This window comes from Malaclemys terrapin, chromosome 2 (genome assembly GCF_027887155.1).
Source record: "Malaclemys terrapin pileata isolate rMalTer1 chromosome 2, rMalTer1.hap1, whole genome shotgun sequence".
Taxonomy (NCBI): Eukaryota; Metazoa; Chordata; order Testudines; family Emydidae; genus Malaclemys; species Malaclemys terrapin.
The window spans coordinates 91,367,089-91,439,177 of NC_071506.1; the positions used below are offsets into that span (position 1 = coordinate 91,367,089).

Below are 72,089 nucleotides of genomic sequence, written 5' to 3' on the forward strand. Positions count from 1 at the left end.
CAATGCAGGACATGTTTTATTTGGAGTACTCAGGAGTTCTCGTTCTATTAGAGAATGACTGGGAGATTAGGGGGAGGTAAATGCAGCTTGTTTCGCTGTTCTGATTAATTTCATTAGTAGTATTAACTATCATTGTACAACAAATACCTCACATGCATTTAAGGAATCTAAGGGACAAGCCTCTGCCCTGTGTGGATTTGCTAGTGGGAGCAGCACTTAGCCTTAGAGCGGGGGAGTCAGCTGTCTTGCATGCGCTACAGGTAGATCTACAGGTCACTATTTTAATGTTGGATAGGGGTGTGATTTTTTAAATAACATTTTTATACACTAGTAAAAGTCCTAGAGTAGGCATGGTTATACCAGCAAATTAAAAAAAAAAAAAAGCTTTTGCTGGTATAGTTTAGTTTGGTCAGGGAACTGGTGAACTCTACTGATAGAATCACTCTTTTGCCAGTAGTTGCATCCCACTAGAGGGGTTGGCCAGTACAGCTGTCCCTGGATGACTATGACGGCAAACCTTGTTTAGCACAGGCTAGACATTTTCCAGCGGAACGTTTTTTGTCTTCACAAATACTGGTTTGTTGAAATCAAAATGTCCTGGGTGACCATGCCAATTCTGACAAAATTCAGGCAGAAGCCAGGCAGGTTTCCAGTGTATCCTTGCCTGCCAAGGAGATTTCAAAACCTGCCTTGTTTCCTTTTAGCACACCTGCCTGGCTTCTCAGCAGCCTGACTGGAATGGGGAGCCTGGAAGTCTGCGAGCCCTGGTTTGTGGCTCTTTGGCAGAACAGGCTCCCAGGTCTTTCAAGGTTCCCAGCTCCAGAGGAGCCTGGCAGGTTGGCTCCCAAGGCTCCCAGCTCCTCAGCAGCCCAGAAGCCCTGGGAGCTCCCGCTCCCAGACTCCTCAGGCTATGGGCTGCCAGGGCTCTGGGCAGCTTGGGAAACCATAGAAATGTTTTAGAAAGGTTGAAATGAAATGTGTTGACTTCTGGGAACTGCTAAATTTAGACCTGCAGCCCGAGCCCTGTGAGCCCAAGTCAACTGACCCAGGCTCTGAGACTTGGTTTTTCTATGCAGTGTCGACATACTGCATAGTCACAAACCTGACCCACCAGTCTGCGTTCCACTCACAGGACAAAGTGCTTGCCCAGTCTGGGTCATCCTGTACTGCCCTTATGGGCTAGTCTCTACACCTAGTGCCCATCTGGCACCCCTCCATTTGATCCCCCAACTCGGAGGGGATCCTACTAGTAAAGGTAGGCTTCGCATGTTCTTCTTTTATGTCTTTTTGCAGTTCTGTTTAATGACAGTGTGGCTCTTTGTTGAAGAGTGCATATAAGGCAAATGCTAGGTGTTAATAAAAATAAATAAAAGCTACCACAAAATTCTGTTCCTGTGCTCTCACTGATTTTGGATCGATGATTTCAGTGGAGACTTGTTTTCAATCAATACTAAAAATAATAGGGAAAGAAAAATAGAACAAGTGCATAAGTGTAAGAAAACAAGCCAAGCAAATATGCCAGTTATTTATCATTACACACACACACACACACACACACAAATAAAACAGTTTGGGAGCAGGACCAGCTCTGGCTTTTTTGCCGCCCCAGGCAAAAAAGCCTCCGGCTGCCCCCCCCCCGGCGTGGCAGGGGAGGGCGCCGAGCCCAGCCGCGGGCCGCTCTCCCCGACTGGCCGGAGCGCAGGGGAGCGGGGAGGGCAGCGAGCCCGCCGCGGCTCCGCTGGTGACCGGAGCCCCGGGAGGAGGGCGGAGGGCCCGGCCAGAGCTCCGCTGTCCCTGGCAGCCAGAGCGCCGGGGGAGGGCGGCGAGCCCACTGCGGCTCTGCTCTCCCCGGCGGCCGGAGCCAGAGCACTGGGCCGGGCCGCCCCCCTCCAGGTGCTGCCCCAAGCACAAGCTGTTTGGGAGTGAATTCTGGATTGCAAATAGCTGCCAATAAAAAAATAGAAGTTGAAGTGCTCTACAAGTGTGAGCCACTGGGTGGTGGTAAAAACCCAAGCCTTCAGTAATGAAATGTGTGGGAAGAGAAGTTGGAGGTAAAGAAGGGGGTAGAGGAGGAGTCACAGATTGAGCACTGAAGTCATTAACTCTCTGAGACTATATAAGGCAGTTGCACAGTAAATAGTTTATACCTGGGCAGCCTTGGCTCTATGAATTTGAACATTCTTTTTTCATTTAGCTCTTGAGGATGGACAGGCAGCTAGAGGGAAAGAATACAGGATATGAAGAGAAATAGGATCTGAAGGAACAGTCCTGGTAAATAAGTACAACTGCTTCTTAATTGTATAGGAAATGTTACCTTTTAAAATGGGAGAGTAATTTATCTTAAAAGTCTTTGAATTTTATTTGCACTGACTGACAACAAGCTAAATATGTTCTGCTTATTAAGAATTTTATTGCTTATGACATTCCTCTCAAAATATTATCATTAGTGGGGAAAAAAAGCCTTAATTAATATACCCATAATTTGAATAGAATACCCATGGTTTTCCTGACAGAAATTCCCTTGTGATTTTAGTGGGCAAGTTAAAATATTCAAATCTTAATTACAAGAGAATAAAACAACGTGAAACCTGAAATATATAGATTTGTCTTGTTTAATGGTTTAAAACAGTATTGTTAAGCTGAGCATATTAGTCTGGAGCAGATAAGCTGTTTATATCACAAGTTATGCAAACTTAAGAAGTACAAAGGTCAGGAAAAATATTTAAATCTTTTGCTTAAAAGGCTAAGTCATTAATTCTTGCAGGAATTCAAATTTTATATAAGTATGATCAGATGAGAGGATACAGTCTGATTTCAGTTATGAATAGTGTATTCTTATGGATTTCAAGGCTGCCAGGATTGAGACACCTGTCAGATACTATTTGTTGTTCTGTAGTAATTTAGCTGAAAATATTCTGTGTTCACTAGAATTTCCAGATAAAATGTGCTAGCTTCAGGGAAAGACAATCAACATTGGAGAATGAGCAAAAGTCTGAGGAGAAAGAAAAAAGAAGGGGAATAAATCTCTCTATTCGTTTGTGATTTTAATTTCCCTATGAGCAAGGATAGCTGGAAAAAATCGATGACAGGTTAACTTAGAATAAATATAGAATGTGGAGCAGTTGTGAGCTGTATATACTGAATTAAATACAAATATTTGATTCCATTTGATATTTGCTTTATCAACTCCTATCTGTTTTTGTCATGTTGTCATATTTTTTTGGCAGGCTTCTTGCCTTTCTGGAAAATGTATTTACCACCCTGCTTTACAAGTCCTTTGGAAAGAAGAGAGCATATTTGCCTCCAGAGATGAACTCCTCCTACCAGCTACACATTCCAGAACTTAACTTGAGTACTTTTGGCATCAACTTTACGGTGCCTACTGTCAAGAACAAGTCATCACCATGTGAGCAAGTGGTCATAGCAGTGGAGGTGTTTCTAATCCTGGGCATTATAAGCCTCCTTGAAAATATCTTGGTCATCTGTGCAATAGTTAAGAACAAGAACTTGCACTCACCTATGTATTTCTTTGTGTGCAGTTTAGCAGTAGCTGATATGCTGGTCAGTGTTTCTAATGCTTGGGAGACAATAACGATATATTTAATAAACAATAGGCATCTAATTATGGAAGATGCTTTTGTACAACATATAGACAATGTTTTTGATTCAATGATCTGCATATCTGTGGTGGCTTCCATGTGCAGTTTGCTGGCTATAGCAGTAGACAGGTATGTCACAATTTTCTACGCCCTGCGTTATCACAACATCATGACAGTGAAAAGATCAGGGCTAATCATTGCATGCATATGGACATTTTGCACTGGCTGTGGCATTATCTTCATTCTTTATTATGAATCAACTTACGTTATCATTTGTCTCATCACAATGTTTTTCACCATGTTATTCCTCATGGTCTCTCTGTACATACATATGTTCCTCCTGGCTCGTACTCATGTCAAGAGAATAGCTGCTTTGCCTGGGTACAATTCTGTTCATCAAAGGACCAGCATGAAGGGGGCTATCACTCTGACCATGCTACTAGGCATCTTCATTGTTTGTTGGGCTCCGTTTTTTCTCCACCTCATCCTGATGATTTCTTGCCCTCAGAACCTCTACTGTGTTTGCTTTATGTCTCACTTCAACATGTACCTCATCCTCATCATGTGTAACTCAGTGATTGATCCCTTGATCTATGCCTTTCGTAGCCAGGAAATGCGGAAGACCTTCAAGGAGATTATTTGTTGCTATAGCCTGAGAACGGCCTGTGGGTTGCCGAGCAAGTATTAGGAAAATGCATTTTTGAATGAGGAAACCAAGATGCAACATTATTATTTATCAGGAAAATCATGCATCAAAATTGTTAGCATCTTCTTGCCCTATTTCTGCTGAAGGAACTATAAAATGTCTTTCCACCTTATAGTTGTAATGAGGATCATATTTTTATGGAAAGCTGTTTTTCTAGTTTGATGTTATTTGGTTTATTTCCTCTTCCATACACACCTATAACTCTAACTGGCATTAATAGGAGTTAGCATATGCATGTGTATCAAGAGAAGAATAGAACACTTGGGGCCAGATTCAAGCCAAATATCTTATAAAAGTAGCAGAAATTTCATCCTTTCCCCTCTTTGATTTTTACGGACAGGGTACACCAATATGTAGATGTGGGTAGGATATCCCTATTTGCCTCACTGCCAAATGCAGTGAGCATTAACTAACACACAACCAATACATGGGTTTCTAGTTACATTTTCTTTGGGTACAACATGGCTCATTTTGGCTGTCCAGTGTGAGAATGGACAGGTTTCCTGTCAATTTCTTTATTGACATAAAACCAGAAGAATAACTGATCAGCATTAAGTGAAAAATATAATCTGTAAATGTCAGTGTCCATATGCCTCAACCAACACAATTATGAACAAGAACTTATATATGTATATATACACAAATTTTTGTATCCCAATCATGATTGTTGCACTCACAAAATACATACTACACAAGAGGTCAATGTAATTGCAACATTTCCCAGTATTAAGCGTAGTATTTTGTGACCCCTGTCTGTAGTTGTTGCAGTGTACCTATTACTGTATATCTAGGAAAAGGTGTACCACATGCTGGTTTTAATGCTGCAGTGGTTCATCCTAAAGGCAGCACTGGATATGGGTTTTTCTGGGCCCTGAAATGAGTACAGCATATATGGCTTCAAGGTAGACAAAGGTAACCCATGTAACATTTTGTGGGGAGAGGTTAGGCCAATGAGCATGTCAGAGGCAGCAGGAAGATTGTCAGATGCGGGTGGATTTGGGGCACTTATTATTGGAGAAATTTGGGTCCCCGAGTACATCTTTCACGATGGCCGTTACACAAAGTATGGGTGGTTTTCAAGGCATGCTGGGGGTGGGTGTCAGCAAAAGAGGGCTCCCAGGAACATGGGAGAATGCCATGCCATAAATGCCATGTTTATATAGGCCTAAGCCAGCATCTGATATGCTTTTCTCTTTACCAAGAGGCTGCCATTTTCATAAAATACAGCAACCCTCTTACATTTTGTATAAGCAATTTGCTTCCTGTTGTGTTCTCTCCAATATTATCTTCTGTAACAGTTATGTAATGTGAAGAATATTGGATTTGGTCACAGATGAAGAAAGTACAATCAAGGAGCCACAAAATATTCTAATTTCTCTTCCAAGGAATGATACAAATCTACAGAATGTCCTCCCAAAAGCTGGATTATTGCATTTAGATATAAAATATATAAAAACTCAGAGGAAACAGTTTCATAGTGATTACACATCTGAAATGTAAGTAGCTCACAAGAGTAAATTATTCCTTTCCAAAGTCAAGAGGTTACTCTCGCTAAATTGTCTCCAGTGAACCTGTTTCAAGGCCTCAACCAAAGCCCATTGAAGCCAGTAGAAAGACTCCCATTATCCCAATTGGTTTTGGTTTAGGTCTGTAGATCGTAGCATATTTCAGAAAAAAAAAACTTGGACGTTTTATTATAAATGTCAATTTTTTGCTCCAAACTCAGCACCTTATGCACAGCTAACTTCAAAAACACAGAAATCCAGAGATCCACACTCTTAGGACAGCTGAATATCTTCGTGTCTACATTTTCAATGTGGAGGTTTGTGGTATTATGATAGGCTATTATCAGCCTCCCTAACTTATACTTTTTTCTTGCTCTGCTGTGGAGATTGGATGATAAAGCTTTGGACATGTGTTTGGAAAGTAGTCAAGTTTACAAAATGAGGGCCATATACTGCCCTTGATCTGCATCCTCAGCTCCCATTTACATGAATGGGCATTTTACTCACAGTTGACAGACCTGAATACAGAATTTTAGTGCACCGATTGTATCAGGAACCCACCAATACTTTAGGGGCCAGATTCTTCCCTCAGTTACACCTGAGAATGGGATTTTACATTGGCAGAATTTTGCTTTAAGGTGAAGTTCACTCCAGTGCAGAGTTCACCACTTAAATCTCACTTTAAATAGCATGGATAGCAACTCTACACTGGGGTGAATTTCACTCTAGCTAGGGTGAAAATGAGACAGTACAATTAATTTCCAGCAACATAATTAAAGGCATAACAAGTCTTCAAATCACTATGTAAATAAACCATAAAATCCTCATTAGGTAATTCAGTTTGAAGATTTTATATATATATATTTATATATATAAGGTCGTATTGTAAATAATTGTAAATCAATAAATAAGAAATCAAAACTGTAAAAGCTTTGGATATTTTCTTGAATTGTACATTACCTGATATTTTGTTTTTGCTCTGGAATTTTATTTTATGTAAAAAGATAAGTATCTGAGGTAATTATTAAAGTGGAGGGTTGGAAAACCCATTTGTTGTTGATTATTCATTGTAATGTAGTCTCTAGAGTTTATTTGGAAAATTGTCTGTATTTTTGGGGTGTTACTTCAAGTGGTAAATTGCAAACAGAATTCCCGGGGAAGGGAATATTACACACCAGGATTTCATATTTCGTGATGAAAGCCTTATAAAAGAAGTTACGGGCTAACCAAGAGATATTTAAATTTATTTATTTGCTCCTGCAGCTGTTGACATCTTCTTTACCCATCATTGTCAGCTTTACAGGGGGAAGGGGCAGCTCTGGCATGACACTGATTGCACAGAAAAGAAACTGCTAGCATCTGTAATAAGAGACAGGAAAAATATGCCACAATAGTGGCCCTGATTCTCTGTTCTGTCATACCAGTTTCAGTGGAATCATGCCAGTATAACTAGTATAGCAGAGTGGTGAATTAGGCCAGGCCCAGTGTTTATTGGTCATTGTGACTAACACTATTAAAACTAATGCTAAATAAATGAATACATAGATACCACCATATATACACCTCATATTCAACAACTGAATGAAAACAAATGTACTATTTTTGTTTCTACTAGAATATGAGGAGGGAAAAAAAGTGAGTATTCTGATGGTTTCTGGCAGTCATCATTATTGAGTTTTAATTAAAAGTATGAACCTTCATGCCAGTAACCTAAAGAGAAAACCACAAGAAAATTAGCTACTGGCTTTTGCTCTCAGCAGCCCACCAATCCATGATATCACCCTTGCTCATGCTGTCATTCAGTTATGTTTCAACAGAAGGTCTGTCCACCTGGAAGACACATGCATAGTAACAACTCTGTAATAGAGCAGAGTGTTAACCAAGAAAAACAGCCTTACCTTTGAAGGGTAGACTTGATCACTACTTCTTCACTGATCCACTAAAAGGCCACTTCATGTTTGACCTGGTGGCAGTAAGATCTCAAAGAGTTATCCTCTGATGTTTAATTTATTTTTTCCTTTAACCTTAAACGCAACAGATATGACCACTATTATTTGCTGTATTGGATGTTTCCCCTTTCCCCATGTCAAAAACCAAGAGAGAAAAAGAATGGAAAACTTGTTTTGTTCTGTGTGGACACCAGTAGTGTTCTATTATGAGTCATTACTATACATCTCATTTATTCTGCATTCATACCTACTAAAGGAGATGCAACTTCCCCATAGAAGTCACAAGGGCAACTGATGTAAAGGGATAGTGTCAGTTACACATCCAGTCAAAGGAGATCAGAAGGAACTAGGAGAGTATTAGAAAATTGAGTCACAGAGCTGCACCATAACTCTGCCCAGCAAAGCTGAACTTTGGAATCCTCGATCCAAACTGGAGGACTGTTTTTCCCCCAGTATAACTTAAAGCAGCCCCACGGCTGCTGTAAGTTCTATTGGCTGCAGTGGACTCCAAGAGGCATGTTGTTGGAGTGTATGGGCATTCCAGCCATGACCCCCATCATGCTCCTGTGCTGGCTCTATGGCACTTGAAGATTTCCCTATGCCCTACACACCATAGTTGGTCTCATTGACTTGACAGAGGTACCAACATGAGTAAAGGCATGCAGGGTTAGGCCCCAAGTCAGACATTCATAGATTCATAGATTCATAGATTCTAGGACTGGAAGGGACCTCGAGAGGTCATCGAGTCCAGTCCCCTGCCCGCATGGCAGGACCAAATACTGCCTAGACCATCCCTAATAGACATTTATCTAACCTACTCTTAAATATCTCCAGAGACGGAGATTCCACAACCTCCCTAGGCAATTTGTTCCAGTGTTTAACCACCCTGACAGTTAGGAACTTTTTCCTAATGTCCAATCTAGACCTCCCTTGCTGCAGTTTAAACCCATTGTTTCTGGTTCTATCCTTAGAGGCTAAGGTGAACAAGTTCTCTCCCTCCTCCTTATGACACCCTTTTATATACCTGAAAACTGCTATCATGTCCCCTCTCAGTCTTCTCTTTTCCAAACTAAACAAACCCAATTCTTTCAGCCTTCCTTCATAGGTCATGTTCTCAAGACCTTTAATCATTCTTGTTGCTCTTCTTTGGACCCTTTCCAGTTTCTCCACATCTTTTTTAAAATGCGGCGCCCAGAACTGGACACAATACTCCAGCTGAGGCCTAACCAGAGCAGAGTAGAGCGGAAGAATGACTTCTCGTGTCTTGCTCACAACACACCTGTTAATGCATCCCAGAATCATGTTTGCTTTTTTTGCAACAGCATCACACTGTTGACTCATATTTAGCTTGTGGTCCACTATAACCCCTAGATCCCTTTCTGCCGTACTCCTTCCTAGACAGTCTTTTCCCATTCTGTATGTGTGAAATTGATTTTTCCTTCCTAAGTGGAGCACTTTGCATTTGTCTTTGTTAAACTTCATCCTGTTTAACTCAGACCATTTCTCCAATTTGTCCAGATCATTTTGAATTATGACCCTGTCCTCCAAAGTAGTTGCAATCCCTCCCAGTTTGGTATCATCCGCAAACTTAATAAGCGTACTTTCTATGCCAATATCTAAGTCGTTGATGAAGATATTGAACAGAGCCGGTCCCAAAACAGACCCCTGCGGTACCCCACTCGTTACGCCTTTCCAGCAGGATTGGGAACCATTAATAACAACTCTCTGAGTACGATTATCCAGCCAGTTATGCACCCACCTTATAGTAGCCCCATCTAATTTGTATTTGCCTAGTTTATCGATAAGAATATCATGCGAGACCGTATCAAATGCCTTACTAAAGTCTAGGTATACCACATCCACCGCTTCACCCTTATCCACAAGGCTCGTTATCCTATCAAAGAAAGCTATCAGATTGGTTTGACATGATTTGTTCTTCACAAATCCATGCTGGCTATTCCCTATCACCTTACCACCTTCCAAGTGTTGGCAGACGATTTCCTTAATTACTTGCTCCATTATCTTCCCTGGCACAGAAGTTAAACTAACTGGTCTGTAGTTACCTGGGTTGTTTTTATTTCCCTTTTTATAGATGGGCACTATATTTGCCCTTTTCCAGTCTTCTGGAATCTCTCCCGTCTCCCATGACTTTCCAAAGATAATAGCTAGAGGCTCAGATACCTCCTCTATTAGCTCCTTGAGTATTCTAGGATGCATTTCATCAGGCCCGGGTGACTTGCAGGCATCTAACTTTTCTAAGTGATGTTTAACTTGTTCTTTTTTTATTTTATCCGCTAAACCTACCCCCTTCCCATTAGCATTCACTATGTTAGGCATTCCTTCAGACTTCTCGGTGAAGACCGAAACAAAGAAGTCATTAAGCATCTCTGCCATTTCCAAGTTTCCTGTTACTGTTTCTCCCTCTTCACTAAGCAGTGGGCCTACCCTGTCTTTGGTCTTCCTCTTGCTTCTAATGTATTGATAAAAAGTCTTCTTGTTTCCTTTTATTCCCGTAGCTAGTTTGAGCTCATTTTGTGCCTTTGCCTTTCTAATCTTGCCCCTGCATTCCTGTGTTGTTTGCCTATATTCATCCTTTGTAATCTGTCCTAGTTTCCATTTTTTATATGACTCCTTTTTATTTTTTAGATCGTGCAAGATCTCGTGGTTAAGCCAAGGTGGTCTTTTGCCACATTTTCTATCTTTCCTAACCAGCGGAATAGCTTGCTTTTGGGCCCTTAATAGTGTCCCTTTGAAAAACTGCCAACTCTCCTCAGTTGTTTTTCCCCTCAGTCTTGATTCCCATGGGACCTTACCTATCAGCTCTCTGAGCTTCCCAAAATCTGCCTTCCTGAAATCCATTGTCTCTATTTTGCTGTTCTCCCTTCTACCCTTCCTTAGAATTGCAAAGTCTATGATTTCATGATCACTTTCACCCAGGCTGCCTTCTACTTTCACATTCTCAACGAGTTCCTCCCTATTTGTTAAAATCAAGTCTAGAACAGCTTCCCCCCTAGTAGCTTTTTCAACCTTCTGAAATAAAAAGTTGTCTCCAATGCAGTCCAAGAATTTGTTGGATAGTCTGTTCCCCGCTGTGTTATTTTCCCAACATATATCCGGACAGTTGAAGTCCCCCATCACCACCAAATCTTGGGCTTTGGATGATTTTGTTAGTTGCTTGAAAAAAGCCTCATCCACCTCTTCCACCTGGTTAGGTGGCCTGTAGTAGACGCCTAGCATGACATCTCCCTTGTTTTTTGCCCCTTTAAGCCTAACCCAGAGACTCTCAACACTTCCGTCTCCTATGTCCATCTCTACCTCAGTCCAAGTGTGTACATTTTTAATATATAAGGCAACACCTCCTCCCTTTTTCCCCTGTCTATCCTTCCTGAGCAAGCTGTACCCATCCACACCAACATTCCAATCATGTGTATTATCCCACCAAGTTTCAGTGATGCCAACAATGTCATAGTTGTATTTATTTATTAGCACTTCCAGTTCTTCCTGCTTATTCCCCATACTTCTCGCATTTGTATATAGGCATCTAAGATACTGGTTTGATCTTTCCTCCCAGTTTTTTCCTGACTCTCCTTTCTCTCTGCCAATATAGCCCACACTCCCTCTTGTTTCCGACTCATTTCCCCGGTCTCCATGTTCCCCACTTACCTGTGGGCTTTGCTCACCTGTCCCCGTCGAACCTAGTTTAAAGCCCTCCTCACTAGGTTAGCCAGTCTGTGTCCGAATAGGGTCTTCCCTCTCCTCGAAAGGTGAACGCCATCTCTGCCTAGCAGTCCTTCCTCGAATAGCATCCCGTGGTCTAGGAAGCCAAAGCCCTCCTGGCGACACCATCTTCGCAGCCAGGCATTCACCTCCATGATGCATCTGTCTCTGCCCGGGCCCCTACCTTTAACAGGAAGAATTGAAGAGAATACCACCTGTGCTCCAAACTCCTTCACCCGTGCTCCCAGAGCCCTGTAGTCACTCTTGATCCGCTCAGTGTCACACCGCGCAGTATCATTTGTGCCCACATGGATGAGTAGCATGGGGTAGTAGTCAGAGGGCCGGATAATCCTCGACAATGCCTCCGTAACGTCTCGGATACGGGCCCCCGGCAGGCAGCATACCTCCCGAGATGAAATGTCAGGGCGACAGATGGGCGCCTCCGTCCCCCTCAGCACAGAGTCTCCGACCACCACTACCCTACGTTTCCTATTCGCAGTGGTGGCAGCAGACTCTCCAGCCTTAGGGGTACGAGGCTTCTCCTCCTTTACTGTAGGGAGTGATTCCTTCTTTCCTGTATCAAGAAGAGCATAACGGTTACCTATAACCACGGCAGGAGGGTTCGGAGCAAGGGTGGAGCACTGCCTGCTGCCAGAAGTAACCAGCTGCCAGCGTCCACCCTGAGCCATCTCCTCCTCCACCAGTGGTGTATCAGCAGTCCTGTGTACTGGGACAGCTACCTCAGCTGTCTCCACATGGACACTGTCGAGGAATTGCTCATGGATACGGATGCTCCTCAACCTAGCTACCTCCTCCTGTAGCTCTCCCACCTGCTGCCTGAGAGATTCCACCAGCAGGCACCTTTCACATTGGATGGTCCCCCCAGCCTGGATATCAGTAAGTGGAAATTGCAAGTTACAGTCTTTGCAAAACCACACCAGGATCTGGGTAGAGGCATCCATGCTTAGGCACTCTGTCTGGCTACAGGCACAGGTGGAGGAGACAGCAGCAGTGCTGGCACAGGTGTTGCGGGTCTTCCTAACCATCGTAAGCCTCCCTCTGTCAAACTCCCGTCTGCAGCCCCCTGTCAGCTGAAAGGGTTGTTTAAGCAAACAGTTAGAATGTAGTTGCTTTATAGGTATTAAGGGGAATCAAGAGAAAACAGATGGAACCGGCAAGGGACCCTCGCCCCCTTCCTAACTCCCTTGCGAAACTCCCTGTTAGCAGCCCCTGGTCGCAAAGCTCCCTGGTCGCTTGTGCGCTGCTTTATAAAGCCCTGGCCTGTATGAATGCCCCGCCCACTGATTAAGGCTCAGCCACTTACCAGAGGCTTCTAGCTTTCAAACCTTCCTTTGAAGCTCACAGCTTCCAACTGCCAGCCACAGCACACGGTCCTTCAAACAACCAAAACAAACAAACAGACTGACAAACACAAGCTCAGCACACAGCAAGTAACCCTCAAACACAAACAAACACACACTACAGACAGTCACTTACCCCAAAAGGTTGCTGTATTGCTCCTCCTTCACCTGGAGAACTCCCTTGCGAAACTCCCTGTTAGCAGCCCCTGGTCGCAAAGCCATTGTGTCAGTCAGATCGAGGAATCCTTCTCTCTGTTAATTGAACATTATCAAACTCTTCTCACTAGTAGAGTTGAGTGAATAATTGATTTTTCAGTTCAGTGGCTGAAACAAAACCAAAAAAAAAAAAAAAAAATCAGAAAATCAGCTACTTTCAAACTGAAACTGAATTTTTTGGAGGGTTTTTTCTCTCACCAAAATGAAAAACTAAAAACCAATTCACTTTGGGTCAAACAAAACTTTTGGTTTCACCTGAAATGAATCTTTATTTGTTTAGTTTCATTTTATTATGTTTTCAGGTGTTCTTTACCCCTTACATTATTTTAAACAATTAACAAAATGAAACGTCAAAACATTTTGTTTTGAAAAATGAAAAACAAACTTTTAAATGTTTTTTTTTCCCATTTTTTATTTAGCCAACACTATTAGCCAAATTCCACTCCAATCCATACGTAGTTTTGGTTGCCCTGAAACTGCATTTTTCAGCAAATTTACTATATGACTGAAAAATTTTGCTCATCTCTACCCACTGGTGACAGTACAGGTCACCCTCAACTGGACTTTCATATCAAGTTTAAATTGATTCTGTAGTAACTCTCTGGAAGGGGCGTGTCAGAGGGTGACACTGGCCTTTTATGAGGGAAGAGGCCAGTGACTGATCAGTTGACCTCCTATTAGGCTTAAAAGAGGGCAGCTGGACCCTAGATGGGGTGGTCCCTAAATGGGAGACAAGCAGCAGCAGCAGCGGCGACGACTTGCTCTGGGAGAAACCTGAAGAGAGCAGAAAGCTCTGGATGACCTCCCTGGAAAGAGGGAGAAATTTCCAGGAAGCCAGCAGAGGGAGAAGCATGCTGACCTTTCTGAGCCTGAGAAAGCTCAGGCTGGAGAGGGCTGAGAGCACCAGGGGGAGATGTCTGATAGCTCTCTGAGCCACAGTGCTGAAGATAGAGGGCCAGAGAGGGCTAAAGGCTGGGCTGAGAGGCTGGAGCTGCAGAGAGCCTGAGCATGGTGCGAGATGCTGGGGCTGTACATTGATGGACTATTGAGGGCTTGCTTTGTGATGCACAGGGAGGATTGCCAGGTTTGGTTGGATGTATTCCTGGAAGTTTCATCACATGACAGAATCTTTCATTAAAGATTAATCTTTAATTCCTGGTGACTCCAGGACAATCCTGGCTACCCTATACAGGGTTGATAGCAAAGGGCTATTTCTACTCATAATGACTATTTCTGGGAACCAAAGGGCAAATTGAGGTAAGCACAATTTGGTGTGGCTGCTACAGGAGGGCACTCCAGGTGGGAGCTTGCCCTATAACAGGGCAAGGAATACATGTAAAATTAGAATAAAACAATGGAAAACTTAGACTCTCAGGATTTGGAAAATGCTACAGCTTACCTCCCTGAGAGATTTCAGAGGTGCAAACTACAGCTGGTGAACCATTTAAGTCTGAATAATTGCATGAGGTTATGTTCTAGTGAATTTAAGGAGTAATTAATAAACGTGTGATAGAAATTTGATTTATAAACTTGTTTAGATAATGGATGGATTTACAGGTGTTCAGTGTTGCTCATGTTCATTCCTTAGGTCCAGTTTTCACAGTTGGATTCACATTGACACAGAAGCCTGCCTATGCTGATCTAGGGGAAGACTGGCCTTTAGATGGTAAGCGGCAGCCCATTGTGGCAGGAACAATGTCTTTTTTTTCTATGGCATATATTAGAGTGTGCCCAGCACACTGATTGTACCCAGTAAATAATTACTCTAGTTGTGTCATTTTAAATAAATCACTGGGACTATATTGAGAGTGAATCGAAAATGTGTTCAGCTTAATGAGAAGGGGTTAGCGGAGGAAGTTCACATGTCTGGACTATCTCACCTGAGACAAGATTGGAATACAGACAGGCTGAGAACCAAAGACACAGTGGATAACCTAATGAAGGAAGTAGGAAATGCAACATTAGTCCCATCAAGCCTTCGTACTGTGAACCTTTAGATGGGAAAGCAAGGAATATGAAGAACATAGTGTTTATATCCAATGACATGCTGCTGAAAATGTCACTTTGAAAATAATGTTGATAACGTGTAACTGAATAGAATAATGAAAGGTGGAATAGTCAGACAAGAAAAGGAAAGGAGAGAACCTGGAAATTCAGATATTTTAAATGGTAAAGGATAACTAAATACATCATATCCAATGAAATGTTAAAGAATGAGAAGTGTTAGTGCTAGTGGAAAATCAGATTATTTGAAGGTGTACATAGAAAAATCAAAGGGAATTTATATAATTCCTAAACAGTATTGACCTATATCTTACCACAGCCCTGAGAAGAAAACCCTGAAAATGATATAGAACCAGAACCAGAACCACACCTTTAACTAGATAGATAGAATATTGCTCTATTAATCTACCTAAGAACCTTCCATTAACTTCAGTGGGTTTTGGATTAAGCCCTAATAGTATTTCCGTTATGTACTGCATAACACTATAGTGCCACAAATGATGGCAAAAGACTTGGTAGAGATTATGTATCTAATGCCATATAATTTTGTTGTTTTTGACTATGACTTAATTTCCCCCCAAAGTTATCCAATTGCTAATTGAGATCAAACCACAGCTGACATTTAATTCAACCATATTTTAGTTCTTTGTGCCAAAAATAAATATATAAATATAAATAAACCTGAATTCCATTTTCTTTTTGAAAGTGTCACATTTCAGAGGCACATACCACCTTAGGGACATGTACCCTCCTGTCTGTACAGGGCACTCTTGCCAAGTGACAGGCCTGTCTCTACCTGCACTTCTCCATAGTGGAACTCACCCCACTTTAGATTGGATCACCAGGCTACATCACTCCTGGTTCCCACAGTCCAATCATGCTAACAGGGTGAGTGATGCCTGAGACCCCTTTGCAGCCCCTCTTGAATGTACACTCAGGTGACAGGTTCTGCTGCCTTCACTGCTCTCCCAGTGGAACGCTGTGGTTCTACCACTCTCACAATGGATCCCAGGGTAACCCACCTGTTTCCAACTGTGTTAACACAACAGGCCCACTTGTATTTTGCAAATGTCCCTCTGGCAGCCCGTGACCAAGAATTGATTAAAGTGACTCAAAAACAGCTTCTTCAAAACAAACATATTGTTTATTCTCTCTCAAAGGTACATAACATTCAGAGAGAAGGGTTAAAACAACAACAGTCTTTAGGCATTTTTCACCTAAATGTATCCTTTTCTGGCAAGTTTTGGTAGTTTCCACGTAACCCAGCTACCTCCAGCCCTGGGTGGGGAGAGAGAGAGAGTCCCCTCTGCAGCTCTCTCTTCTCTGTCTCTCCTGCTGAGCAGCTGCTACCAGCTTAGTCCCCTTCCTCTCTACACCAGGGTCTTTAATATTTAATGCTCTTTTGATCCTAGGCTCAGTCCTGGGAAAAATTAACCTGCTGGCCTGAGTGGAGCCAGGCAGGTGAGTGTTTCCCATTCAATAGCTTCCCCATTGTTTCTTCAAGAACCTTGGTATTCTCTCTGGCAATAGCTCATCTTTTCATTGTTTCATTTTCTGTTTGTTTCCCTTCAGCCTTCTTTGATTTAACTCCAGGCAGTCACACAGGGTAATATCAAACAGGGAAACTGAGGTGCACATGATATTCAAAATAATACAGATAACCCCTTCATTTTCCATAAAATGCAAATAATATATATTTTTTCTGGCTTTTCTAAATCAGAAATGGCTGTACAGATTTTTTTCTCAAGTTTTCCCACACACAAAACTTACCACTGGATAAAGGTCAAGAATGAGAAACTTCAGTCCAAAAGGACTTAAAATAGGATCTGAGCATCTAAAAGGGTAATTCAGACTGTATTCATACTGATTTGCAACCTTAGTATTCCTGCTAATGACATGCAACAACTTGTCCTGTTAGATCAGGAGACGTTTGGATTTGCATTATTTCTTAAATTATTAGTAAATGCTAATCAATTAAGAATTACTTATAGTTATTAATAATGTCTCTCTTCCATGTTGCGTAAGTTGGACATTACGCCGTGTTTGCCTAAGCAGCCTCAGTGCCTCATGGGAACTGTAGTTTGGGTATCTCACCCTCTCATTCCCTCTGTGAGCTGGGCCCGTTGTTTGGACTACATCTCCTACAAAGCACTGCTCTCTCCCCTCTGATTGATCTGCTGTAGTACATTGTGACCAGCATGCATCATAGGAGACATAGTCCACCCAGCCCAGCCTCCAGAGGATTTAGGAATGTCAAAATGTTTTGATGTTTCCAAATAGAAATTTTGAAAAATTTCTGATCTCTGAAAAATTTGGATATTTTGACTTTTTATCCTGATTTGGGATGAAAACAAATTTTGAAATATTGGACTTTCCCACACAATGAAAATTCCAATTTTTGACCAGCTCTAATTTTAATGATATTTAACATTTCTACAGCACCTTCCATGACTATTTCAAAGTGTTTTGTCAACACTAATGAATTAAATCTCACAATATTACTCTGAAATAATATAGTAAATATAACATGGCCATTTTACAGGGTAGAAGAAGGGCAACAGAGAGGTTACACTAGCATTTTCAAAACTGGATAATTATAACTAGCACCATTGATTTGGCTGCTAATTTTAAGAACCTATGTTTAACAAATTATTGGTCTACACTAGAAAATAGATTGACCCACCTATGTCACTCAGGGGTAAGAAAAATCCAGACCACTGAATGATGTAGCTAAACTGGCCTAAATCCTCATGTAGACAGTGCTAGATTGACAGAAGAATTCTTCCGACAGAAAACCCCTTCCATCAGCTTCCATAGACAGCATCTACACGTCAGTGCTATAGCAGCACAGCTGCAACTGTGTTACTGTAGCATTTCAAGTGTAGACAAGCCCTGAGTCTGTAATCTAGGTCTCCTTTTTGGAAGTAAGCAGCACTTCTTCAAAGCAAAACATCCAGAAAAATTGTTTTAAATAAAGTTAAGTAACCATACAGAATACAACCCATTACAGTAAAAATTGCGAAGTAGCTAAGGTCATTACATTGAATGAACTTAAATAAAATATACTTGACATAATGTTTAAATTTATAAAAGAGAATGCAATATAAGAGAGAGGGAGTAGGACAGTAAGATTTGCAAAACATGAAAGGCTAGACTGGCTTTTCTAACTTGTTTAAGAAAAATTTGCATAGTTCTCCGTCATTTTGAGCTTGCTTAATGAATCTCAAGTCCTCAGAAACTCTCTTTTAATTCTCAGGAGTGTCTACTGAAGAGAGATCAAATACAACCCAGTTTCCTTACTGCTGAACTGAGACAACTATAGCCAATAGGATTTTATGGGTCAGCATTTCCACAGTCAACTATCATATTTGCATATTAACAACAGACTTAGCTGATGGTCAGCCAAGACTTTACTAGACTGGAGTTTTTTTCTGATAAGCCAATCTGATGACCATTAAAAATATACACTGAAAATTCTGTGCTAGAGCATAGTTTTAGGGCTTTTCTATAGATTTTTTTGATTTGCAATGCTTTCAACAGAATGTTAGGTTTCATTTAAATATAAAGTTTCCAGCCTTTCTGGTTACTAAGAAAACCTTCTCAACATGGAGTGCTACAGAGTCATGTTGCTGAATTCACCGACCTAGTGGAAACATAGCACTACAAAGAAGTGACCATTCACCTCAATATGAACCCTTAAGATTTTTTTTATTGTCAACTATGTCAAGATGATCACTGTAACAACAACATCTAACTCTTACATTTGGCCTATGTAGTTGGAGTAATTTGAAAGGATGGTTGTCCTAGAGAGGAATATGTACAAATTGCTGTTGTGGGGATTTGAAAGGACAGCAGCAATCTATGAACATGATTTATTATCCAAGTGCATTGGCAAACCACAAATAAGCCAGTGGCAGATGAAACAGAAGCTTCTTGTGCCACTTTCCTCTTCCTGGGATTTTCTAAGTGTAGGCAGAGTTATTTCTTTTTCTCTTGAAATGTACAGGAGATTAAAAATTAGAGGATTTTGGTTGACAAAATCCATATTTTTATAATATTTAGGCAAAACGTATGGCTTTTTTTAGAATACAGAATTGATTTTTCTTGTTTATTGTAAGATTAAGATACATCAATTTACTTTTAATCAGACTGTAATCACAAGTTTAAATTCTAAACATTCATATTTCCAAACATCTTTTATTAAAAACTTGTTTTCTAGCTACCAGCTAAGTCACATTAGTGTCATAGGCTGCTGGAGGCATTAGGTACATTGCTGATTACTCATCTATGATCTTCCTTTTTTGATTGCTTCAATTGCAGCATGAGCAGTAGGAAACTGTCTTTTACCACAAATGCAATGCTTTCATTTCTAGTTTGAGTCTTCCAGTAATCTACCACTCCAGGATTACAGCCCTAGGAACTCAAGATATAAATAATTGTGGCTTCCCATGATAGACAGCTATTAAGGTGTTTGTATCTTTTGGCAGCAAGAAATCCTGAGCTACAGAAAATGCACTATATTTAGGATAAATTCCATGTATGTCTCCTGCAGAATAAAGTGACTGTGGATGAAAACTATGAAGTCCACCTAAATATCATTTTAATAAGGCTACCTGCCTTCTTTGATCAATGACCAGGTGCACTAGGCCCTCTTTTAATTTGTGGGTTTCTTAAAGATTTCTGTAGCAGATTGGCAGCCATTTGTTTTAGGCCCCACTCCAGCACATTACTAAAGCATGTGCTTAACTTTAAACGTGGAGGTAGTCCCATTGAAATCAGTGGGACTACTCACATACTTTAAGTTAAGCACAGGAGTGAAGTGGTCTTCTAGAATGTTCAGAACCTTGAAGGATGATTCAGTTAGCTCATGATGTCTTTTAATTCTGTTAGGTATCATCAGTCTGGGCCCCTTCTTATGACACATTTCTATTCATGTTCTCTCCATAGCAGAGGAAGTTTAGGCAGGGTTGAGGATGTAGCTAATAGCCTGAAATCTGAATTCTGCAACCAAGTGAGTTGGAACTTGTAGATTTCCTTTGCTAGTGCCATAGTTGTATTAATGTGTTGAACTGCTCTGGTAGGTACTTTTGCTGAAATCTGCATGTTAACAAAAAGAGGGCAGAAGTTATGGCCTTGAGGCAGAAATTTCTGGGTGAGAGTCTATGGCCTGTATTAGTCAGGAGGTCAGACTAGATGATCCTCATAGTCTCTTCTGGCCTTAAAAATCTGTGGATAAAATTCTTTGAAAGTATTATAGAGGGTTCATTTCTTATTCCTGAGGAATGTAGGTAGCTCTTGTCAGCCAACATGGTCAAATATACTACACCGTGGCCCACAATCTCCAACATTTACAAGTGTGGAGGTTCACGCCAGAAGTATTCAGGAGACCAGCTTGAAATCTTTTATTTTAATCCTTCTGTTTGTAACAGCTTTAGTCATGGAGCAGAAACAGTACCATGTGAATAAGGGGAGTAGTTACACACCCGAAATGTAGAATAGTCAAAGACATAACAGAAGTGAATATGTTGGTCTTGAACTATAGGCTGAAATATGTTTGCACAAAATGTTCATAGAACAAGTTCAAAGAATAAAAATCAGAATATGTTGGTGGACATTTCGTGGTTTATTCACAAACAAGGGCTAAATTCAATGAATAAATTAAATGTTATTTTTTTTCATCTATGTACAAACATGCTTCCAAAACATAGGTGTTGGAAGCACATTATTTAATTCAGCTCTTATTTGACTTGCTTAACCTCATATGAATTGACTCATTAACCTAATTTAACTGTATATGAATTATCCCCATTGTGAGTCTCTTAGTTGCATCCCCAATTATCCAAAGCCTTGAACATTAAGGCAGGCTGGGCCTGTTTGTTTACCTGCCACGTCCGCAGGTTCGGCCGATCGCGACTCCCACTGGCCACGGTTCGCCGTCCCAGGCCAATAGGGGTAGCGGAAAGCGGCGGCCAGCACATCCCTTGCCCCGTGCCACTTACCCTGATTACCCTGGAGGCCCACATGCCAAAGGTTGCCGATCCCTGATTTAGACAGTTTTAAATGCAAGGGAATTATATAAAATCACCTTACATTCATGAATGTGAAACTTAATTTCCTTGTACAAAAAGGGCAAGCCATCAATTTTGACGTAGTAATCCATCAACATTAGTGATAATCTGTTTAAATTACATTAAGTATAAATTAAAATGATATAGGTATTTCTGATAGGAATAAGAGAACTTATTTGGCCAAATTTAGAACCAACTCAAAAAAGGAGTTCTATGTTTGAAACAACTCCTTTTCTGGGGCATACATTTAATTTGGCTCTGGCAAAATTCAAGTTCTGAGCTGCTTCATATTTTTAAAAAACAGTAAATGTTTTCAGTAGTCCTAGAATCTCCTGGAATCTAGCAGGATAAGAATTACTTTAAAACAAGAATCTTTAATCTTTATTCCTTGCCTAGCTCCCATTTTTAGTTAGACATATGTACAGGTTCTTGTCAAATTTCCTTTGAAGCATAAGGGGCCAGATAATCCATTGTGCTGAGCTTCCTCTCAGCACAGCAGAGAGCCTTTAGGAATAACCAGCTCTTTGATTCTCTGCCCAGCCTGGCACAGCTTAGAACAACATAGGATGAAGTAAGGCAGAGATCTGATCCAATTGCTTTAGTAATAAACTGATTGGCAAGCTCAAAGGGATATCATGAATTCTCATACACTAGGTGGTGAGATGGGAAGGACGAACCACTGACAAATACATTGTGAATGATATTCCAGGCATCCTCCGAGAGTATTTTCTTTTCCATAGCCAAAATGGAAGATGAAATAAGGATAGCTGTAAAGGTCCTGATTCTCCTGCCAATGAAGTCAATGGAATTATACACTAGTATGAGAGGTGTGTACATGCTGAGAGGAATATCCGCTGATCAACACTCATTGGAGAGAGTATTTTTTCCGTTTACCTAATCATTTTAAGAGCTGTTTCTTCAGGACTCTTGCCTACAGCAATATTAAATATCAGCCACTCTGTTAATTAGTTTAGAAAATGATAAATAACTGCTGGTCTAATGAATTTACAAGTTAATTAATGAAAATAGCTTGATCCTTCATTTCTCACACACAGATTCTCATTGGGGGCTGCGGCTTATAAGGGTAGCCTCTCAACACAATTAAGAGTTAAAAACAACACTACCACTTGCTTGAATTTGCTTGGCACTTTGCAAATCTTAGGGAAAAGAAAATGTATTTTACCCATGTTGTTGGCTTTTTGTTCTGGAAAGTCATGTTAATTGTGTGGGCCTGGCTTGGCATAGGTAACTGGACATGGGAGAAACTGCCTTTCTTGGGAGTCAGAAGTAGGAAAGTAAATGAATCAGCAAGCTGGAAACAATGTCTGTGCTAAGATGGGTCAGTCACCTACGAGACCGAACGCACAACAGTGGACAAGATAAGCCTTGAATGTAAGATGAGGTAAAGAGTAGGTTGTCCATGGAGAGAGCATGCTGTCCAGGGCTTGTTTCCTACAAAATAATCAAGCCAATACCAGAGTGGGTGATGTAATTTACAGTAATGCAATGTGTGTGTGTAAACATATGTAAAGGAAGAAGTTTTCTGTGTAACTTCGGATTTGGGATATACCCTGCATCCACCCTCTGCAGTTGTGTCTGATCAGTGTTGCTTTGCCGCATGCCAAATAAAAAACACCTGAGTGACAAAATTTGGAGTTGAACTGAGATCTTGGGAAGCCAAGTGGAAAGAGGTCTCAAAGGGAATCCCAACCAATTGCTTTATTTTTCACTGACCTCAGTTATTCTGCATTTTCTGGGGAGCTAATGACCAGAAAGATATTGACAAATTCAAGCGAGTTCAGAGAAGAACAAACAAACATGATCAGTGGAATGGAGACATTGATTTAGGAAGTAAATCCAGAGTTAACTACGTAGAAGGGAGACCGGGACCTTAATCTACAAATCCAGCTACCAAGAAAGGAAAGGACTAATTAAGAATTGTACTACAGCTAAGAGAAATGGCAAGTCCAATTCAGACAGTGCTGCCTAACTTGTAGCTGCAGAGGGAGCACCCAGAACATTGAGGTCTGCTCCAGCAGGGTAGGTTGAAACATTGACTGTGATGTTTACTGCCCACGCAGCACGTGCACATGATGCCAAGTACAAGCATTGGCTAAATGAGAGATTTGTGGCAAGAACTGTAGGCACCCAGGCCAAGATTTTCATATGTGACTAGCAATTTTGTGTTCCTCAGTATTTGGGTGCCCAACTTGAGAAAACTTAAAGGGGGGTTGATTTTCAAAAAGTGAAATACTTACCTTGTCTTCATACTTCATGATTTCCAGGCTGGACTATTGTAATTCATCATGCCTAGAAATGAGCATTGCCTACATTAAAACTCTTCATTGATTTCAGAATTGACAGCCTGCCAGTTAAGCAACAGCTGCCAAAGCACAACACCCCAGAGCTCTGCTCCTCATAGAATACAGTGTCAAACTCAAGATCCTGGTATTAATTTTCCAGGCAAGAGTCCTTGGAAAGCACTTCACTTTTTGTGACGAGAGTCTCCTTTCACAGCACAGGATCGTTGAAGTTTTCAACCTCAAGGGAGAAGTATGTGAGAGCAGGGCCTTCTTAGAATCCTAGAATATCAAGGTTGGAAGGGACCTCAGAAGGTCATCTAGTCCAATCCCCTGCTGAAAGCAGAACCAATCCCCAACTAAATCATGGTAATAGGGCCAAAGATTTGGAATTCAGTACTAGAGAAGATAGTGAAATCTGAGGTTATTCCTGTCTTCAGAGTGAAGTGAAAAAAAACACACCTCACTTCACCTCAGCTTTCCTGTGGCTGTAACTAAAAACAGCAAAGAAGAAAGGAGGAGGACAAAGAGGTGAAGCCAAAGAGGAGAGAGAGAAAACGGAGGAAAATTAAATTGCTGGCTTATTGTGACTATGCTTCAGGAGGTGCTCAGATTCTGTGGTGAGGGGAGTCTTTATCAATACCTAGATAGGTAGAAAGCAAAATAGTCTTCTACGGGAGCTTTGGAATCTGTTTCTTGAGCCACTTATTTAAAATTAGACCAGAGAAGCACTAGTAAAATGAACGAGAGGCTTAATCTTGCAATGGCAGGAAAATAGACCAGATAGCCTATAGTAATAGGTCTTTTCCATCTAACATCTAGTTTATGATTTCATGGTACATCTGATGACTGTCTCTATTACTCTGTTACTTAATAACCATAGAGTAAAGTCTATCTGGGTCATTATATGGCTCATATACTATTAAAATCAGAAAAAAATTATGTGAACCTTTTGAAAAGAGGAAGGTATGAAAGATTTTTTCTTGATGTAGAAACATGCTGTTCTGTTACTAGTAGGAACTCTGATGTGTAGCATTAAACTGAAAATACATTTGAAAGGGTGATATTCTTGGCAGCTATACAGTATTACATTTTGTGCAAACAAATAGTGTCAAGTTTTTTATTAAGTCAATCATGATTTTATACCACGTATGATTAGTCAAACTTTCTAGGAATTTAAATGAATGAATTTAAAATGCTCAGATCTATTCAGATACAGCCTCTTGATTTTTTTTCTTTAGTTTACATTTTATAGAAAGTAAAAATAGACTTTCACTGCTGCACCGCTAAAATGAAAGGATAGATTTTCTGAAGGGGGTGGATTATGCTACTCTGAATGATCTCTTTAGTGACTGGTAATAGTGTCAGTACATGAATTCTGTCTCTCTTTCCGATAATTTTGTTTTGATGATTAACTAGAATTTGCAACATATTTCTTAGGAGGAATTATTTTAAAACTCGCCCTAAAGAACTGTTTTCTAAGAAGAATGTCACTGAATTGAAATTCAATGTATTAAATAGCAAAAGCTTGAACGAGGCAAAGTATGAATAACTTTTGTGCAAACTTCATTGCTGTAGAGTTCCACCAATGTTTCTCAGCCCTGATTTGCAACAACTATGCTATTCCTGTCTTGGATGTCTCCAACTGTCAACTGATCATGCCAAATTGAATAAATCATGCCATTCTTAAATCCCATTTAACACACTAGAGTATTTGTCCCTTCTGTACCGGAACTTGAATGTCTTGCCTAGGCTTCATTCTCTTGGCAAATTAGGAATCTTAGGGTATCTCCAGTGGTATACACAGCAAAAAGTCAGAACAGGAATCAACTTCCTGCTAGAGCTAGGCAAATAGCAGATTTTTCAGTTTGCTGGACATTCACCCCCCTCTTGCCACTCCCCCCTCTCTCCAATCACTTTAGGGTTAAACCACAAACAAGATTTTTCAAAATTTCCAGCCAAAAGAAAAAATGTTTGAGCTCAAACTAAATATTTTGACCAGTTTTAAACATTTGTTTAATGAAATTAAAGGAAATTTTGAAACAAAATGGTCATAGTGAGCTGAAAAAATCTAAAAGTTCTGTTTCAAAAGTGTTAAAAAAATGAGTTGAGTTTTTAAAGTCGTCCCCGTCCCCCACCCAGTCAAATCAAATGTGGTGAAACCAACACGAATTCACAACCCGTTTTGGTGTTACCAACTTTTCATTTTTGCCAAAAAAGTTTTGTAAGAAAAAATTTGCCTAGCTCTACTCCTGGCTTCTTCGCTTCAATTTTTGACTTCTAGTTTGTAGAAAAAGTTAAGATATAGCAAATACAGTCACCCACACAGCAGATGTATGGCCTGACCTAGTGCTCATTGAAGTAAATAGAAAGTCTTATAATGCAAGCACAGTATGTGTACATAGAACAGGATTATATTGCCCTTTATATAATACATTTTTGCAGATGCTTTCATTCATATATACACAGGGTATAACACTTGTAGGTAAGATAACAGTGGTGCTGGAACTAAGGGTTCTGCCACACCCTCCGGCTTGAAGTAATAACAAACACCAAATACATGGTTTCCATATCAGCATCCCCACTATAAAAATCATTCTAGCACACCAGTAAGATAATGTTAAGATTGCACTGTTAGCAACAAAGAGTAAGTCTATGTTGCATATACAATTTTATCTCTGCCCCTTCCTGCATTGCAGAATATTGTATTTCTTGAATTGAGAAATAGTATATGATCTGTAATTTAAGACTAGGTAAAAATTTCAAAAACATTTAAGTGGTTTAGGCACCCAAGTTCCATTTTCATAAGTGACTTAGATACTTAGGAGCCTAATTATTATTGAAAGTCACATTAAACTTTTGGTCCAACAAATATTCCAGCCAATTTTGTTTCCCTTTCATTGTTTCTGTTTGCCACCTCAAATGTGAAATGTTTTCAAATGTGAAAAGTTTGTTTTTGGTTTTGCTTTGCTTTTTTTTATTTCTATATGTAGGTGACATTTTCCATAACCAAAGCCACAGATAAAGACTGTGAGAGCATCAAACAGTTAAGTCAGTAGAGCAGTGATTCACAGCTTGCAGGCTTTCATAAAAGCAGCAACCTTGCCCTCTAGTTGGGAAACATATGGTGCATTAACTTAAGTTTAATGCCAATATGTTTTTCTAAAGCCCTAATGGCAACTAAGGTTGAGAAAGTAACTGCTGAGGACAAATTCAACTGCAGCAAATCTGAGTAACACAGGCCACTAACAGCATGACACTCCAGGACTCTGCTCTCCCACAGATTTCCCCATGGAAACCCATTTCAAATTCAGGGTTAAGATCCTTAGCTTCAGAACCTGTGGTTGAACTCTCAGGCCTGGTCTATGCTAGAAAATTAGGTTGGCATAATAAGTCATAATACGTGAAAAATCTACACCCCTGAGCAGCATAGTTAAGCTGACTTAAGTCCCCGTGTAGATCGCGCTACATTGATGGAAGACCACCTCTGGAGGAGATGGATTACTGACACCGATGAGAGAACCACTTCCATTGGTCTAGGTAGTGTCTACACTGAAGTGCTACAGTGGCACAGCTGCAGCAGCGCAACTGTTCCCCTGTAGCATTTTAAGTGTAGACAAGTCCTCAGTCAAAGGGAGGCTGATACAGACAAATATGAACTTGTGAAGCTGAACAAAATGTTGTTATAAACAAGATTGAAACAGTCACTTAGGGAAACTCCTAGTGCCCTTATACAGAGTTCTCAAGAGAACCACACATTGTATGTACCACATTGGAGTTCATTTGGCTTCCCTGTCTCACTGAACTGCAGGGTGGTCAAGCACTGGAATAAATTGCCTGGGGAGGTTATGGAATCTCTGTCATTGGAGGTTTTGAAGAGCAGGTTAGACAAACACCTGTCAGGGATGGTCTAGATAATGCTTAGTCTTGCCATGAGTGCAGGGGAGTGGACTAGATGACCTCTTGAGGTCCCCTCTAGAGCAGTGTTCTGAGACAAGGAGCAGCTGGCAAAGGTGAGGGGAAGAAAAGACTCCCCTTGAGTAGCTCTGGCCTCCGGGAATGGTACAAGGAACAGAGAGGCCTGTGAGGAAGGAAACAGTTGTTCAAGAGCCAACAGTACATTTTGGGTGTAGGGGAGTAGGGGCAATGTTTTCCATAGGCGGATAGAAGGAGACTGGAGCACAGTTGCCTCTGAACTGCTGGGGTCTTTATACTCCCTCTGCCTCACTACCTTCCTGTGAAAAACCTGTCAGCACAGCCTGATCTTTCCTTCCTCTGTTCAAACACTAGTTCTGGTTCCTCCTGAACAGCTCTGCTCCTTACCTCACAGGCCTATGTTCCTTGGCTGCCCCACAGATGGTCATGGTGTTGTATTCATTGAAAGGTGGCAGCCTAGGCAAGGATCACCTCTCTCCAGCTTCCCTTCTCCCTCTAGCAGTGCACAAGAAATCCATGTCAGGGCCCTTTCCCAACTCCCTCCGCAGCCTGGACTGGGTCCCAGGCTTCAACAGATTACAAACACTGGTTTAATTAATTCAAAAAATGAGACCACTTGCTTACCGATGGACTTGATAGTTAAAAAAACAAAGCTTATAATCGGTTGCTTATGGTTGGACATGCAACATTTCAGTAATTTGTCACATAGTTCAATGCCTTGAGTCACGCACTGGCAGGTGTCAAGGTTGAGAGGGATGCCACTTAACTTCCTTGGGCAGTGAGCATGGCTCTCCATTCTGTACAGAGCTCTCCTCAGCCTGGGTTTGCTCAGGCATGCCTCTCCCCTCCCACACCCAGAACAAATGGCCTCATTAGAGTTGTGAGCCTCCCTCTTTTCAGGGGGCTGTGCTTCTTCTATTGATAGTAGCTTGTGGTGAGTTTTGCTCAGAATGGTTGATTGGGCATTGTAACCCTCTTCAGCAGGGCATGGGTTCATAATCAGGTCAGATATTGTAGGATGGTGACCCTGTTTTACTTACTAGGGTGCTATAGAAAAATGTTAATGGTTAATAATTAGGCACATCTGTGGCTGAAAGGCACTTCAAAACCACTCATTTGTGTGTGGTGTCTGTCTGAGGGACACTGGTTATTATTCACATTATCATTCATCTATGCAAGCTCTGTTTTGTTAAATTAACAGCTGTGAATGGCACACATAATTGGGACAACAATCACTTTTTTTTCACTTTTTCAATCCAGAGTTTGACTGCATGCCCAGGCTGGCGAGTATGAGAGCATAAGGAACTCTGCTACTTCCTGTTGCAGGCTAACTGCATTGCCAGACCCTGCCTAGGAGAGAGGGATAGTCTGTGGATGGCTTCTCTTGTGCAGGTAGGTGGGCAGAGATTTGACCCCATTCCCAATGGGGTAGTCAGCACAGCTGAGCCAGTTGGGACCTCTAGAGCCATAGGGAAAACAGGGACCGAATTGTGACTCTGGGGCATACCTGCTACTGCTTGCTTAGGGTGAGTGGCAGTGTGCTAATCCAGACCTTTGGTTTTCTTTTTCAGAACCACTGAGTGCTAGTCCAGCCCTAGGATTTGTAATCTAGAAGTACATGAAGCAGTTCCAAGTTGAAGTTTCATATTTATCCCAGTGCCCCTGCCTGAGGTGACAGTTTTCATTAGCAATGGGAAAAAATGGAAATATGAATGTACAATGGCATTTTGAACTTAGGGTAGAATAGACATGGATTATTCTTGTGCAGTCTGAGTCTATAATGAGACAAGTCTTCTAATGGGAAAATGATACACCTGCCCACAAGTGTGTACCAGTGTAAAAATGTAGTGAAATTCCAGACAGCCCATTCAATTCTTTCTTTTGCTCTTATCCCTCTGGAACTGAATGCCAGTATTTATCTTTACAGAGTACCAACAGTCTCTCCCACAGAATCCTCAATTACTCACTGTACCTAGCCACAAAAAAAGCTAAAGCTTGCTTCCCTGTCAGCATCTATCTCTAACTGTATCTCTGTGTGAGGGGGCTAATCAGGAAGCAGTCCAGCTTTTTGTAATACTAACTCAAACAAAACTGTAGTCAGGTTTGTTTTTCTGCTCTCGCCAAAACCTTTAGTTATATAACTGCTCAGGTTGGCAGGGCTCTGGTAATCAACCTTTGTCCCCAGGATTCCTGTATTGTTTAAACTCCCTCTTCCAGGTCCCTTTTACTGTTTTCACTAGACTTGCAAAATTAATGTTTGCCATTTGCCTAACAGAGGAAAATATCCTATTTGCACAGGTTTGGGGCAAAGTGATTTTCATTTCAATCTCAGGCTTTTTATAAAAACAGAAGATGGCTTTTGCCAGCAGGAAAAAAACAAAAAAACAAAAAACAAAAAAAACCACATGTCATTTCTTTGCAGAAATTTGTTTTACTTAACTGGGGAAGAGGTAAATTTGCAACTGAAGTAAATATATGCAGAATCAAGACTTTGTTCAGAAGTAGAATTTCATCATTTTCAGGAAGTATTGACTTAATTATAATAATTGCATTTGCTGAAAGAAAAAGATGCAAAATGGCACAGGCTCAGCTACCATGGTGATGAGCATAGTACAAATATCTGGACTCAATCTGACTTCACTAGATGGACAAATAGATTTAATCAAATTAGTAAATACTCAGGAAGTAGAAACTCTAGTATGTTGAAGAGTGCCACTCACCACTGGTGCACCCTCTCGTAGCTCAGTGTGACTCAACAGGCTTTTTACTTGTCTAGTGCCCCATACTGACAGCGGGTCCTGCCCTGCAGTGGTCTTTTTTGCTCCATAACTCATCCCTCCTTAAGTCCACCTCTTCAAGGCTAAGAACATCCAGCAAACAAGAGTCCAAATGCCTTACAAAAAGGTTTTCAGTCCCAACTCCGGGCCCCATGGTCCTCACACCTTTTCCTCAGGACTGTCTGCCATTATTGTCCCTTTCTCAGCCCCCACACAACCTCATCAGCAGCTGGTAGGAGAACCTAGGCCCTCCCACTACACCAAGTTCTAGCTCAGGGATCTATAACCAGAAGTCAAGGTCTGTTCTAATTCCTTGCTACCACCACTCTGAATTTCTTCATAACCTGAGAGATGCTGGGTTTCTGCCTCACAACATCTCTACATTCACCATTCTTTCAGGGCAAGGACTCTCAGGGCCCTCCCCTAGAAAATCCTAACAAACTCTAAAAACATAATATATAAACATAAGCACATGTCTACCCTTCTTGCTCTTGATCTTATGTCCTTCTCAACTTTCCTCTCCCCAGAAGTCCAAAGCCTGCCATTTTGACATGGTGTTCCCATCAGAGCTTCCTCCCACACTGGTAGCTGCTCTCTATTTCCCCTAGCCTCCTACTAGACTTCTCTACTGGGCTGCCTCCTTGATGCTGCTGGTCTCCCTACTCTTTAATCCCAATAAGCAAGTTCCTCCCTCCAGACCCCTTCTGCTGTAAACGACCTCTGTTTCTAATCCAGTGCAAGCCCCTCCTTAGCTGGGCTTCATCATTTAAGCCTGGCCACGCTCCAGGTGAAGCCTGATATGCTAATTGGCCTCTCAAGCCAACATTAACTGATTGCATGCCTGTTTGGGGTATGCACCCCATCACACGCCCTCTCAGAGGTCCAGAGAGGCCCGGGCCACTTCCAGCTTTTGAGGCTCCTAGCCATAATAAAAATAAAAAATGACAACACATGAAAACAAAATAAGGCACCAAAAAAAGAGTGAGACATAATTTGAATATTTTTTTATTTAACAAATGCTTTTCCAGCCTTTTTCTGTGCAAATGCACTAATTATTGAGGAAAAATCTAGCTTTTGTGTGAATAAAAACAAGTTGTGAAACTTATCAAATGCCAAAAAATTAACAAGTGTCTACATTTGAGGTCCCCTTTGAGCTTGTGGCCGGGGCCAAATGGCCCTGCTGGACCCACCTCCGATTGGCCCTGCCCATCATATAATAGTCTTCTGCTGGCTTTGGCTACAGGGAGATTTAATGAATCCCAGGACAGTGGAACTGAAGAGATTTTTTTTTTTTTGCTGAGAGACAAAGAACTTGTTCCCCAGGTGATCTCCCCCTCCCATTCCCTATCTTGATTAGTAAGCCAGTCTGTGATCATTTCCTTAATTGTTAGGAAAATTGATTGTTTCCTAATTAAGAGTCCATGAATGTCACTTGCTAATTACCATGATTGGTTTACTTCTACTTGCATAAAGACATGCTGCTGAAAACTGTGATAAGAAATTTCTAGAGCTCAGCATAAAGACAATTTAATTACACAATTTAGAGCCACAGGCAATAATTAGTGAAAGAAACAGGCCTATGGTGACATAGTTGAGAGGCATAAAATTATGTGTTTCTTGAGGTGCAGCCTGTGTGTTTTTCTCTGCTCCCTCCGACCCCTCGAACCAAATGTTTTCATAACTAATGACTACATGGTCTGTGACTCCATCCTCCCCTGTCCAGGAGTTTCCTATTCCTATGGTGGCTCAGCAGTAATGAGTGGGTTACTCTCTGGTAAATAAGTTAAAACATTCTTCAGAAAGCCTAAAACAAAGGGAGATGGGGAATTAAAGGGCATAGGCAAGGGATAGATGACAGCAATTTTCTGACTCTCCAACCTGTTCTATGGTCAGCAATTCTCCTTCTAGTATTGACTTAAAAGTTTCTCATTTATTTAATAATCCAGTACATTGGTAGTGTCCCTAGATTATAATAAAATATTATACCCAGAAAGTTCAGATTCTCCCACTCTGCATTTTGACTCTTATTTCAATGTTTGGACCAAGTAATTCTTTAGGCCTATTGCTGGCTTCCCCTAACCATCATGTTTCTTGACCTCACTATCAAAGCCTTGGACATCATTTCCAACTTTACATGTCAGCTCTTATTTCTTGGTTACTTCCTCCTCTAAACGTACTCTTCTTCTGCAAAGTCTTAGCAATGCCGTCTAAAGAGTCCTATAGCAGCTTGAAGTCTTACCAGTACCTGAGGTACCATGGTTCTGAACTGTTTTGTTTATGCCTGCATTGCCTGCTGTAGCTTGTAAGCATCTTTGGGCATTCAACATCTCCTTGTTTGTTCATTGTCAGTTAATTTATCGCATTCTTGAGGTAACGGCACCTCCCTTAGGTCTCAGGTCTCTAGCTGTCACATTTCTTGAGGCAGAGTCCCACGACTCTCTCCACCAGGTATTTAAACTTCCTCCTGCAATTCACTGTGATCACTTTTAGCAGGTCTGACTTTAGTTCAGTACTGGCAGTCCTGCTTTCTCTGGGGCAATGACAGGGTTAACCAGTGACCAGCCAGCCTTCATAAAGAAAAGCATTATTTATTCTGAACAAAAGCATTTCAGAAAAAAAATCTTTAAAACAATAATCAGCTTACATGCATGTCTGACTTACCAGGTGTCACCCATCTTCCACAGGAGACCCTGGCAGGTTTCAAGGTACTTCAAATCCTCTGAAAGACCTGTCCCTCTCAATACAGTCTCTTTCTCCCCACGTCAGGGTGGTCACTTCTATAAATTTTTAGTTCTTTGTTTGCCAGCCTCTTATATACTGATTTAACATAGTTTAAAATTTCCCCCAAGGAGTTGAGGCCTCTCTGGACTTGTAACCTGGCTAGGGATTTGCACTAGTTATCCCTGAGAGATTTTAGTTCCTGCAAGAACCAACCATGACTCCCCTATGGAGCCAGAATATAATCCCTAACCCATAAATATACATACAACATTTATAATATTAATATGTAATCCTTCTGCTAGGTGTTATTGGCAGCAATGAGGGTCAGGTTCAGTTATCTAGGGGTTCCTTCTGAAAATTTAAATAACACCATCTCAAACTCCCATTCAGAAACCTGGGAAAAGTAAATTACCTCCCTTGGGTGCCCCAACAGGCAGTACTTCTCCACTCATAGGCACTGAGTTTATGGGTTTAAAAGAAAGAAATTTATTGGAAGGGAAAAGGAGGACAAGAAATCAACTTGAGAAAGCCAGAAATTAATAAGTTAGTTACCAAAATCTATTAGGTAGTTCCCTTCCTCCCTCTTGGTTGTCTTAACAATAGCCCCAACCTCAATCCTCCTTTTGCAATTGTGAATGGCTGGTGCATTCTAGTCCCTTCCTTCCTCCCCAGCTTCCCCACTTGTCCAGGGGTGGAGGAGTCCAAGAATTCTACCAGGTCAGTCTCCAGCTCCTAAGAGAAGTATTGCCTGAGGTGCTCTGGGGGCTGTGTCACATGAAGTGATTTCACCTTTGAGTGCTAGGTAGGGAGCCTGCACAGGAACCCATCAGCTACTGCTCTATGTGGCTTCAGAGCAAGCCACCCAGCCCTCTCACCTGCCTCAGTTTAGCTGTGACCATCACCTCAAAGCCATCCCCTTTCTCAAAGCTACTTCTGAGCTGAGTTTTTGGTATATAGGGCTCTTTACAGCCTTCTTATTATCAAAGAGGCATTCCTAGCAGAAGACAGGAAATCTTTTCTCTTCAGCCTTGTCCAGGCTTCCTTACCCAGCTGTGCCTGACTGTCGTCTCCGTCAGAGTGCCTGAAGTGAGGGGCCACATTTGGTGCTGCTCTCTTATCCTTTCATTTCCCAACAGAGTGAACAGCAGTTTAGTGCCCCCAAACTCAAAAAACATAACTGTCTTTTAATCAAAATGCCCCAAACTATCACATAATTGAAATGTAAATGAGGCCTGGCCCATTCAATCGTTTCCCCTTGTTCATCAACATGCTGGCAGCGAGTTCCTTCCACCATGGAGTCTCTGCACATCTGGAGTCCTCAAGCAGCTCTGGGCCACTCTTCTCCTTATTCACTCACAGGTGCCAACAGTGAACTCTAATGTATCTGTAAGCCTGTGGCCTGATGCCATATAGAGTATAATCTTTGAATATTCCGTGTGCCCATAACATCTCTCACAATGGTCACGAAATAGGAATTAGGACTGCAGTATTTCTTACCATTTTACTGGTGCAATGAATATTGTATTCCATTTTTAAAAGCCTAGGACAAAGGATATAAAATGCCTGCCCCTCTCCCCTGCCCCCAGCTAAGATTTCTTGTGGATAATATTCAGTGTTTTTTTTTTTTTTAAGTCTGGCTGATGAATGGTGGCTATTTCTACTTTAATATTATTCTGGTTGTGAAACTACATTGACTTCAAACACTGAATCCTCCCTAGAGCTTTATTAATATGTATGATCTTGCTTCTAAAACCGCAGAGGAAAAAAATAATTCTGTGTGTTGCCAGATTTGTCTGTCAGATGTCTTCCTTTCTTTCCTTCACTCTGGCAAGTGATCTTAATGCTACACCAAATTTCATGCACTCTATTGCAGTGTTTCTCAAACTGGGGTCGCCGCTTGTGTAGGGAAAGCCTCTGGCGGGCTGGGCCGGTTTGTTTACCTGCCCGTCTGCAGGTCTGGCTGATCGCGGCTCCCACTGGCCACAGTTCGCTGCTGCAGGCCAATGGGAGTTGCTGGAAGCAGCGGCCAGTAAGTCCCTCGGCCCGCACCGCTTCCAGCAGCTCCTATTGACCTGGAGCAGCGAACTGCGGCCAGTGGGAGCCGCGATCGGCCGGACCTGCGGACGGGGCAGGTAAACAAACCGGCCCGGCCCGCCGGGGGCTTTCCCTATACAAGCGGTGAGCCCAGTTTGAGAAACACTGCTCTATTGCAACACTTCCTCGTTGCCCGTGTGCTTTTAAATGATTAATATTAATAAAGCACCATGTAACTGCATTTCACCTTACAGAACAAATATAAATGAATTGTTTGCATAAAAGAATTTGTGATTTAACAGCTCAATCCTTTGGATAAACCTGTGGGACGGGGAGGGAAATCTCTGCAAGATTCACCTTGCAGTTTTCTTCCTAATCATTCCATGGCTGGGGTATGTCTCCCCTAGATCAGGTCATGGGGATGGCCCTCAAACCCACATACTCCAGGCCACCTCCAGCAAAGAGAACCTAACAGAGATTCCCTCCCCATCCCACAGCCTTCGCCATTAAGACAAAAACAACCAACCACCAAGGTTCAGGAGCTAGCCTCTCAACCTGACCTTATCCCCAGCCTCATACAGAGATTCAGGAATGAAGAATAATTCCCCCCATTGGTGAAAGTCAATGGCCTGTATTATGAGGAGGTCAGACTAGATGATTATAGTGTTCCTTCTGGCCTGAATCTATGAATTTCCATGAGTGGGTGGTTACAGGGTCAACTTGGGAGACAGCCTGAATCCGGGTGATTACTGTTCAAGTAGTTTCATTTTAGAAGTGCTATAGTTTACTTATATGTAACATCGAGGAAGTTGGTCTTGAAAAGGAACTTAATAAAATGGAGGGAAGAGGAATGGCAAATGGTGGCAGAAAAAGAGTTCTGAGCAGAAGGGATTGTGTGAAAGGAGCCAGGTGAATGGGAGAAGGAGGCCATGTCAAGGCAAGCAGTCCAGGTGCTTGGACGGGGTGAAGGACAAGTGCAGAGTCCTGCACTTAGGATGGAAGAATCCCATGCACTGCTACAGGCTGGGGACCGAATGGCTAAGTGGCAGTTCTGCAGAAAAGGACCTGGGGATTGTAGTAGATGAGAAGTTGGATATGAGTCAACAGTGTGCCCTTGTTGCCAAAAAGGTTAATGGCATATTGGGCTGCATTAGTAGGAGCATTGCCAACAGATCGAGAGAAAGTGATTTATTCCCCTGTATTCGACACCGGTGAGGCCACATTTGGAGTTTTGGACCCCCCACTACAGAAAGGATGTGGACAAACTGGAGAGAGTCCAGATGAGGGCAACGAAAATGATTAGGGGGCTGTGGCACGTGACTTATGAGGAGAGGCTGAGGGAATTGGGCTTAGTCTGAAGCAGAGAAGAGTGAGGGGGGATTTGATAGCAGCCTTCAACTACCTGGAGGGGGGTTCCAAAGAAGATGGAGCTTGGCTGTTCTCAGTGGTGGCAGATGACAGAACAAGGAGCAATGGTCTCAAGTTGCACTGGGGGAGGTCTAGGTTGGATATTAGGAAAAACTATTTCACTAGGAGAGTGGTGAAGCACTGGAATGGGTTGCCTAGGGAGATGGTGGAATCTCTATCCTTAGAGGTTTTTAAGGCCCGGCTTGACAAAGCCTTGGCTGGGATTATTTAGTTGGGGTTGGTCCTGCTTTGTGCAGGGGGTTGGACTAGATGACTTCCTGAGGTCTCTTCCAACCCTAATCTTTTAGGATTCTATGATACAGTTAAGAGATCTATGCATATATCATAGGTAATTTGCTTCCTCATAAAAAACTGCTTGAAACACCATAATTTGAAGGTGCCACTCTTTTTCTAGTCTCCGCTTCATGTTCTATTGCAGCAGCTCTCAAATGAAGGGAATGCTACCTGTAGAGATTGTATCTTAAGTTATTCTAAAGGGGAAGTTATTAGAATAAAGAACAGCACTGCACATAAAACCACTATTGCTACTGCATCACTACAGCAGCATCAAATAGTAAAGACAGTTACTAAATCTTGATGGAAGACCCAGGTGATTTAAACAACTGCCTGAAAACAGCAAGTATGAAATAAATTAATTGACTAGGGTACAAATTGTAGTTAATAGTTTTCTGCCTTCACCCTCCCCAATCACTTACAGTATTCAGAGATGAACTATATGAATGGGTTTTGGTTTGGAGTCCAGGCCAAGTCAGAAGGAATTATGCAGTTCTAAGGGATTAGGTCATTACCAGTCCTCCTTCATGTCATCTTTGGAGAGGCTTCCCCCACTCATCAGACTTTAGCAGCTGTTCCATGCAACTGGTGAGAGCCTTTACAAAAAGAGTGCAAGCTTCCTTGCTCTCTCTCTCCCATGCACCCACAGAGAGGCTATCTACACCTTCACTCCCAGGCACCCACAGAGAGGCTAGCTACAATCTGGCCCTTAGTGTATACATACTTTTGGTGTCCATCTACTCTTGTCTTTGCTTTTTGACTTTGTTATTTGTGTTTTAATTTTCTTCAAGAGTAAGTTGTCAGCTCTGTAACCCTTACAGTAGTTTTATGTGTTGAAGTCACTGCAATAATTTACATAAACCAAACAATCGTAGAGCTACTCTTTACCACTGAAGCCAACTGTAGGGGTGGGCAATTATAAAATCCTCTCCACTCCCCCCACTGTTAATGTTAACACCACCACCATGGTGTCACTCAAACCCTTAACCTAAGAGTTAACTCATGATTTTATCCTTCCTCTTGCCTCAGACATCCAGACAAGAGCTTCAAAAGTCTTGCTGCTTCTTTCTCCACGACACAACTTGAAGTCAAGAGCTTTGTGGGAGGGAGGACATGGCACAGGGAAGGGAACTCAGAACCTCCGGAAATTCATGGCTTCAGTGTCTTAAACTGGGCTTCCAAAAACTGACACACTCAAAATCAAGGCACTTCTTGCAGTTTTTAAGGCCAGAAGAAACTATTATGATTATCTTATCTGACTCCCTGTATAACACAACTTCATACTGTAATTTCTGCCTCATTTCCATATCTTGTGGTTGAACTTGAGTATATTTTTAGAAAGACATGCAACCTTGATTTAAAGACGACAAGGTGATGGAGAATCCACCACATCCTTTGGTAAGTTGTTCCAATGTTAATTACTCTAAATACATAATTGTACCATATCTCTAGCCTGAATCTATCTAGCTTCAGCTACCAGCCATTGGCTCTCATAATGCCTATGTCTGCTAGATTAAAGAGCCCTCTGTCATCAGAAATCTTCTCCTCATCTTGGTACATGTAGGTCACTATCAAGTCATTTCAATCTTCTCTTTGATAGGCAGGTTAAACAGCTTCCTAAGTCTCTCACTGTAAAGCAGGTTTTCCAGATCTTGAATTATCTTGTAGCTCTTTCCTGAACATTATCCAATTTTTCAACATCATTATTGAAGTGCTGACATGAACAATTCTATATACAGAGGTAATTCCACTTCCCTACTGATACTTGACATTCTGACATGATTATTTGGCCCTAGATATTTCAGAGGACATCACTTCTGTCCTCAGAGTTACATGAACTAAATGGGAGGTTGCTTTTCAAAAATCAGGCCCTGTGTCAGCAACAAAATATATAGTATGAGGAAATGAAATAACAAAATTAAAAAAAAAATCTTCAGATACCAAAGAAACTCAAAAGCCTCTGTGAATTCTATGGATATAATTTAACATACTTATATTTTTTTCTCCTTTTCATATTTTATATTTGCTCTTTACTGAAATGCTGTAAATAACCTAACAGCAAATAGAAAAATAATTTGAAATAAACTGCATTTTTAGGGATGCAGCACTGAGTCACATAACCTTCAATCTAGCTCAGGGATCGGCAACCTTTGGCACGTGGCTCACCAGGGTAAGCACCCTGGCGGGCTGGGCTGGTTTACCTGCCGTGTCCACAGGTTCGGCCAATCGTGGCCCCCACTGGCCGCGGTTCGCCATCCCAGGCCAATGGGGGCAGCAGGAAGCGGCGGCCAGCACATCCCTCGCCCCGTGCGGCTTCCTGCCACCCCCATTGGCCTGGAGCAGTGAACCATGGCCACTGGGAACAGTGATCGGCCAAACCTGAGGACGCAGCAGGTAAACAAACTGGCCCGGCCCACCAGGGTGCTTATCCTGGCTGCCCTTGGGCCAAAGGTTGCCAATCCCTGAACTAGCTAATGGTATAACAATATGACATTTTGGCTAATAAAGCTTAATTAAAAAAATTTAAAACTCAGAACCAGAGAGGATAATGAACACACCTTGATCTTACAATACAGAGTGGGGGGAAAAAAAAGGCTCTGGACCAAAAAATAGAATAAAGCTTCAGAGGGGCAAGTTGAGAAAAGAATAGACACAAATGCATTGTAAGAGATTTGGGGAGACAATTGTAAAGGGCAGAGAAAAACTCCTATTGTAGACGTATGAAAGGGGAAAAAAAATCAGAGAAAAATACAAAAGACAGTATACCATAATAACCTGCAGCTGCTGAAAGTCTGGGAAAAAGTCTGTACAAACAGCCAGAACTTCAGCTAAATCACAAGTTGATGGGCTTGAACCAAAAACCTGCCACTGAACTCTCCTACATTGAGCTGTTTTAAATGTACATCAAAATATTCCAGCTTCAACCCATTTCTAGTTTTTAATTAAAAAAATGTTGTGACAGGAGTTGTGTCAAAGGGTGCTCAGGACTGACGTATGCTCTTTTTGTTGTGGTTCTGGCCATTTTTCCCCTACTCCTGTTTCTTATAGCTGCACTTCTGCTGCTGAAAGAAGGCACTGCTTGAATGGAGCTAACATTCCATCCCCACCCCGCTTTTCCTACCAAGAGCTAAATTCCGCATCAGCTCAGTTGTTATTCTTCCGCATTACCTGTCCTGAGAAACTAGATGCCCACCACTAAACATCTGCCTGTTCCAACCCAGAGCTGGCTGCATTTTGGTGATGATGACGTGGTTCATATGAACATACAGGCTCTGATCCTGCACATAGATGCAGAGCTGAGAGCAATTGTGTGTAAAAGGATAGTATGTTAGAGGTACATTAAAGGGTGACTAGCACACCAGATTTCTCTAATGAAGATGAGGCCTCAGTATAACAATGCTGAGCTTTTTGGAGCAGAAACCTACATAAGACAGTCCAGTTCACTGCAGAAAAGCCAAGAATATCTCAGATACACAAATGGACAGCTTCTGTGCTCTCAAGGGTTGTGTTATCCAGAGCTGAGAAAAGATAATGAATGAAGGGATTCATCAATGAACAGTAAAGAATTTTCTCAACCTGAATCTGGTATGAAGAAATGCTTCTAAAAATTTTCATAGTCATTTTGACATTTCTTTATCTCTGGCACAAAAATACTAACGTAGAAAGTATCATTAATAGAACACATGTACTTCAGACCCTCTGAGTCTTATTTCTGAATTTTATTCCAGGAAACAATTTCACAACATTCCCAGGTGGCAAGAAGGATTCTTTATACTAAAGCTTTTGTCATTCAAATTACATCAGCATGGGCCAGGAGGGAGAGCAGACTTAATTCAAATAGACATGGAAGATACTTCCTCCTTCCCCTCCTCTTTACCATCTTCCTCCTTCAAGGGAGCATTAGCCATCCTATCCTCCAAATCCTCAAGTTGATGGGCTGGCTTTTGAGATGTTAACCCAGGGAACGACAGCCTTTGGAACGCGGCTTGCCAGGGTAAGCACCCTGATGGGCCGGGCTAGGTTCGGCCCATCAGGCCGCGGTTCGCTGCTCCAGGCCAATGGGGGTGGCGGGAAGCTGCGCGGGGTGAGCGATGTGCTGGCCACCGCTTACCCTGGCGAGCCGCATGCCAAAGGTTGCCGATCCCTGTGTTAACTGCAAGCAATTTGAAATTGCTCAGTACAGCTGTGGCTATCTTAATTCAGTCTAGGAGGAATTCCTCTTCAAGCGTTTACTGTAACAGTTCAGACATTCCAAAGAATGCCCTGATACTTTCTACCATCTGGTTACAAACTGGACCCCCTTGCTGGTGAGCAGCACCTGCTCCACAGGCTGATGCGGGGTGGGGCTGTGGTCTTGCTGCCTCCCCCATCCTTGATGCATGATTTGTTCTCCAGAAATAGCAAGAGCCAAGCCCCTGTTGGGAGGGGCTGCTCTTGCACAGACCATGTGTGTGTGTGCATGTGCGGTGGGGAAGGGGGACTGCTGGGAAGAACAGACTGCTTGCACCACACTCTTCTCCCCCTCCTGTGCACAAGAGCAGAGCACAATTTGTTAGCTATTTTAAAACAGCTTTTAACTGGTACTGTAAATATATGCTGCCAGGACCATGCTTATTTAGCTCTGAAATATTTCTAATTTTAGAACCTGCTTCTATGCTGCTTTGCACCTCAGTTACACCTGTTTAAAATGTGTGTAACATGTTACAAATATAAGGCAGGGTACAGTCAAACTCACCAAGTCCTCTTTCATATTATTATTAGTCACTCGTCCTATTAAAGGTCTTTAAAGGTTTTTAAAAATCAGAACAAAACTGTTGAACAGGTTATCTTATATTAGTAAAACTGTCACAGTAGGCAATTTTAAATGTACAGGCCAAAATGAATGATGATAACTCAATAGCAGTGAATCTAATGTACACTAATGTAATTAGGCTGTAGGATGGTTATAAAACACTCTACGCAGTGCATTATTAGATTTTTCACAGGGACCTCATCATTTGGACTTCAAATGAACATGCAGTAATTTGAATGTTAGGATTATTAGGCTTTTTTTTGTAGTTCTGATATTTTATTCAGATAGATTTTAATAATGTTAGGATAAAGACACGTTATATTAACAGGGAGCAGGTTTTGAAGAGACATTTGTATAGTGATCACTGATGAATCATTCTGAAATATCTGAATATACTCCAAAGGTGAGAGGAATAAAAATGAATAGATTGATGATGGTTCACAAAAGGTTATTGATTTTTGTTTCTTCCTGAACAGTGGGTGAATAAACACCAGCATGTTCCAGCTGAAATAAATTGCCTACAGAGGTTGTGGAATCTCCATCACTGGAGATTTTTAAGAGCAAGTGAGATGAACAACTGTCAGGGATGGTCTAGAATCTAGATAATACTTTGTCCTGCCCTGGGGGCAGGGGACTGGACTAGATAACCTATGGAGGTCCCTTCCAGTCCTATGATTCTATGAACTGTTTTAGGACAAACTGTCCTATGTTTTTCAGTTACAGAATTTGACAAATTCTGTAACTGAAATTGTATTTTCAAAATGACATGGTATTCCTAGGATATATTAATTGAGCACTGGCAGTAGGCTAGGCTCTATCTAACCAGGGGTGGGGGCCCCTCATACCATTTTAGTGTCATCCTGATGCTAATTTAAATTTCATCCCAATATTTAGCAGTGGTTTGTAACTCAATTACTCTCCGTGGTATTGGAACACTTTAAAAATTTAATTTACCATATTTTTTTTTTAACACAAGCAAAAGCAAACCCAGCACTTGAGAGGTCATACATAGCTGCAAGGCTTTGCTCTCTATAAGCATGATCAACAGCAATTAGAATGCTAGAGGGTTGCTTAACTCATCTGACTGCAGCCGTGACTCAGTTTCCCTCCATTGATAGAGTGTCCACCCCTTGGAGGGTAAACAAAGACCCAAAACACTCCTTTCATCCTCCCTAAGCCTGTGCTTTCCACCTCAGTTCAGAGATTCAGTTGCCTTTTACTCACCAGCAGTTAAATGGATATTTTCCCCTTGGAGAAAGGGAGTTATAGGGGCTTCCTCCCACATGCCCAGAAAGACCCAGAATAGGATCCCTATACCAAAAAAGTCACAAGTCCACAGTGCTGCTCTGCTCCAAGCCATTTCCTTCACTTGCAATTCACTCCTCCTCAGGGGTGCCAGGTTTATATAATTTTTGGTGGTGCCCAGAACAGGTTCAAGCAGAGCCGTCTCGTCCATAGGACGGACTGAGGCAACCATCCCGGGCCCTGTGCTTTGGGGGGCCCTGTACTTCAGGAGGATGCAGGGTCCAGAGGGACCTGGGGGTCGAGCGGGGGGCTTGGCACCGGCAGCAGCGAGCAACCTGGCCCTTGCCTGCCCCTGCTCTGCCTCCTCCCTGCCCCCATTCCACCCCTCTCCCCAAGTCCCTGCCCTGACTCTTTCCAGCTTCCGCCCCCTCCCCCACGTGATGCCAGGAGCTGGCGGGGGTGGGGGGACACACAGAGTGGAGCAGGGTGGGCTGGGGCCGGGTTGCTCGCTGCTGCCAGTGCCAGGCCCCCAGCTAGTTCCCCAGGCCGCCCTGGACCCTGCGTCCCCCTGAAGCGCGGGGCCACCCAAAGCTTGGTAAGCCCAAACACTGGTGGAGCTAGGCCCACATTCCTAAATATTGGTGGAGCACGGGCACTATGGGCCCATATAACTTGCCACCAATGCCCAGGGTCCTTCTGCATTTGACCTCTGAGCTTCTTCTCCTTGGGCCTAGTCTCAGGCATCTTACCACATAGTCCCTCTCAACAGGGAAGCACTGCCAGTCTTGCCTTGAAAATTCCTGCCTATAAGGTTCTTTCCAGCTCTCTTCTCTTACTAGGGTACAAGGCTTGCCTTTTATACTGCTTTCCCCACTCCGATAGGCCCTGCTACTGCTATCCTATAAACAGAGGAAACCAGAAACAGGTGGAAGATGAGGCCTCAGTTCCTCTTAAACTGTGAGATGGCATAATGGGATTTAAATGGGGTTTAATTGATGTATAAGCCTTGTTGCAGACCCTCTGCACCCTAAGGCTCCAATCTTGCAAACATTTTAATTTTAAGATTTTAACAATTTTAGATTAAGCATGTGCATAATCCCATTGACTTCAATGAGACTATTTACATGCTTAGTTAGAATCATAGGATTAGAAGGGATCGCAAGGGTCATCTAGTCTAACCCCCTGACAAGATGCAGGATTTGTTGTGTCTAAACCATCCAAGACTGATGGCTATCCAGCCTCTTTTTGAAAACCTCCAGTTTTCAACTACATCCTTGGAAGGGGTTTTTCCATCACTGTCGTTAATTCACTTCTTTGAGAGCTGGTAGCTAGATTGACTGAAGAATTCTTCCATTGACCTAGCCATGTCTATGTCGGGAGTTAGGTCAACCTAACTATGGTGCTCACAGCCCTGAGCGATGTAGCTAAGTCAATCTAATTTTAAGTGTAGACCAGGCCTCAGTGAATATTAGTGTAATGCTGCTATTGAAGCAATGCAAAAAAATCGTAATGGAAATCAGTTCTTTTCATGGCAGCATTGTACAACTTGCTCCATTTTTAAAGCATTGTTCCCTGGATGATTAAACCAAACTTACTTTAATCTGGTCTCCATTCAATCTTATGTTTTGAGAAAGTCAAAGGTGCTATCGCCTTCCTAGCTTTGCATGTTATTTATAGTTTAAAGATTTATTTTAGTTTTTATGAAGGATGCTGCTTTAAATATAATAAGCTGCCTGGAGGAAATTCAGGACCAGCTTCACTGGCACGCTGCAGCTACTCTGCACCTCTCCCGTGATGCAAAGCAGCCATAACCAGTTAGTTAAATTGGTTTTATATCTGCCTTGCCTCGCTGGAGCAGTGCAAATCACCTGAAGTGCATCAGTGAATCCAGCTCTCAGTTTCTAGAGTACTGCAGGATGGCTGCTCTTGTGTTTATTTTTTTTTTAATTGTCCAAAGCCAAACTGAACTGACACTTACCGGTGGCATTTCTGTTTGGAAACTTTGAGCAACCTATTTTTGCTTGTTACCTTTTGCTGAAATCATTCTGATTCTTTTGTTTTAAGGCAGTAACATTAGTAGATAGTGACACAACTGGGGGAGGCGGGGCAGTTCATTGTACTCACCAGGGGCTCTTTACATCCCTGCAGCTTGCCACTCGAGATCCCTCTGTGCTACCCTCTCATCACCTTCTATTTCAGGTACTCTCTGCATCTCCCCCAATTCTTCTCCCTGAGGGGTACTGTCAGTGGCGTAGCCAGATGGAACGAACAGGGGGAGCAATCACAAAAAAAGGCGCCACCTGCTGTGGCACTTTTACTCACGCGGCAGTGCTTTTACTGATGGGGCGGCGCTCCTGGTCTTTGGTGGCACTTCAGCGGTGGGTCCTTCACTCGCTCCATGGGTCTTCGGTGGCATTTCGGCGGCGCATCCTTCAGTGCTGCCGAACACACCCAGAGCGAGTGAAGGTCCCGCCACCGAAGTGCCGCCGAAGACCAAGAGCGCCGCTGGGTGAGTAAAAATTTAAAAAGCGCCAAGAAATTGAGCGCCACTTGTGCTCAGTGGGAGAGCGGTCGCTGCCCTGCTCCTCCCCTACCTACACTAGTGGGTACTGTGGCTGTCTGTAGTTTGTGTTTGGGGGTTACTTGCTGTGTGCTGAGCTTGTGTTTGTCTGTCTGTCTGTTTGTTTGAAGGACCATATGCTGTGGCCGGCCATTGGAAGCTGTGAGATTCTAAACAAGGTTTGAAATCTAGAAGCCTCTGTTCATTGGCTGAGCCTTCATCAGGGGCGGGGCTATCAGGAAGGCCAGGGCTTTATAAAGCAGTGAGCAAGCGACCAGAGAGCTTTGTGGACAAGGGCCGCTAACAGGGAGTTTCGAGAGGGAGTTTGGGAAGGGGGCGAGGTACACTTGCCATTCTTTAAAACCTTTAAACTAACCTATAATCAAAACTTCTTGATTTAAACAAAAACCCTATCATTAACCTAGGTAGCTGTAGCAGAGAATGCAGGCAGAAGCCCAGCAGCAGAGAGGGGGCTATCCTGTTTATTGCACTCAGTGTAGAATGTATGATTACCTGCTCTGTGGGTGGGTGGTGTATATGTGCTTTTGGTGCAAGGAGCTCCTGGCCCTCAGAGACCGCGTACTGGCTTTGGAGGCCAGGGTGGCGGAACTGGATGAACTAAGGGAGGCAGAGAGGTATGTTGATGAGGCTTTCTGGGACACTGTAGATTTGTCCCACCTCTGATCAGACAGCCCCTGCGTTGTTAAGGAGGATGAAAGGCTCAGGGAAGGAGTGCAGTCAATGGGAGCAAAGGGAAACCTCCCCATAGTTGGGACCCTCCTTCCAGATGATGTTGGGGTATCCTCTCACACTGAGGTTACCTCTCGGGGGAGGGAAGTCCAGTCATTAGGAAAAGGCAGGTGTTAGTAATGGGAGATTTGATCATTAGAAACATAGATAGCTGGGTTTGTGATGACGCAGGAGAAGCGTATGGCTTGCGGTGACTTGCCTGCCTGGTGTGAAGGTTACGGATCTCTCGAGGCATCTAGATAGACTTATGTGTAGTGCTGGGGAGGAGCCGGTGGTCGTGGTACATGTAGGTACCAATGACATAGGGAAAGATAGGAGAGATGTCCTGGAGGCCAAATTGAGGCTGCCAGGAAAGAGACTGAAATCCAGGACCTCTATGGTAGCATTCTCAGAAATGCTTCCAGTTCCATGCGCAGGGCCAGGTAGGCAGGCAGAACTTCAGAGTCTCAATGCATGGATGAGACGACGATGTAAAGAGGAGGGGTTTAGATTTATTAGGCACTGGGGAAACTTTTGGTATAGGGGGAGCCTATACAGGAGAGATGGGCTCCACCTAAACCAAAGTGAATCCAGACTGCTGGCACTTAACATTAAAAAGGTTGAAGAGCAGTTTTTAAACTAAGAGATAGGGGAAAGCCAATTGCTTTAGAGAAGCATGTGGATTGGACAGAGACTTCTCTTAGAGGAGAGTCTAATGATAGAGATTCTCTAGGTTTTGGTCAGGAGGAGCGGCTGGAAGAGAATAAAGTATGGGCCAGATCAGATGAGAAACATTCACATAAAAAAGAATCTGACACATCAGAAAAGGGCAGACAAATAAACAGTGACAAGTTTTTTAAGTGCTTGTACGCAAATGCTAGAAGTCTAAATAATAAGATGGGTGAACTAGAGTGCCTCATGTTAAAGGAGGATGTTGATATAATGGGCATCATAGAAACCTGGTGGAGTGGGGACAATCAATGGGACACAGTCATTCCGGGGTACAAAATATATCGCAAGTACAGAACAGGTCGTGTCAGGGAGAGGGAGGAAGGGGCAGTGAAAGAAAATGTAGAATCAAATGAAGTAAAAATCTTAAATGAATCCACATGTTCCATAGAATCTCTATGGATAGTAATTCCATGCTCTAATAAGAATATAACAGTAGGGATCTATTATCGACCACCTGACCAGGACAGTGATAGTGACGATGAAATGCTAAGGGAGATTAGAGAGGCTATCAAAATAACAAACTCAATAATAGTGCGGGATTTCAATTATCCCCATATTTATGGGGAACATGTCACCTCAGGACAAAATGCAGAGACAAAATTTCTCGATACTTTAAATGACTGCTTCCAGGGCCGGCTCCAGGCACCAGCCCACCAAGCTTGTGCTTGGGGCGGCACCTGGAGTGGGGAGGCCCGGCCCGGCGTGGTGCTCCGGCGCCGGCTGCCGGGGAGAGCGGAGCCGCAGTGGGCTCGCCGCCCTCCCCCGGCACTCTGGCCGCCAGGGAGAGCAGGGCCACGACTTGGCTCGCCGCCCTCCCCCTGGTGCTCTGGCCGCCGGGGAGAGCGGAGCCCCGGCTGGGCTTGCCGCCCTCCTCCCGGCACTCTGGCTGCCGGGGAGAACGGAGCCCCGGCCGGGCTTGCCTCCCTCCTCCTGGGGCTGTGATAAAGATGGCAGGGATTCTGCAATCCCCATCTCCCCCAGATCAGTAGGATTCTAATCACTGATGCCTAGAACATTACTTGAAATTTTGGAATTGAGCAGATGTGGCATTCAAAAGGTATTGTGTTACATCCAGAGAAATGCTGTTGAGTGCCAGCTCAGCCAATTAGGAGTGAATGGAATGATGCAAGTTAAAAGAGAGATCCAGATATTGGAATTTAGGAATTGGGTTTTAGTACTGGACATTGGGGAGCTGAATATGAAATTACATTGATGGTAACAGTAAGTACATTACATAATTACGCTTGGAGGTTTATCCTATTGGTGTCTGACTCGCATTGTTGAGTAACTCAGAAAATCAGCTCTTGAAATTCTGTTCACACATATGGAGTAACCAGTTCTGAAAGCTGAAAGGGGTGATGCATTGTGCCATGTGCTGGAGTTCAAGATCTTTATGTTCGATCAATATTTTGAGGGGAGTCGGGGACAAAGATGCCTTTAGGAAGCTGCCTTGACTGAATGTTCTCCAGATTGGTACCACAAGTCATCCTCCTTGAATGAGGAACTCACAAGAGTTTTGTGTTCTATAAAAGTGACACTTCAACAGAAACAATGTCAAAGCACTGTTGAATAATGAATACGTAACATCTTGATGGATGGCTATCTACTAATTATTTCAGAGCAGGAGGCCTTGCAGTACAGACACCAGCTTATCAGGGTGAAGTCATTGTCTGAATTTATAGCACCTGAAGGGCAACTGTTCAATACTGACTCAAAAATATGTTTTTAAAGAGTATTATTTTTATTAAAGTGTAGGTGAATAGTAGTGAAGCAATCACTTCCTAGAGTCTTGTCAACTAAAATAGCAAGCAGAGAATCCACTGGCTTTCTAACATTAATCACTAAACTTGTGAATATAACCCCAATGCAGCAATAACTATTAAAATATTAATTAGGTTTCATGTTAAATTGGTGATTTCAAACTCTCTTCTTTATTTTTTTTTTCCTGTAAGTTAAGTGTAGGTGACTTATACAGAGGACCTGGTCCAAGATTTTTTCAAAAACAGGAATCTAAAGTTAGGCTCTTAAATCAATATTTTGGCACCTAAATAAGTGGCCTGATTTTCAAAAGTGGTGAAGTAAATAGCAGCTGAAGATACTCAGCACTTTTGAAAATCAGGCTACTTATTTAGGTGCCAAAATATTGATTTAGAAGCCTAAACTGAAGCACTTCTATTTGAAAATCTTGGGTCTGTAATGGATCACAAGTAAATTACACTAGATTGCTTGTGTGTTTTTTCCTTCCAGTTTGTAAACTGTAGCCTGCCCATTTTGAGGATGAAATAGAACTACTTATCCAGGTCCACCATTTGGGTAGCCATAGCTTGCTGACTGTTCCAAGGAGGATGTTCCCCACTCTTTGCCTTTCGCTATAGATTTTGATCTGGTTCATCTCACTACAGTTATATATTCTGTCCCCGTATATAAAGTTAAACACAAACAAAAAACAGTGGCTGAGCTCTTTTTAGTTTGTTATTAAATATTGTTTGTATCTGATAGCATCCAAGATATGCTGGGTGACTTCCCAACAAAGACAAGGCATAATCCTAAATCTCACGCTGTTTACACTCTAAAGGCAGGCAGACAGACAAAAAGACTGTTGTTGGGGGTCTATGTTCAACATCTAAACAGAGTGGTCAAAGTGGTATTTGGTTACATCTTGGGCTCGATGCTCTATATCAGAATGACAAAAGTGGGGGTACAAGAGGGAGTTAAACATAGTGGGTGTGTGCGTGCGCGTATGCGTGCAGATATGCCAACTCTTATGAATTAATCGCAAGAGATGCGATTTCTAAGTAAAATTAAGCCTGACTCATGATGTCGCTGAAAAAAAAAATCCTGATATTTGAGAGTTCTGGCCCGAGATCATGAATCAGGCTTATCAATTTTACTTAGAAATCACTGTCAGTCAGCTGCCCAGAGCTGACAGTGGGAGCCACAGCCAGCCAGGGATGACACCAGGAGCCCATCCTCACAGGGAGGGAAAGAAAGAAAATAAATAATTTAAGAAATAATACAAGCTTCACTGTTTACATTTTTACATAGTGTTTTTCTTGTCAGGACTTTTTCTTTTTTTAATTTTACTTTTATTGTTTTTATATAAAATATAAACACAACAAAACAAAACATATATAAATATATACAAGATGGAAATAGCATATAAATAACAAAATTTAATATTTCTTATTTGCAAAACCAGAAAAAACAAAAATACAAACAACCTCAGCTCTGAACCCATATAGGTCATGCAGGGCATTAATTATTAAAGTCACTAAATAGATAAATAAGTGGGAACATAATCTATGAGTATCAGGGACTAATATATACTAAACTGCAAAAGTATGCAATAGTCATGTGTGACCAGACATCCTCATATTTTTTCCCAAGCACTTCTATTTAGACAGTCATTTTTTCCATTAATGCAGTAGTGGAGAGCTCACTAAGCCAGTTTGCATATGAGAGAGGAATTGCAGATTTCCATTTTCTCAAAATAACTCTTTTGGCCACTAAAATAGTTACTGCAATCCACTTCTTAATGTTAACTGGTAATAGCAACTCACCCAGCACCCCTAAGATACACAAGCTTGGAGAAGAAAAGATAGCAACACAAAGTTTTTGAGAGAGAGTATAGAGGATGTGTGAAAAGTTGGCATGTGGCTATTTGCATCTTCACTTCCTGCCTGGAACCCTGCCTTTTGTCCATCTTCCCAGCATTCATTTAGGCTATGATGATGAACTGAGCCAAATAAGCCTCTTTTAGGGAACTTTTCCCTTTCTCAAATAATACAAAAGCCTACTATTTATGAGAGGAATCCCACCTATTCTTTCTGGGCCTGCGTGGGTTATAAACAGGTTTGATACTGTAAATGTCCTGTATTACACAGGTTTTATGGCTGATCTGATTCCCCATCCAGGAAGAATGGATGGGGAATCACTTCCACTGTGGTCTGTGATTCTTTGAATTCCTGCTCCAGATGATTTTTTAGCTCCTTAAGTTCTTGCTGCAGTTCATCATTGTTAGCAAGTTCCAAGTTGGCCAAAGCTTTCTTGGTCACCATTATTTCCTGGTCCAAGGTAGTTAGGTTGCTAGTCATCTCACTAATCCAGTTTACCAGTCCAAATAGAGGGTTTTGTGGTTGGGCTTCCAAATTTGCCTAGATGCTTTTTGGCTGCTGCCACAACAATAATGTTATCTCTGACTGCAGGTCAACTCTCAGTCACTTCCAGGAAACCTCCAGATATTTCCTTAATTCCTTTTGTGAAATCTCCAGCTTTTGTTTAATTCTTGTTTTTGGTCTTGTTTTAATTCCATTTGGTCAACTTTGATTTCTATGAGCACCTCTCATTTGTTCCAGTTTACTTCACCCGGAATATTAGCTCACAATTTCCCTCCATAGGGACTTTATCCCACTACTGGCACCAGAGTTACCCCTTTAGCTCAAGCAGTTAGCCAATATTTGGGGCCTTGCTGAGTTTCTCCTATTAGGAGGAGAAATTGATTACACAAATCACTTATTTCTTTGGTGCAGTCTTGTTTATTTATAAAGAATGCACATGAAGTCCAGTTAGCCTGAAAGAAGAGTGATTAGTACACCTATCAGCTTTAACCAGACTGCAATTGATGGCAGCCGTTAACACCCTCCAGAATAACAGTATTATAGTGATGTGACTGTGACACTATACTTCAGTTAACAATTTAATAACACATGTAATCTTAATCCCTGTTTCCAATTACTATAAAACTTTGTCTAAAAATGTCTTTTGGATCAAAAATATCTCCTGCTTGGCATCAGCCTCCTAATGACATTTTTGACACTTTAAAAAAAAAAACTTGCTTGTCTCTTTTGAAATTAGCTATATATAAAAACAAGAAAATCAAACCAGCCAACACCCAGCCATATCTGTGTGTATTGGTTCACAATAAATATTTTCTTATTCTGAAAACATAATAATAAAGCAGTTTAGAAAAAAATGTAAAGCTAATTTCCTAATTAGTTCACCAGAAGAGTTTTATAGTATTTTCTCCTTGAATTGAAAGCACTGATACAATATTCAGTGGCCTAAACTCTGTGGTGCATCTCTATGTACTGTAAAGGAGTCACTGCAGGGTTGAATTCAGCCTAGTACATTTTCTCAGTTAAGCAGTTGGTTAAGATTTTAATTACTTTTAAGATGGAACACAGGCTCTCCATTCCCATGATCAGCCCTTCTGCACCTGCTGCAGGCTGAATTCATAGTTCTACTGAGGTCAATGGGACTACCCAAAGTGTATTAAGTTAAGAATATGCATACCCTTTTTGTAGAATTCTGGTCTTAGTTAGTGTCTATAATTCTGAACATCATTCTTACCAGTATTATGCACGGCACTGTAGGCTTAATTTTACAAACATTTTTCAAATTTGGTATTCACTAATTCCAGTCTGACCTGGTGCAACAGAACATCTTCTTCAATGTACTCCGTAATTCTGGACTTCGGAACGCATAAATCATAGGGTCAATGATGCCATTGCACAAGATGAGTGTAGCATTCACATGGAAAATGGACATGTAACAAGCACAGTAAGGGTTAAGTGGGCAAAACTTCATGAGGAGGATGTGAAGAAGAAAGGGTCCCCAACAGCAAAGGAAAACACCAAATAAAATAGTTAATGTAATAGCTCCTTTCAAGTTAACTCTCTGGGGAACTGCACTGGTAGGCAGTGAAGCAATCTTTTTGGCATGAGTTCGTGCAAGCAGGAACATGTGGATATAGAGGCATAATATAAAAATTAACATAAAAGGAAACAGAATAGTGAAGGAAATGACTGTAGCTGTTTCATGGGAGAAGATGGTCATAGCAATGCCACTCCCCGCACAGAATGCCCAAATTACTGCCAGGATGATTAAAGCACGATTCAGTGTCATGATGTTATGATACTGTAATGCAAAAAATATAGTTATGTATCGGTCAGCTGCAATGGCTAACAAGCTGAAAACTGACCCCAGCAAAGACAGAACAAATAAAGAATCCATGACATCATCTATCTTGGTCTCTAAGTCTCCACGAGGTGTCAGATACCCCATTTTGCCTAAGATGATCAAGATGTTCTCCAAAGTTTTGTACAGACTGACCAACATATCCGAAACTGATAAACTGCAGATAAACAAGTACATGGGCAAGTGGAGATTCTTATTCTTGATCACAGCTATAAGGACAAGTAGGTTCTCCAGTATTCCAGCAATGGCAATTGTGAAAAAGACTTCTTCTGGTACTACAACCTGGGTGCAGTCACTGTTCATGGAGAGATTGCTGATATTTTCAAATGAAGGAATGTGTGTCTGCCCTAGGAGTCTCATTATTTGAGAAACACTATCAGGCCTCATTTCTTCTGCTTGTAGAAAAATATGTGATTACTCAGGCGTGACTTCATTGAGAAACCGACCTGTCATTTGGATAATCTTTTCTGTGGTGAAGCCTTTCTGGTTCTATCTTGAGCAATTGTAAGACTTAAGCGAGACGTATTCAGCCACCTATGATAAAATATATAGAAAAGTAAGTGAGAGGAAAATTAATACATCTCTGTGACAAAATTAGATATTTTGAAGTTCAACCTATGAATTTACTGTGATGGAATGAATGTTTTTCATCAGTAAACTGGTTTGGCTAAAGTAAGAGTTGTCCTAAGCATCAGCTCAAACCTCAAAGGAAAATGAAATGTTAACTCCTTTCAAGGCTGAATAAAGATAAGTATATTCCCCTTCTTATTTGGCCTCCTACATTTGCTGAAATCGATCCCAGACTCCCTGAATATCTGGCAATGTTCACTTGCCTAGCTGCTTACTTTGAATAATTTTGGTACTTCTCACAAGATTGACAATATTACATGAAACAAACTAGATAAATGCCAACTGAAGCTGATGTGTAGGGCAACAGCATATTTACCTTGTTTTGAGGCGATGCGTGGGGAGGCATGTGGGGACACGTGCCCCTCACCCCCCAGATTTGCTGCCTGGCTTGTATTGAGCATGCTCACACAGACTGAGCATGCTCAGTAACAATGCTGAAGCCAGCTGCCCTCACTCTGCCCCACCACTGTCAGCAGGCATGGGTCATCTCTGCTTGTTCATATATATAACATATGAAAACTTGTAAATATTTTTCATAGGTACATTAGAGATTATTTTGCTGGAGGAGCTGTCTGAGGCCACTTTTCAAGTAAATCGAAATGTTCTTCTGATTTGGCAAACATAACAGTAATTTAGGTTCAGATCCAAAGGAAATTCTTGAACAAATTTTACAGCCCAGCCCAAATACTGTACAATTTGTTCAAGAATTTCCTTTGGATCTCAATCTAAATTACTGTTATGTTTGCCAAATCAGAGGAACATTTTGAAAAGCTGAAAGCCTTGCTTCAGTGTACTTGATGCTCTTTTTTTATTATGACCTCAATCCAACCCCCAGTAAAGTCAACAGGAATCTTTCCATTGACTTTAAGGGGAATTGGATCAAGCTCTGTATGCCCTTAGCTAGGGTTACCAGGGCAACTATGAAAAAAACAGGATCGGGGGATGGGGGGGGGGGGTAATAGGCGCCTAAATAGGCCCCAAAAATAGGACTGTCCCTTTAAAAATGGGACATCTGGTCACCCTACTTGTAGCTATTCATTTAGATATAAATTGGTGGATTACTTTGTCCTTGGGACAATAGGACCTAGATCTTTCTGTCATTATTATGCCCCCAATTACAGAATACATTTACTGTTGCTATTCAGAATGCCCACTTTCAGTTCATAATTAAAACCAGCAGAAGAAAGATTTTTAAGCTATATAAATCTGGGATCACACCTCTTCATATGCCTAACCAACATAGCTATACGAACAGAAGTCTGTAGTGTAGATATAGCCTTAGTTTTAAGGGGGCACACATAAAAGCCTTGTTTATGCTATACTCTCCCTCCCACTGCAAACCTCCTGTTATTGACAACGGATGTCAGCAATAAGTGCAGCTGAATTTGTGCTTGATATGGTTTAGCCACAATATAGACAATTGTGTTCAGCCCCATTTCAGTAGCCAATGGCTTTGACCACAGTTCACCACTGTTCAGTCACTGAGTTCTCTGCTGCTGAGATTGTTAGCAAAGTTGTAAGTTGTGGTCATGGCTTTTGATAGCCATCAGGAACTGGACTAACACCTCCAATTCACTTCACGTAGGTTTAAAAGAATATGTTCAGGAGAATGCCCGTGTTTATTTGAAAGGCTCTGATGTGGAGTAAATGAGTTACATTATATGGCAGAAATGCTCTGCATCTAACTGAAAATTCTCTATTATAAATAAAGCATGGTACTTCAGGAAGTAATTAATAATGAAAATGGGAGATTTAGCTTTGTCTGTAAATTGACAGGGATTTTTCCAGAGACAAGGCTGGTGAGGTAATATCTTTTATTGGACCAAACTTCTGTTGGTGAGAAAGACAAGCTTTCCATCTCTCTGAGCTACTGCCACAGGGAAGCTTTAGGATTTATAAAGCTAGCAGTCAATTTCAGAACAATTTTATTTTGATATTTGATTCATTTAATAAAAACAGATAAAACTGTAGTTCAATGGGATTTAGGCAAAGTACCTCCCACAGGGAAAAATGCATTTATTAAATCAATGTTTTTTCATATATGGTTTCATTACAAAATCTTTTTGTTCCCATACTCAGCAGATACCACTGAGCTTATTTCGCCTGACCTTCTAGTAAGTAAGGCATCATATTCACACAAATCAACGGCATATTAAAAAGTAGTGGATGCTGTTAAACCCTGGGCGGCAAGAACAAATTGTGTACATTCAATGGCTAGAAGCAGCTATTAATTTTAATAGAATTGGAGGGTGCCTTATAACAGTCAATAAAACATGGCTGTACAAGTGTTGCTTCACTGGAAATATGATGAACTGGATGTCTACAAAAGTTAATTTGGGGAGTGGGAAAAATGCAAAATAAAAAACAGAATTTCATATTTCTTCTTCTGAATACTTTTTTTCCAATTTTTTTCTTAATTAAAAATAATTGTAACCCAAACAATGACATGTGCGAGGGTTATGCCACTTACTGAACCTTAAATGATATGGGAACAGGCCTGTTTGCCATTGTCCTGAAGTTTTCTGTTCTTTAGAGATTGTGGAGAAAAAAGCCCCTTGTAAAGCAGGTTCTCAAACTTTTCCTAGAGTGGACCGCATCTTAATGGAGCTAGTGTCTGATGGACCAAACTCTCCCCTCTAGTGAGCATCCCATGGACCACCATTACTACTTGCAATCACATAACTTTCTGATGTAAGTACAGTAATCGATAACAGAAGGGCTTATGGTCTAAATAAACAAGACAGACACAGGCCAGGGGAGGGGCTATAACACACAAGCGGAGCAAACAATGTGATGGCAGCAAACCTCACATTAGTGCTGCAATTTTTTGGGGGGTGGGTTTACTTAGGAGTGGATCAGGTCATTGGAATGAAAAGGGAAGGGCAGGAAGTTGAAGGGGACGGGGCAAGGGAGAACAAAGTAAGAGGAGCAAGTGTGGAATGAAGCTGAGGTGAAGAGACGGTGAGGGAATGGGAGGATAGTGGCAACAGGACAGAGAAATTCCAGTCAAAACTGTAGGAAGTTCTATGAATGTCCCAGCATCCCTGCTTTGGTTGCTTCTGTCTATGGGCTGGAGGGTCTGGCTGGCACCTCTTTGCAGTTTTTCCCCAAGGCCACATGGGGGGTTGGGGAAGGGAGGCACCGCCTAGGTCCTAATGCCCCCAAAGTATGTATGGGGCATCTCCCCTGCATAGTCCTGGGTCCAGGAGTGGTCCAGGCTGGGCCCTATATTACTTCTTGTCCGTCAGCCCCTGCTTTGGCTACTTCTAAACCTGGTGGCTAGAGTAGCTCCTCTCTGCAGTTTCCTCCCAAGCCGATATGAGGGTAGGATGGGGAGGCAGAGGTGCTAGTGCTCCTCTTTTTCATACCACTTTGGTAGCTTAAGGCACATTTTCACTGTCAAAGGGGCATAAAGGAGCCTTTGCATAACTGAGAATCAGGTCCCAGGACTTGATCCTTTGAGGTACTGATCACTCTGAACTCCTACTGGCCTCAATGGGAATTGAAGGCTCTCAGCACTACACAGGATTGAGCCCTTAAACATAATGCAGGGCTCCCTTTGCGTAAATCCCTGTAGATCTGGCCAGAAATATAATTTTCTGTGCACTACAATTGCACTGAAGAGACGGTAGCACTTGGACGTTTCAGGAGCAAATCAGTTCTGCACTTGAGTTGTTACTGAATAGAGCTTTAGTTCATTAGACTGAAAAAAGAAAAAAGTTATAAATTGGCTCATTTTCCTTTTCTTCTACCTCCAGGTAAGATGTAGTTTCAGCTCTGATCTATAATGCATATAGTGATAAGCCCTTGAGACACACTGAATAAATGGTATTTCTTAAACTTTCATCACTTCTTAGCTTTCTTTGCCATATTTGAATCATTGATATAAAACCTTTGCACTCCAGCCTAGAGAGAGGGCAACTATAATTACTCTCTAAACCCGTGGCGGTACATGATACACTGAGCACTGAATGGGTATTGATTTTTCTTGGGTTCTCTTGGACTGCACAAAATGACTACGATAAACTCATCAATAAGGCAGAAATGGTGGATTTACATCAGGCTTGCAGATTTTGTTTATTTTAGGAAAAATGCCACCTATTAGGCTAGAAAGGTGATAAGTTGCATTTTTAGAGATACTGTGGCATTAGCCTTGTTGGCATTCTAAATGATTAAGTATATCTCCTTGATCCAGAAACCACTGCTCCTGTAAAAGCTTTTATCACTAGAGCAGGTTATGCATCTCCAGCATTTCAGTCCTGAAGCTACTCCATTTAATTCAGTGGCAAAACTCCCATTGACTTTGATGGGAGCAGAATCAGGATCTTCATCATCAAGTCTCATTGGAAGTCTGTTCACTTTATTTTCTACCTCTAAAAATAGCCAGTAGTGGAATAATGACTCCATTCAGAGGTGGTTTTGCAAGCTGGGTTTGATTGGTTACATGTAGCGCTGCTTAAAGCATACTTCAGACTTTTTGTAGATGACAGCCCAACTCCTATGTTTGAGATACATTACTGCGGCTAGGAGAAATACAATATTCACTGCTCCCTTTTATAATAAAATATATTTTACAAAAATTATGGCAAATCACCTTTTCCCTTGTTTCCAGTTTTCCAGTAGCATTTGATTATGTGCCATGCCAGTTAAAAGCACTGTTAAAGGGTTTTTTAAAGATATCAAGCAAGTGAGTAGAGGATTTTCTAATGTATTTTCATCAGCATGTAACTAATTGCATTCTTGAAAGCATAGGGAAAAGGAACTGTAATATTCAGGCAAGTAGCAAGGATGTGAAATTCTCTGCACTGGTTCCCTAATGGTCGTAAAACCTTGTCTTCTGTGTGGGTCAGAACTATGCTAGTCCTGGATGAACGTGAAACTGGGTGAGGAAGAGCACAAGGCATTTTTCCACTGCCTTGCAACTTGTATAGTCACTCACCCCTGTACACAGTGAGTACATGTAGGGAAATTCATTGTTGTGCTTGTGCATGGAAAAAAGCAGGGCAGCCTTGCACCTCCTTTATTCAGTGGTATTGGGGTCTTTCTCAGCTGTCCCCCAGCCGTGGCAGGCCAGGTCAGCCCTCAAAGCTGCCCCAATTTGCTTTCTGTGGCAGTGATCCTTGTGGAAGATGTTTATGAATTACTTCAGCCATTTTGGTTTCCATGGAATTACTCACAGTACTGTGTAATTTATATATTTCAGACATTTTATATGTGCCAACCTCTCTATGGCAGATGTTCATCTCTGTTGAACAGAGCACCATACAGATGTTTTACTGACTACAGGTGACATGTTTAACAACAATAAGCTCCAGAAGTATTGGAAGAGTTTTTAGCTAAGAATCTGGACAAAATGAAGGACTTGCAAAGTATACAGCTAAAGAAAATATTAAAAAAAAAAAAGTACACATGCATCCACACAAACCCTGCTGCCTTCTTATCTTCATAGAATATCAACTTTGAAATACCCCAAGTAAACATATTCTGTTTCTTCAATAAAGTGAATAAACTCTGCCCAAAGAGACCCCAGTCTCTTAATTACAAAGTTTATAAATGTTCAATGTACCATTGATTTCAGTCAGCAAACAATGAATAAATGCACTAAGGCAGCTAGACTCTCTAGGGCTGTGTGTGCAGAGGCACCTTGAAGCCAGCCCCAAAACATCCCACATCATCCCGGAGATCCCTTGTCACATCACAGCCCAGGGCAGTTTTCTCTATATGACACTAGCAAGGCTATACCTAGAACATTACATACAGCTCTGGGCATTTCAATAGTTGCTGAAAACTGCATGGGAATGAAGGAAGAGCAACAAAAATGATTAAGGACAGAGTATTACAGCAGCCATCACTCCATTTCCAAATATAGAGGGTAAAATAACTTCTCTATCCCTATTCAAGATTCCCCTGTTTATGCAACCCAGGATCGCATTAGCAATTTTGGCCACAGAATCACACCAAGGGTATGTCTATACAGCAATGTAAGCCTAGGGCTAGTGGGACTTGAGTCAGCTGACCAGTATCAGGAACCCTGAGCTTGAGCCTCTACACTGCATTTTAACCCTAGGTTAATGCTTTTCTGATCCATGCTCGAACCTAGGCTCTAGCATCCACACTGCAGTGCACAGGGCCCAGTCAAAGTAACCCCATCCCAGAGTGTCTAGCACCCCCATCCCCATCTAATCTGGGAATTGGGCTCTCCACCTCTAGGCTGAGTCCCATGGCAGGAAGATGCCCATGTGCACCTGGTCTGAGGATAATGGGGACATCAGGCTCCAGGGCTGTCAAACTATTACAATTAAACTTTGCAATTCTTCATATTGAAAATGGGATGTTGAATGAAGGTGGTTTCGTTTGGTTGGTTTTTTTATTTATTTTTTCTGTTTGTTTTGAAGTTTGACAAAATGTAGGTTTCAGAGGAAAACCAGTCTCCCCGGCGCCCGCCTGACTACTGCTGGCTGTGGAGCGGTGAAGTGCATTCCCAGGATTTGGGGTGCAGTGTGCTCCAGCACCTCCCAGGGATCCCTTATCCCCGCCCCCACCCCATTCTGGGAGGCAGAGATAAAGGATGCCTGGGATGCTGTGGGATGTTTGGGGGCTGGCTCCCACTCACTGCCTTGATAGTGTGCACTGCCCAGGTGCCTCTGCACACACGGCCTAGAAAGGGTGTGGGGGTGGGGAGAGCCTGGGAGCAAGGGACAGAGAGCAGATCAGGGACTAAGCAGCTGCCATGCAGGGAGAAGGAGCAGCAGAGCTCACAGCTCAGCACGACCAGGGGAGGGTGGCCCCCAACACTATAGCTGTTTGGTCCCGCTGCCCTCTGTCCCCTCTCTAGCCCCCCCCCTTGGGCCTGCATATGCAGGGGCACCGTGGCAGCATACACTATCAGGGCAGCTAGTAGAAGCCAGCCCCAAAACCTCCTTGCAGCCTCCTGTGGTGGCAGCTCCAGCTCTTCCTTGCTGCTGCACAGAGCTTGCCCGGAGCAGGGAGCAAACCTGACAGGCAGGAGGTGGCTCCTAGCCACCAGGATGTTGAGGTCCATGGCAGGCTGATAGGCATATAATTACATGGGTCATCCCATTTACCCTTTAAAAAATTGGCACAAAATTAGCTCTCTTTTACTCTTTTGGAACTTCCCCAGTATTCCAAGACATTTAAAAGCAACATTAACAGTCCAGTGAACTCCTCACCCAGCTCTCTTAAAACTCTTGGATACAAGTTATATTTGTTAGCAAATATTACCCCATTTTCCCCTCCTTCTTGAAAATTAAATTCATTTGCATATTAACTATTCTCCCAGAATCGTAGGATATTAGCAAAGTACATTTGAAGTCTAAGGCCCAGAGTGTTGGTTCTCAAGCTGATCTGTACTCAGGAATTTTTGTGTGATTGAATGTTGGTCTTTATCTAACTGTCCTCAGCATCTCTGGGTCTGTGGGAATATAGAGGTCTAGGAAAAAGACCCCTCAAACTAATATAGATTATCAACAGAAGTATAGTATATACAAGACTGGGTAATTGATAAGGGGTGCCTATGATTTAAGTATGTTCTACGACTGATAAGAATTGCTTGTTATTGCAGATGTTTTCTGTAATGGATGAAATAAGGATCAATTGAAAGATGTTTAACTCAGTAAGAACTGCCTGCTGTCACACCTGTTAATAAGAAGATTGGATTAGAATTCCCTTTAGTGTGTTGCTCATGTAACCTAAAAATAGCATAAAAGAAACTCCATAAATAGGGAAAATTAAAGTGTCAAAAACAGAACACGTAGTAAATGAAGGGAAAGGATTTTTCCCACCGAAAAGGAAGTTTCTTTGTCTCACACCTTATAAAGGAAAGAGGGTTGGACAGTTAGGTTGGGAATGAACACTGTCAGCATTCCATCAGGTACCGAAGAAGGGACTAAACTACCTTCTCTTCATACAAGGTCTGTCTTCTTTCTGTTTGGTCCTGTACTAATCTGAGTGTCAAATAACTGGCTCAAACGGAATTATTTAATCAAAGATTAACAATCTTGAATCATTAACAACTTCAAGCATGCAATATACTAATTTTAAAATGTCTAACTTTCATAGCTGCTGTTCAACATCCTCTTGAGATACTAGTGGAATGGAAAGTATTATCATATGATATGACTACAACATGACTACAACATGTTTCCCCCCCCCCCCTTCAAATACAGAACAGAAATATATGTTGAACACTTCTGCCTTTTCTGGATTATTATTGATAATTCTACCACTTCCATCTAGTAATGGACCAATAAACTTGTCATGATTCTTTTTGTTCTATTATATTAAAAAAAAACCCAAACCGTCTTGACTGTCCTTAACTCTGCTGGCCACAGATTCCTCTTTGTGCCCCTTTACTTCCGTTATCAATTTTCTACAATCCCTAATGTCTGATTTATATTCATTACTATCAACTTTCCCTTCTCCCATTTGTTTTATATACTTTTTTAAAAAATAGTTGCCTTCATTTCCCCTGTAACCTAGGTCAGTTTTTTAATCTGCACGGCCTTCTTTCTTGACTATGGCTTTTTGGACATCTAGTAAGGTATTTTTCAATGATTCCCAATTATCAGTGACATTTTTCTGATTAAATTCTTCTACCCAGCTAATTTAGCTGAGTTGCTTTCAGCCTTTTGAATTTGGCCCTAATAAGGCACCAAGTATTTATATATTACTGGTCTGGACTTCATTGTGCTTGGGCACTATAATTCTGATGATCACTTGTACCTAAGCTACCATAATTTTTAGTTCTGTGGTTAGACCTTGTCCTAATAGATGAAGAGGAACTAAAGAATTCCTCTGTGTTGGCTGCAACACTTTGAGTTAGGAAGTTTGTCACTTATAATGTTTAGAAATTCCAAGGATGTTTTAATACTGGCAGCATGAGACTTCCAGCATGTGTCACTCAAGTCATAGAGGGAAAGGAATTCTTTAGGGTGTTTCCAAAGGTGATAATGAAGAGTAGTAATCTGACAGTGAGAAAAATAAGATTTAGTTCTGAAAGAACAAAACAAAGACAACCCCAAACCTCAACCCTCAGGAAACATTTCCTAGTTGTAGAGCACCCTCCTAAGCAAAATGATGAGGTGCCCTTCTCTCCAGTCATGTACAGTTAAATTGGACTCTTGAGAATATATAATTTCTCAACTCTAATTTCTGTGATTCTGTAATATCCTGTAAAATGCATAGGGCAAAAGTTGGCTTAGGGTGCTTGATTTTTAGTGAGTCATAAGCACAAACTGTTTACAAAGTCACCACCCCCTGTGTATGCACAAACTCATACTCAAATCTAGGGGTATGAGCAATCCATGAGCGATGAGCAATTTACTGTGACAAACATTTGAACTATGGATTGTGAAAGTCTGACAGCACTACTGACTGGATGATTTTTTTCTGTACATGAAATCTGCACTCTGAAGGACATTTCTCTTCCAGGACCAAAGACTGACTAATTCAGAGACCAGTAGTAGGTATTTTAGAGCAATACATTTTCCAACAATCACATTAAGTGAGGTTGCCTGAAACAAGGGAGTAACATGGAGTTTTCCTCTGATCATTCCATTGATGGGGGTGAGGTGAAGTTCCCTCCAATCCCTATGAGAAAATGAGCAGGGTTTTGATTCCCAGACTCTGAGGATCTCTTCCCCCCCGCCCCCCGTATCCTTGCAGGTCAAGGATACAGGGTGATGGAATTCTTTAGGAATACTGGGTCAGATTCTTTACGGCTTAAATCACCATAGTTCCATTGACTTCGGGATCAGCTTGATCAATAGAGCTGTCAATATTCACTAGCAGAGGCTTGGGCCCATTCCCCACAGCTGCTGCTACTGCCTTCTTAGTGAGTGACATATTAATGAATATTTGCTTAATGACTTCTTTGTTTCGGTCTTCACCGAGAAGTCTGAAGGAATGCCTAACATAGTGAATGCTAATGGGAAGGGGGTAGGTTTAGCGGATAAAATAAAAAAAGAACAAGTTAAACATCACTTAGAAAAGTTAGATGCCTGCAAGTCACCCGGGCCTGATGAAATGCATCCTAGAATACTCAAGGAGCTAATAGAGGAGGTATCTGAGCCTCTAGCTATTATCTTTGGAAAGTCATGGGAGACGGGAGAGATTCCAGAAGACTGGAAAAGGGCAAATATAGTGCCCATCTATAAAAAGGGAAATAAAAACAACCCAGGTAACTACAGACCAGTTAGTTTAACTTCTGTGCCAGGGAAGATAATGGAGCAAGTAATTAAGGAAATCATCTGCCAACACTTGGAAGGTGGTAAGCTGATAGGGAATAGCCAGCATGGATTTGTGAAGAACAAATCATGTCAAACCAATCTGATAGCTTTCTTTGATAGGATAACGAGCCTTGTGGATAAGGGTGAAGCGGTGGATGTGGTATACCTAGACTTTAGTAAGGCATTTGATACGGTCTCGCATGATATTCTTATTGATAAACTAGGCAAATACAAATTAGATGGGGCTACTATAAGGTGGGTGCATAACTGGCTGGATAACCGTACTCAGAGAGTTGTTATTAATGGTTCCCAATCCTGCTGGAAAGGCGTAACGAGTGGGGTACCGCAGGGGTCTGTTTTGGGACCGGCTCTGTTCAATATCTTCATCAACGACTTAGATATTGGCATAGAAAGTACGCTTATTAAGTTTGCGGATGATACCAAACTGGGAGGGATTGCAACTACTTTGGAGGACAGGGTCATAATTCAAAATGATCTGGACAAATTGGAGAAATGGTCTGAGTTAAACAGGATGAAGTTTAACAAAGACAAATGCAAAGTGCTCCACTTAGGAAGGAAAAATCAATTTCACACATACAGAATGGGAAAAGACTGTCTAGGAAGGAGTACGGCAGAAAGGGATCTAGGGGTTATAGTGGACCACAAGCTAAATATGAGTCAACAGTGTGATGCTGTTGCAAAAAAAGCAAACATGATTCTGGGATGCATTAACAGGTGTGTTGTGAGCAAGACACGAGAAATCATTCTTCCGCTCTACTCTGCTCTGGTTAGGCCTCAGCTGGAGTATTGTGTCCAGTTCTGGGCGCCGCATTTTAAAAAAGATGTGGAGAAACTGGAAAGGGTCCAAAGAAGAGCAACAAGAATGATTAAAGGTCTTGAGAACATGACCTATGAAGGAAGGCTGAAAGAATTGGGTTTGTTTAGTTTGGAAAAGAGAAGACTGAGAGGGGACATGATAGCAGTTTTCAGGTATATAAAAGGGTGTCATAAGGAGGAGGGAGAGAACTTGTTCACCTTAGCCTCTAAGGATAGAACCAGAAACAATGGGTTTAAACTGCAGCAAGGGAGGTCTAGATTGGACATTAGGAAAAAGTTCCTAACTGTCAGGGTGGTTAAACACTGGAACAAATTGCCTAGGGAGGTTGTGGAATCTCCGTCTCTGGAGATATTTAAGAGTAGGTTAGATAAATATCTATTAGGGATGGTCTAGGCAGTATTTGGTCCTGCCATGCGGGCAGGGGACTGGACTCGATGACCTCTCGAGGTCCCTTCCAGTCCTATAATCTATGAATCTATGAATCTATGAATTTATTACCAATCAATTGTATTTTGTATAAACAACCTTATTGTGATGAGAATCCTGCAAGCCAAGTTACAATTACTGTGTAATGATGCCCTAAGATTTGGAGTCACATCCTTACTTGGTGTAAATCAATGTCCCTCCACTAAAGTCAACTTGTTGCCAACCTATACCAATTTACACGAGCTAAGTATCAGGACCTTTAGTAAAACTGCAACAAAGTGAATCTTATTTGTAACTGTTCAAGCATCAGTTATTGTCTTCCAGACATTACAGTCTGCTTCTTTCTTACCTATCTACAGAATACATGAATTTAAAGACAGATAAATGTAACTTTTCCAAGGAATAAAAAATAATGGTGAATTTGAGTCCAAGACAAATAGTCCTCTGGATTAATTGTAAAAAAACAAAACAAAAACAAAAACAAAAAACCCACTAATCAAAAAGGCCTTCAAGTAATATCTCTGTTTGAGGACACTGTTCTATTTTTATTCCTTCCAGCAATGCTGCTGGCATAAACCTGTTATAAACAAGCATCAAGGAAATCTGTTGTACAGAAAGATGTTAACCATTCTTTGGTAGGAGAATTCAGATGCAGAAAATTTCCTTCCAGTTTGTTGCCCTAGGAATGCTGCTCTCCTGCGCTCTAATTTTTAGGGACCATCAACTTTATTCTAACATTTAACTAAAAGATGCAAATAAATCAATAGTTAAGATAAGTGAAACAATTAAAATAATGTCTTGAACTACTTAAGGGGTTTTTCTCTGACTAAAGAGGAAAAAAATCTTATACTGTATTTGGAGAAGAAAAAGATTTGATTTCAATGTTACAGGAATCCTATCTTGAGTAACTTGAATATGTGAAATCTAAATAATCATGAAATTAGAATATTAAGAGATTAATTGGATGTATAAATGGAAAACAAAACCCAAATAAATCAGATTCATGCTAGCAGACAAGAGTAGCAAAAAAGGAGTTTTCCAGCTGAAGGAGGAGCATCTAAGTGACCCTTGGAGTGAGTTAGTTGTCTGCTGGTTGCTTGCCATGTGCCTATTGTGTGGTCTGTTTTTGGGGAGGGGAGGCTTGTGCTGAGCCTTGTGCCTGCTAGGCAAAACTGAGAAGCTTCCTAACAAGGCTCTAGTTTGCTGTCTTTTGATCCCTAATCCTTGACAAGGGGGCAGGGCTAACTCAGGGAGAACAGGGGTTTAAAAAGCCACCTCCTAAGAAACGAGAAAACTAGCAAACAGGAACAGCAAAGAGGGAATTTTGTGAGGTAGAGGGAGAGCCAGATACACCTAACAAACATTCTCTAAACTTAGGCCTGTAACAAACCCTACCCCCCACTCCAAACCCTCCAAACCAAAAACCAAAAACACCTGCAGGAGTAAAAATATTGCAGGCAGAAGTCCAGAGTGGGGACGATCCAGTTGATTGCACTGGGTGCAGCATGTATGATTGCATGATTGTGGATAGAGGGTGTATGTTTGTATGTGGTACAATCAACTCATGGCCTTCAGAGATCAAGTACTTGCTCTTGAGACAAGAGTGGGTGAACTGAAAGAGCTAAGGGAAACAAGGAGGTACATAAACAAGCCTTTTGGGGACAGAGTAGAGTGGTTCCACCCTGAGTCAGAGAGCCTGTTTTATTGTGGAGGAGGAAGATCTTGGAGAAGGAGAACATCAAGCTGGAGCAGAGGGAAATGATCCCATAGTTGGGACCCTCCTTCCAGATGACGTGATAGTATCCTCCCATACTAAAGGATACCCTTCTGGGGGAGGGGACCCTTGTTATTAAGAAGAGACAAGTAATAATAATGGTAGGATTTGTTTAAAAATCTAGATAGTTGGGTTTATGACGACTGGGAGAACCGAATGGTGAATTGCCTGCCAGGTGCAAAGGTTTTGGTCCTCTTGAGACATCTAGGTAGACTTATGTGCAATGCTGGGGAGGAGTCTGTGGTCATGGTATATGTAGTATCAACGACATAGTGAAAGGTAAGAGAGGCCCTGAAGTCCAAAATTGAAGCTGCTGGATAAGAGATTAAAGTCCAGGACCTCCACAGTAGCATTCTCTGAAAAGCTTCCAGTTCCATGAGCAGGGCCAGGCAGTTAGGTAGAACTGTAGGGTCTGAATGCATGGATAAGATGACTGTGTTGGAGGAGGGATTTAGGTTTATTAGGAACTGGGGAACCTTTTGGGAAAGGTGGAGCCTGTACAGGAAGAATGGGTTCCACCTAAGCCAAAATGGAACCAAAATGGTCATAGAGGAATTCTTAAACTAAGAATTGGGGGGGGGGGGAGCACATAGTTCAGACAAACACCGTTTAATGAAGGATTTATTAAAGGGGATAGTCAATATCCTACCAAAGAGGAGGACAGGAGCAGATAAAATACTGATAGGAACTAAAGAGAAACAGTTGCACACAAGAGTCCCATTCAATTACATCACATGAAGGCAGACAACAAAATATTGACAAGTTTTATAAGCTTAGAAGCTTTATAAGTGTGTATACAAATGCTAGAAGTCTAATTACTAAGATGGGTGAACTAGAGTGCTTGGTATTAAATGAGTATATTAATATAATAAGCACCACAGAAACTTGATGACAGTCAATGAAACACAGTAATACCAGGGTACAAAATATATAGGAATGACAACATAGGTCATGCTGGTGCGGGAGTGGCACTATATATGAGAGAGCATGGAGTCAAATATAGTAAAAATCTAAAATGAATCAAAGTGTATCATAGAATCTGTAGGCATAAGATTCTATGCTTGAATAATAAATAGTTTAGCAGTAGCAATATATTACTGAACACCTGACCAGGATGTTGATGGTGATTGTGAAATGCTCAGGGGGCTTATAAGCTATAAAAAGCAGAAATCCCTCATTATTATTGGGTCTTCCACTATCTCATATTGACTGGGTACATGTCACCTCAGGACAGGATGCAGAGATAAAATTTCTAGACACCATTAATAATTACTTCCTGGAGCAGCTAGTCCTGGGACCCACAAGGGGAGAAGCAATTCTTGATTTAGTCCTAAGTGGTGCCCAAGATTTTGGTCAAAGAGGTGACTACAACTCAGTAATAGTGACCATAATGTAATTATTTTTAAACGTCCGGGGAGGGGGAATACCAAAAGAAATCCATCCCAATAGCATTTAACTTCACAAAGGGAACTACACAGGAGTGAGGAAGCAAGTTAAGTAGAAGTTAAAAAACTTTAAGACTTTAAAAATTGGAAGGGAAATCCTACTTAGGAAAATAAGGAGCATGGGGGAACTCCGGCAAGTCTAGTATAAAAATATAATTAAGCAGGCCAAAAAAGAATTTGAAGAGCAACTGTCAAAAGCCACAAAAAAACTAACTTTTCAAAATTATATCAGAAGCAGGAAGCTTTCCAAAACAATCAGTGGGGCCACTTGACAGTTGAGGTGCTAAAGGAGCATACAAAGATGACAAGGCTGTTGTGGAGATGCTAAATGACTCCTTCGCATTGCTATTCCCTGCAGAGGATATGGGAGAGAGACCCATACCTGAGCCATTCTTTTTAGGTGACAATCTGAGGAACTGTCCCAAATTGAGATGTCAGTAGGAGGTGGTTTTGGAACAAATTGATTATTGTTTAAATTATAAGTCTGCAGGGCCAGATGGTATTCACCCAAGAGTTCTGAAGGAACACAAATATGAAATTGTAGAACTGTGGTATGTAGCCTATCGCTTAAATTAGACATTTCCAGATGACTGGAGGATAGCATAGGCAATCCAATTATTTTTTAAAAGGCTCTAAAGGCAATCCTGGCAATTATGGGCCAGTAAACCTAACTTCAGTGACAGGCCAGTTGGTTGAAACGCTAATAAAGAACAGAATCAGATATATAGAGGAACACAATATGATGGGGAAGGGTCAACACTCCTTTTGTAAAGGGAAATAATGCCTCACCTATCTACTAAAATTCTTTGAGGATGCCAACAAGCAGGTGGACAAGGATTATCCACTGGCTTAGTTTGGCTTTCAGAAAGCCTTTGACAAGGTTCCTCTCCAAAGACTCTTAAGCAAACTAAGCGATTATGAGTTAAGAGGGAAAGTCCTCTCAGGCATCAATAATGGGTTAAAAGACAAAACAAAAGGTAGGAATAAAATGGTTAGTTTTCACAGTGACAGTACTTCTTATTGGTTTCCTTAGTTTCAATCAGACCAAGTAAGGAAATACTCAGCATGAGTAAGGGTGGCAGAATCTGGCTATTCTAAGTGACAAGTAATTCTGCTTTGTCCATTAGATTGTCTACCTGATATATAGGAGATAAGATTTTTTTCTCCTTTGATCATTGTGCTTTAGTGAGAACAATTGCTTTACAAGATTATCTGCTGTACATGGTATTAGGAAAGAGGTGAGGATATAGATCTAGACCAGGGGTCGGCAACCTTTCAGAAGTGGTGTGCCGAGTCTTCATTTATTCACTCTGATTTAAGGTTTCACGTGCCAGTAATACATTTTAACGTTTTTAGAAGGTCTCTTCCTATAAGTCTATAATATATAACTAAACTATTGTTGTATGTAAAGTAAATAAGGTTTTTAAAATGTTTAAGAAGCTTCATTTAAAATTTAAATTAAAAAGCAGAGCCCCCCGGACCGGTGGCCAGGACCCAGGCAGTGTGAGTGCCACTGAAAATCAGCTCGTGTGCCACCTCTGGCACACATGCCATAGGTTGCCTACCCCTGATCTAGACATTTCTGACTGGATTAAACTATCTCCTTAATGTGTATCTACTATAATTTTGATATTCACCCCAATGCAGAGGGTCCTCACTGGACCCTGTGTACCATGTAAATCCCACTTAAGCCATTAATTTGGGTTTTAAATGGGAGTTAAGTGGTGCACAGGGCCTTGTGCAGGCTCTTTGGATCGGAGTGAATTAAGATTTAAAAGCTTTCCCCATTTTATTATCACTATGAAAGACATACATGCACTGACATTTATTTATTAATTTTTTTATAGGATAAAAATTGGCATTAGTTAAATACATGCCACTGAATATTTTCTACAGTCCTTTAGCAGTAACAACTCCCTATTGGCAAGAAGAATCCCTTAGAGGAAATTATGATTCCCTTAACATATCTTAACTGGTGGAAACCATTTTAAGTCTTACTGTTCTGCATTGGTCAGGGCCAGCTCCAGGGTTTTTGCCGCCCCAAGCAGCGCAAAAAAACAACCTCCCCTCCCCGTGATTGCGATCTGCTGTGGCAATTCGGCGGAAAGTCCTTCGCGCCAAGCAGGAGTGAGGTACCGTCCGCCGAATTGCCGCCGAATAGCTGGACATGCCGCCCCTCTCCGGAGGCTGGTGCCTGTTGCCGGCCCTGGCATTGGTAGAGACATTTACACGTCCGTGCACTAAAAATCCAAAAACATTAAAAAATGGGACCAGATTGACACTTCTCATGGGAAAACCTGTGGGAAGGGATAGGGAGAAGGAGAGAAGTTCTGCAGGGTGACTCTGTCTGGGGGTGAAGAGTAAAAAAGAAAAGAGCAGGGGGTTCAGCTCCAACCCCTGCCATAAAAATCTGCATAGATCTTGGAGCAGTAGCTAGAGAAATCTGTGTGAAGGACCAGTGCCTTTGTGAGTCTTCCTGCTTGCCTGTCAGAACATCTTGAACGGATCTAGTTTTGACAGTGTGTGCCCTATGGGCAGAGGTACCTGAAGTCCCTGTGAAGGAAGTATTCCAAAGCATTAGGAGAGGTCTGCTCAGATGCTCTGAAGGTCCATGCACTCCCTGCTGCTTTCAGCTTGCCTCCTTCCCATATAAAGATCCTGGACCACATTGAGAGCCCAGGGAAGGGGAAGTGACCAGTACTCTCATTTCTGCACAGGCAAGGACAGATCTTTGTTAGAAAGATCTACTTCACATGTGGATGTGGTAGATTAACTGAGGATTTCTAATTCTGGTTGAAAGACAAATGGAGATGGGTGAACAAGTGTATTAGCCCCATACACTACAGTAGAGGATTAAATAATCCCATTTACTTTGCACCAGATCCTTAGAAGAGAATAATTGTGAGATGAGAAATTTCATGGATTATTAAAAATTCAGAACTTTCATTCCACAACTCATATTACATCTCTCGCTCTATGTTTCCCCGACCGACTTTTCAGGGTATAAGATAGTTGTAGTAAACCCCACTTACCTTGGTCCAGAGACAACTTTCGAGTCAGTGTGAGGGTATTGCCAGGAGCAAGATTACTTATTAAAGAACTGAAATCAACACAGCCCTTGCGCAAGGAAGAGACTGGAACATCTAATCAGAGAAAAGGACAGCTGTCTTGTTATCACAACCTTGAGCTAGGGTCATTTTAAGACAAGTCATCCACTTTCTGAAAAAAGTTTTTTTTTTTTTAAACACTCAGACTAAGAGGAAACACTCTAAAATGAAGCAGCCAGACTAGACAGTTCCCAGTCTTTCTGAAAGAGATACATTTAGTGGAACAAATAACAGGAATCTACAGCAGGCTATGTTGTTTATTACAAATAGTATTTCAAGTTTCTAGTAAATTCCTGTGCTGTAGTTGGCAGGGCCATCCCTGAGGGGCGGGGGGGATGCGGGGCCCGGGACACAGGCTCTGAGTTTCTATCTGTCGGAGGGGTGCTCCCCCTCAGCTCTGCCCAGGCCCTGCCTCCACTCCACCCCTTCCCCGAAGGCCCAAACCTGCCTCTTCCCCCCCCCCCGCCTCTTCCCCACCCAGTTCTGCCCCCTCACTCCTCTCCCATCGCCCCCAGCGCCTCCAGATGCCGCAAAACAGCTGATCAGCTGTAGGCACTGGGAGAGAGGGAGAGGCATTGGCTGGGGGGGAGGGGGTGTTGGTAGGGGGGCTCCTCCTCATACCCCCTTGCCCACCCACCTCCTGCCTCATCTCCCTACCCGCCTCCTCATGAAGTGCAGGAGCCCCCAAAGCGCAGGGCCCAGGCAGTGGCCCCGATTTGCCGTACCATAGGGACGGCTCTGGTTGCAGGACATGTACTTTCAGCTCCTACGGAACATCCAGATGATATTCAGGTCAGGGAGAAAAAATGTAGTGCTTGTTAAAGACAGTTCAGAAAGAGGCAGGAGTCCTGAAGTCAGCTGCTGAAGCACTTTTGGGGGGATGAGTTCAGGGGCAGTTTTTGTCTAAGGAAAGACTTCAGGGTTAGACTGATAAATTGAGGGGTTTGGGGATATTAGAGCCTGGAAATAGTTTTACACTCCAAACTGACATGAT

At 41.9% G+C, this 72,089-nt stretch overlaps 2 protein-coding genes and 1 long non-coding RNA gene across 3 annotated transcripts; 2 read left to right on the forward strand and 1 right to left on the reverse strand.

Moving 5' to 3' along the window:
* The first annotated feature begins 2,162 nt into the window (after nucleotides 1–2,162).
* On the forward strand, nucleotides 2,163–6,831 carry MC5R (melanocortin 5 receptor). The gene is made up of 2 exons (XM_054020985.1): nucleotides 2,163–2,271; nucleotides 3,228–6,831. Exon 2 carries the CDS (start codon nucleotides 3,310–3,312, stop codon nucleotides 4,285–4,287), a length of 978 nt encoding a protein of 325 aa, XP_053876960.1. The 5' UTR covers nucleotides 2,163–2,271; nucleotides 3,228–3,309; the 3' UTR covers nucleotides 4,288–6,831.
* A 7,401-nt stretch (nucleotides 6,832–14,232) lies between these two features.
* LOC128833082 (uncharacterized) lies at nucleotides 14,233–58,652 on the forward strand. The gene is made up of 5 exons (XR_008444108.1): nucleotides 14,233–14,310; nucleotides 14,642–14,719; nucleotides 28,622–28,753; nucleotides 55,844–55,949; nucleotides 58,462–58,652. It is a non-coding gene; the product is annotated as an uncharacterized LOC128833082 (long non-coding RNA).
* MC2R (melanocortin 2 receptor) lies at nucleotides 51,684–53,015 on the reverse strand. The gene has a single exon (XM_054020986.1). It carries the CDS (start codon nucleotides 53,013–53,015, stop codon nucleotides 52,062–52,064), a length of 954 nt encoding a protein of 317 aa, XP_053876961.1. The 3' UTR covers nucleotides 51,684–52,061.
* Nucleotides 58,653–72,089: the final 13,437 nt, after the last annotated feature.

Bases quoted from the DNA above. Each gene is read 5' to 3' on its own strand.
- MC2R (XM_054020986.1), bottom strand. From the start codon at position 53,015: ATGAGGCCTGATAGTGTTTCTCAAATAATGAGACTCCTAGGGCAGACA.
- MC5R (XM_054020985.1), top strand. From the start codon at position 3,310: ATGAACTCCTCCTACCAGCTACACATTCCAGAACTTAACTTGAGTACT.